The sequence below is a fragment of the Elaeis guineensis genome, chromosome 15, assembly GCF_000442705.2.
Source record: "Elaeis guineensis isolate ETL-2024a chromosome 15, EG11, whole genome shotgun sequence".
NCBI lineage: Eukaryota > Viridiplantae > Streptophyta > Magnoliopsida > Arecales > Arecaceae > Elaeis > Elaeis guineensis.
Window position 1 is genome coordinate 13,542,492 of NC_026007.2, and position 72,089 is coordinate 13,614,580.

The following is a 72,089-nucleotide window of genomic DNA, read 5'->3' on the forward strand; positions in this document are numbered from 1 at the left end:
TTATAGGGGACAACCCATATGGCTTCTTATTAGTGATTTTTGGCTGAAACTAAGAGAAGGGATGTGGTAAATATAAAAAAAATTCTAAAAAAAAATTGAGAAGAAAAGAGAGAATTTTGAGTGGCAAAAGTTGCTATAAGGGTGGTGAGATTTTTAGCAAGTATTGCTTGAGTGTCCTAGGATTTGATTTTTTTCATGTATTAAAGCTAAAAATTAAATTTTAGATTGTGTGAGATCTGAAGAGTGCCTTCTTGATGTCATTCTAGTGGTGAGATTAAAAACAACTGGACTTTGGTGCGATCGTGACGTAAGTTCGAAGCCGACAGTATTCTTGAGAAGATAAGGCTACAGCAGCGCACCAGTTGAGAAGGACTTTGGTCAACTTTCGTGTGGATCACCGTTGGAAGATTTCTACCTTGGGGTCTTATGGAGAACACCAATACGTCATTTTTTTATATTAGGTAAAGTATAATTTTCTATCTCTTTGCATGCTTGTATTTGCTTTGATCGTGATCGGCAAAGTGATTCTAGGGTTTTGGGTTCGGCTTGAAGTTTTATTTGATAAAGCTATTGATTTGCTTGTTTTAAAATTTTTGAAAATCTTTTTCTATAATGTGGCTAGAACCCAACAGTGGTATTAGAGCCATCTTTGTCTGATTCAATCAAACAAGTGCAATAGTAGTGCATAGAATCATTCTTGTGCATATCTTGCTAAAATTTTTTGTATTGATTTATAGCATCAATCCTTTAAACTCAAAAATTATTTTTGACTTAACATATGCCATGATATTTAATTTTAGTTATTAAATTATTAATTTATGATAATTTTGAAATTAGTATTATCATGGTTGTATGATGCTCAAAATGATGCATTGTTAAGGGTGTAAAGCATGCCTAATGTGATTAAGGTTTTCTATTTTTCTTTGATATGTTTGTCATATGTTTCGATAACCATGCACCCTTATATGATTTTGGCATGATTATATGATTGCTATTTAGAATAGTAGAAGCATGTCAAGTTGCATAATTTGGAGTGTATATTTTATGTGGTTGTAGTTAGGATGTGTCGAGACTAGTTTAAAGTCCCTCATCAAATTATATTAAGTTGTAATATCGGGATTCACTATTTAATCAAAAGTCAAATTCTTAAAATCAATTGGTGTTGAGAAAAGTGTGAAAGTTGTTTTGCTAATTAAGTCAGTATGCTGGCTTGGCCAATTCTGTTGGTGTCTAGAAAAGCTATGGGGAGCCTCCCACCTACTTACCTGGCCAATTTGGTCTTGTTAATTTTTGGACTTAGATTGATTAGTGGTGTAGACATTATAAGGGCCTTCCTTCAAATCTGGTCGATAGAGTATGTCAAGATCTTAGTGAGCTTGTTGTGCTATCCACAAGACTTACTATAGAAATTGACATGATGTTGATCAAGTGCATATTGATGCTTATGGCATATTTGAATGGTGTTGCTTTGTTGTGCTATCCATAAGGGCAACATTGTTTAAATATGATTATATGAGATTGAAAGGTCAACTTAACTAGAACACTATAGTTTATTGTCCTATCTACAAGACTATATGTGATCTAGAGATCAGAGTGAATGATATTGAGAATTGTAAAGGTACAATTGGTAAAGAGTTACCTACACTTAAACTCATGAATGCTTGTTGTATTATCCACAAGATGTTTGTGAGGAATAGAGATCACAACCCCACTAAGAAATATTAGAATATTTTTTGATTTTCATACTTGAGGGCTATGAAGTTCGATAAAATAGTGAGAGACATAATTAGATAAAAGTTCTAGTCTAGTTGTGCATATCATCATGAGTTGTCCACTTATATTATGTTCTTATTGTTGTAGATTAACTACACTCTTGGCATTCTCACTTTCACTTAGAAGTATTGTAGATGCAAACAAGTTGATTGGACCCAACTATGTCGATGGATTATGGAACTTGAGAATTATTCTTTCTCAAGAGAAAGTCTTCTACAGTCTGGATACATCTGCTCCAGATTCTGTTGGGGAAGATGCTTTCGAGGAGGATAGGGCCGCATACAAGATGTGAAAAAATGACAGTGTGACTATCAAATGTATCATACTTTCCTCCATGAGCAACAAGCTCTAGAGGCAGCATGAGGACATAGACGTTCCCTCTATTCTCCTTAATCTTAAGGAGTTATATGAAGAATAAAGTAGAACTACTCGATATGAGATATTGAAGCAGTTGTTCTATGCCCGTATGGCTAAAGGTTCTTTCATACAAATGTATGTCCTAAAGATGATTGATTTGATCACTCATTTGGGACAATTAGATTTTACTATGGATGGTAAATTGAATCAAAATTTAATCCTACAGTCTCTTCCTGACTCCTTTTTTTAGTTTGTCATTAATTATCACATGAGATAACTAAACTCTAGCCTACCTGAATTGCTGAATATGTTGAAAATAGTAGAGAGCTATTTCAAGGGTGAAAAGGCTCAGGTCCTTCATATTGATAAGATCAGCAAGAAGAAGGCAAAGAAGAATTTTAAGAAAAAGATGAACCCTAAGGCTAGCATCTCCAAGAAGAAGATGAAGAAGGTCTCCACTAAAGATATTTGTTATCAATGTGGAAAGGAGGACCACTGGAAGAGAAATTGCAAGGAGTACTTTGTAACCGTAAAATTGATAAATGTTGCTAAAGATTTATATATGATACAAACTAATTTATCATTAAGTACTTCATTTTCAGATTCTTGGGTATTGGATACCACATGTGGTTTACAATTTTGCAAATCATTGCAAGGTCTACAGAAAATAAAGAATCTGAATAAAAGTGACTTCGAGCTGTTCGACACTAGTGGAGAGTCCATTCAGGTTGAAGCCGTAGGAACCAAGATTTTGAAGTTGCCTTCGGGCAAAATTTTGAAACTAAAGACCTGTTATTATATTTCAGATATTGTTAGAAATATTATTTCTGTACTATTGTTATTGGAACAAGATTTTGAAATAATTGCAAAGAATAATGATTATTTTATTTATTTTTTTAATGAATATTATGGAAGTACTTTTATTGATAATGGTCTTATATTTCTTTTACTTAATGATAATGTGTTTCATATTTATAATATGAAGAAAAGAAAGAGAGAGGATGTGAATGTCATATACCTCTGGCACTGCCGACTTGGCCATATAAATGAGTCAAGGATTAACAAATTATACAAAGATAATTTCTTTGATCCTTATGATTATGAATCATATGGAACTTGTGAATCTTGCCTCATAAAAAAAATGATCAAGATTCCATTTACTAGACATGGAGATCGGGCGAGTGACATTTTGGACCTTGTACATACTGATGTATGTGGTCCAATGTCGACTCAAGCTAGAGGTGGATACTCTTACTTCAACATGTTTATTAATGATAGGTCTAGGTTTGGATATGTGTATTTAATAAAATACAAATCTAAAACCATTGACAAATTTAAAGAGCATCAAAGAATGATTGAGAAACAAACTGGTAAAAGTATTAAAACTCTTCGATCGAATCGAGGAGGAGAATACTTATCCAGTGAGTTCCTCGATTATTTGAAACAAAATAAAATACTCTCTCAATGGACACCTTCTTATACTCCACAATTAAATGAAATTATGGAAAGGAGGAATCGCACCTTATTGATATAGTGCAGTCCATGATGTGTTTCACAGATCTTCCATTATCCTTTTAGGGATACGTCCTCGAGGCTACAGCATATATTTTAAATAAGTGCCTTCAAAATCTATTTCTAGCACTCCATATGAAATATGAAAGGGGAAAAGATCCAATCTTAAGCATCTTAAGATTTGGAGTTATCCGGCTTGTGTGAAAAATATTGATGGATATAAGCTGGATACTAGATCAGAAAAATATAAGTTTGTAGGTTATCCCAAGGAGAGTATCGGATACTACTTCTATAATCCTACTCAACAAAAGGTATTTGTTGGTAGGCATGTCATTTTCTTAGAGAAAGAGTTTATCTAAGAAGAAGGCAGTGGGAGGTCTGTTGAACTTAAGAAAGTTCAAAACCAACAACCCATCCAGGATTTACCAAATAGTTCTCAACCAATTATGCCCATTGTTGAAGTACAGCCACTACACACACCTCCTCTCTGAAAGTCGAGTAGAGTACGTAATATACCACTTAGGTATGGATTTATCATTGAGAATGACAACATAACCCACATCATTGAGAATGATGATCCCATGATCTATTCGGAAGCTGTCATGAGTAATGACTCTGACAAGTGGCTCAATGACATGAAATTCGAAATGGACTCCATGTATGTCAATCAAATATGGACTTTGGTTGATGTGCCTGAGGGTGTGACCCCAATAGGCAGCAAATGGATCTTCAAAAAGAAGATTGGAGCAGATGGCCAGGTAGAGACCTATAAGATCAGGCTTATGGCAAAAGATTTCAAGTAAAAATAAGGTATTGATTATGAAGAAATCTTTTTGTCGGTGGCCATGCTTAAGTTTATTCAGATAATGCTTGCTATTGCAGCATACCATGACTATGAGATTTGGCAGATGGATGTTAAGACTGTCTTTCTCAATAGAAATCTTGAGGAAGAAGTCTATATGACTCAGCCAGAGGAATTTATCTCAAGAGAGAGAGTAATTCAGGTATGCAAGCTGAATAGATCCATATATGGATTGAAACAAGTATTGAAGAGCTGGAACATCCATTTTGATGATACAGTCAAATCGTTTGGCTTTATCAAAAATATGGATGAATCTTGTGTGTACAAGAAGACTAGTGGAAATATTATTATCTTCTTGATTTTGTATGTGGATGACATACTGCTCATTGGGAATGATATCTTGATATTGCAATCGATTAAAACTTGGCTATCACAAAAGTTTTTCATGAAAGATTTAGGTGAGACGTCCTATATACTTGATATTAAGATCTATAGGGATAGATCAAATAAGATGCTAGACTTGTCCCAGTCTAGTACATTGACCTTATATTGAAGAGGTTCAACATGGAGGGAAGTAAAAGAGGTTATTTGCCCATAGGTCATGACATACAACTCTTTAAGAAGATGTCTCCTAAGACACCTGAAGAGAGAAATAGAATGAATTTTATTCTTTATGCTTTAGCTTTAAGATCAATCATGTATGCTATGTTATGTACCAGACCTAATATTGCTTATGCCTTGGGCATTGTAAGCAGATTTCAGGCTGATCCTGGGAAGGATCATTGAAAAGCTGTGAAAAATATACTCAAGTACTTGAGAAGGACTAGAGATATTTTTCTAATATATAGTATATCTGATTTAAAACTAAAAAGTTATATCAATTTTAGTTTCAATCTGATTCGGATGATAGTAAATCGACATCTGAATATATGTTCACTATGTATGATAGTGCAATAAGTTAGTAAAATTTTAAACAACAAATGGTTGCTGACTCAATCACTGAGATTGAGTATATTACTGCAAGTGAGGCTGCTAAGGAGGCCATCTGGATGAAAAAATTTATCACAGAGTTGGATGTGGTTTCAAAAATTGAATAATCAGTACCTCTTTATTGTGACAATACTGGAACAGTTGCTCAAGCCAAAGAACCAAGGTCTTATCATAAATCCAATAACATCCTAAGATGGTTCCACCTCATTTGAGAGATTATCGAAAGACATGATGTGATCGTGGAGTAAGTTGATACCAAGAATAATATAGCAGATCCATTCACTAAGGCCTTATCAATGCAGTAGTTTGACTGCCATTTTAATAGCATAGGCATCAAATATAGGGGCGATTAGCTTTAGTGCAAGTGGGAGATTGAAAGAATAATGCCCTACAAGTCAATCGCATATGAAATGCGATAGGATATATTTTATAATTTATCTTTCAAACTCATATAATTGATATTTATTATTAATAAAATAGATATTTTTGATTCATTATATGCTGCATCTTATTAATTTTAAGATTATAATGAACCCCATGGGTCTGGACAATGGTTTTAGGATCATGATGAGATCACGTCAGTGAGACATAAATCCTCTATAGCTTTGATATAAAATATTTTTAGTCATTGATATATTGAGTTGGGGATCAATGATATTGGTAAGACTGGCATATCCTATGTATACTGAGAAATGAGGGTGGTTGATCTCACAACCACTTGTGTGGTGACACTAATGCAAGGATATGGGTGCCTATTAGAGAATGAGTTCACTGAGTTGACCTACGAGAGAATATCAGATGGAGTCTTATTTACATGTCAATTAATGATTCTCTAGTGGGAGTTGTGTAAATGATCCTTAGATCTGAGATCACCATGGTACCTTATGTATATAGATCTATATTTTAGTTTACTATCTAGCTTGATTCTTTGATCCTTGTGTGGGGTATTCTAGATATGATGAAGTATGCATGGAGGTTGTGAGTGATCAATAAGTAATCAGTCACTCCTAATAAGGAGAGCAAACATCTTATATGATCTTATAGGATGATGATTCTGGAAGTCTTTGACTAAAGCAGGATGATAATTAGAAAAGGATTTTTAATGTATTATCAACTGAATCATCACCTTCAGATAGAAATACATAAAGATAAATGATTGAATTTGACATATTTTCATACCTACAGCTCATCTAAGATGTTGTTTGACTGAAGGATTGAATTACATGAAAACTTACCACTGAAGGGTATTTTGATAATTTTTTATCAAAATTTTAAATCTTTTAGATAGTCATGATATGTTACTAGATATTAATCTTGAAATATAAATTTATTAAAATTAAAATAATTTTATTTTGGAGTCAATTTGGAAGAGTCCAAGTTGATTGAAACTCTTCGGATGATCTAATCTCATCGGATTAGGGTTACGTCAAAAGTCTTGGTCCACTGCTGGCTAGATTTGGAATCCCATGAGTCACATACTTTAAGATTTGATCTTGATCTGATCTAATTAGAGTTTAATATAAATTTTATGGATTAATTTGATATGCTAGCACATTGTATTAACCCAAGTTTCCAAATTAGTTTAGATCAAAGTGTTTGAGCTAACCTAGACCAGTTGGCTTTAACCTAATGGGATTGGATATATTTGGATTAGATATTTATCCAACTTGAAAAAGTTTCAAGTGGAGAAGGAGTCTTCTATGCCCACTAGAACCCACACACAAAAATAAATGCCACCCCCTTTTTTTGGCGTGTGAAGTAAAGAGTCCTTCTTAAAAAAGGTTCTTAACTAACACATGTTGCCTTAAATTCTCGATCAGAAATCTTATGTTTTGTCACCAAAATTTATTAAATTTTTTATGACATGTAGAAGACTAAGATTCTTTTTACTCTAAGTAATTAGATAACTAAAAATTTACTCGATAAATTTATTTGGCATGTGGGAAGTTGGAGCACCAGAGGTTGGCACCCCTTCATCCCATGTGATGTCCCCTGGTTTCCTATTTATAGGAGATGCCCCATATGGCTTATTATGGTAATTTTTGACTAAAACTAAGAGAAAAGATGTGGTAAACAAAAAAAAAATTGAAAAAAATTTGAGAAGAAAAAGAGGGAATTTTGAGTGGCAAAAGTTGCTACAAGGGTGGTGAAATTTTCAGCAAGTGTTGCTTGAGTGCCCTAGAATTTGGTTTTTCCATATATTGGAGCTAAAAATTAAATCTTAAGTTGTATGAAATCTAAAGAGTATCTTCTTGATGTCATTCTAGTGGTAAGATCAAAAATAACTGGGCTTTGGTGCGATTGTGACGTAAGTTTGAAGTCAATAGTATTCTTAAGAAAACAAGGCTGCGGCAGCACACCGGTTGGGAAGGACTTTGGCCAACTTCTGTGTGAATCATCATTGGAGGACTTTTACCTTGGGGTCTTGTAGAGAACATCAATGTGACATTTTTTTATATTGGTTAAAATTTAATTTTCTATCTTTTTGCATGCATGTATTTACTTTGATCGTGATCGGCAAAGTGATTTTAGGATTTTAGGTTTGGCTTGATAGTTTTATTTGATAAAACTATTGATTTATTTATTTTAAAATTTTTAAAAATCTCTTTTCATTGCATGGTTGGAACCCAATATTATATGGTAATCATATGTCAGTAGGTTCTTGAATATTGCTTCGCCATCATTCGACCTATCCGGACGTCGGATCCCATTACTAGATGGTTACATCGATTGGCTTAAAAATTTATTTCTATGCTACTAATTTAGGTTCAAACCTATGGGGTAATAATCAAAAGAAGTTTTTGATTGATCATATGGTTGATCAATGATTGAGAATTATTTAAGGACTTAATCATTAATTCGATTGATAGTTAACCTTATGCAAAAGTTACAATAAATTTATTTATCAAGTGTTAGTAAATTAATAAAGAATTCATTAGCAATTAGATTATTGATTAACTTAATTTAATTAAGTAAAGAGTATTAGATAAAATCTAATTAAATTCAATTCAATTAGGTTTAACCCGATTAGGTTATGAGATGATCTAATCGTTAAGGGAGAATTATTTCTGATTTGATTAGGACTTTAGTTTAATCAATTTTTAATTTGATTAAAAAATTATAAATTTAATTAGATTAGATTTTATTTATTTTATTTGAGCTAAACCAGATATAATTTGGTTTGGATTCAAATAAGAAAATTAAGAGTCCATATTGCATTGGACTCTTCTCCCTTGCGCACCATATTTCTCCACACTGAAATATTTTTTGCATGAGATTTTTTCATGCCAAAGAGTCCCTCACCCTCTCTTTCTCACATCCAAATTTGGGTAGGATCTGGTTTTAAATGACATGTTCAAATTAGATTTGAATAGGATACCATATAGATAATGTTTTACATTATCTATAAGACCTTGCACCCACTTATTTTATTTCTTTCATTTGTGTGATACTTTGTGGAGGATTTTCACTATGGAAAATCAGTTGGAGAATTGATTTACCATGAAAAAATATGGGATGGGGCATCCCATATTTCTTTTGGGTGTGAATTTGTGAGAGGTGGCGATAAAAGGCAAGTAAGAGTCCAACATCCCTAGGACTCTTCACCTAACTCATTACACATCTAAATAAAAGGGGTTTTATTTTGGTTTTGTGCATGTAAGAGAGCAGAAGAAGAGGCCTTCATGTGAGGAAGCTTTGGGGTATGAGTTCTTTGTGTTAAAAATAGAGGAAGGTCCTCTTCTCTTGGGGTGTGCGCAAAACCTAGTCTTCTAGGATTTCTACCTCAGGGTTTGGGAAGAGAGAAAAGTAAGAGAAAAATTATTTTCTTCTTCATCTTTTTTTCACCTCTTCATCTCCTCTAGAAGTCTATATTTAATCTTTAAAAAGATTCTAGGGATTTGAAGAAAGAATGCAGATCAGTCAAGAAAAAAATTTTCATGCGAGCTAGCACTCTCGAGAAGATCGATCAGATCGAAGCTTTGAGTGGACTTTCCATAGAGGTCGGATGCATGTACAGCTGTGAGCAACCAGTAGAGATCATCTTTACCATATCTCTTAATAGCGGTGATTGTCGACCCATGCTCAGGTATCGAGTTCTAAACTTAGATAGATGTAGATTTGATTTACTACTTACATCCATGCATGCAAATTTTATCATATAATTATTTCAAATTTTATATGCATCATATCATGTCATAGATCCTACAGTAGATTGATTTATTGATCTAATCATATACATATTAGATTAATATAATTAATCAAGTTACCTTCCACTATATTTTATTTTAAAATTTTTTGAAATACATACATGAAATCATCTACGTTTTCCAATAGTGGTATCAGAGTCTAGATTTTTTATGACATGCTATATGTGCATATTAAATCTATATTTTAATTTTATTTAGATCTGATATATGATATCTTAGATCTAAATTTGATTAATGATTGATCGCACAAACTGATATAAGGTTATCCTACTATAGGGGTTACTCCTTACAGTCAATAGATTATCTTAGTTTGTGTCGATCATTGATAAAATCTAATTTTATATATTACATATGATATTTTTGATCTAATTTAGATATAATCTAAGATTATGATCAGATCTAATATAATTTAGATTAGATCTGAATTCATGCATATATGATATATGATTAGATTAGATGGTCCGATTTGTAAGTACTTGGATTGAGTTGATCACTTGGCCGTCCGATCATAGGAGCAAGAAGGGATTAAAGGCCCTCTCTTCTTATTCGATAGGGTATTTTTATGGCATGTAGGGATGTCATATGATTAAATCTTATGAAAAAAGATGTAAAAAGAAAAACTTATTTTTCTATAAAATCCTAGATCTTTAAATCGTAGGTTTATTGTATGTGATACAAAGTGGTATGAAAAATAAAAGATCTAATCTATATGATTAAAATTATTTTAATTATGTGAAAATAAAATCTTGAATCATAAAAAATTTAGGTATGATCTAAAAGGTATTTATGATTGATTTTATTTTAGAATTATGTAAGATTTTTCAGATCTGAAACTCCTTGAATCGTGCTTACATAATTACTTAGCTGACTTAATTTTGAATTGAGTTGACCCAGTCTCCTTGTGCAGGTAGCTCAATGTTGATTGAGTCGATCTAATTTTAGAATAAAAATTTTTTGCAGAAAATTTATTGTAAATTATTTACAAAATAAAAAGTTGAAATTATTTCAAACCTAAACCTAAATCTATGTTGATGCTGAACTTAATTAAGAATTAAGTATAGAATTGATTAGATCTAGAATTGTGATTTACGATCTAATGACATTATATAAAATATGGGGGCATAGGTTAGCTCAAATCAAATTTTTTTAATTGGGTTAGACTTAAGGTTAGAATCAAAAAATTAATTGACCATATAGAAAAATTGATTAAGTCTAACCAAATATTGAATTAGATTAATCAATTTTTTTTTAATACAATAGTTGTAGATAGTCAAGTGTATATCTTTGATTAGATCAAATCGATCTTGATTGTAGCTCAGTGGTTGAACCTGAATCATTAGATTGATCAAATCGAAACTATTTAACCTATTGGTATCTAAGATAAGTTTGGCATTTCGATCGATGATTTTTAATTGAGAGCGACTTACCTGACTATTTTGATGGTGTCTAAGGTAAGTTTAGCAGATCCTCCCATTGATTTCACTTATCTGGCTAATTTTTAAGTGATTTGATTTGACCCATGTCATTAAGATTGATCAGTGTGACTAATCTAGGTGCCATTTCAACTAGCATGATCCTGATCTAATTCAATGACTTGATGAAGTTAGTGGAAAGATTGTGGTTTACTGGTTGATCTCTTCTTTTCTTAATTTATAAATTAAATTTTTTAAATTATTAAGTCTCAAAAATGAGATAGTTATGGTGATAACTAAATCATCGCCTTCCATTAAGTTGGGTGATAATGGGTCCATTAGTATGATGATTATTGGAGGCCCAAAGACCTGATGTTCATTTGCTATTGGAATTATTATTCATAATATAATAACTTAGTCGAGTCTCTCTGTCTAGTGGTCAGGTTAGTCGGCCAAAGTTAGGTCTAATTATTTGATAGTTAGATTCGTAAGTATGATCATGTTAATGGTTGGATCAAACCAGGGCTTACAGAGAAGACCAAAGTTAACTAAAAAGTTATCTGAGGCTAAATCAATTACTAAAAATTATTTACTAAAAAATTGGTTACCTACTCAGAGATGTACATGCGTGAGTTGGCCAAAGTCGGGCTCATATGCAACTGTTTAGATTTTAGTACTCACCAAGGAATTAGGATAATTCCTCGAATTGGAGGTAGAGGCTACCCATTCGTATAAAATAGTGGAAGAACCTTTAGACTAAAGTTCAAGTCTTTAGGCTTAATCAATTTATAAGCATAGAGATCTTATATTTTTCTTTCAGGTATAGCTAGATGTCTGTTGCTCTGTTTACTATTTGACAGTGACTTATTTATAAGATCTAATTTCGATAGATGGTATCAAAAATTATAAATAGTTCTAGAGTACGAATAGATCCTATATATGATTACAGATCTAGCACCTAATATTTTCATGTCCAACACACATGATGTGATCAAAGGTACTTATTAGAAGTGATCAAATGATCGTATCATCATGTGGTATTTTTGAGAGCATCGAAGAATATGAATTTAGTTGTAAATTCGATGATGCTCAATGGAAGAAAATTTTTGAAATGTTGAAGGAGTTCTTTTGCACCTCTGAAGATGTATCTTCAGTGGGACAACAATCTTTTGAGAAAGAAAAGAAAAAGAAGGTGCAAGAGAGTTGTGCTTGGGTTGATGAGTCTGAACTGATAAAAGAGTCTAAGATTAAGCTAGTCTAGCAGAGTCTCTTGACCTGAACTGGTTTAGGAAGAGAAATCAGCAAAGGATTACTGAACAAGGTACTTATATGATAACACCTTAGGATTTCTCTATTTATGACACTACTACTTAAGTATTGAATATCGAAAGTCTATACAAATTATTGCAACGACTTCAAGTTAGTAAAAAGATTGAAAATCACAAGAGATTTTTGAATATTAGAGATGGAAGTTATGTTCCAATCCTAATTTTAAAAATCATCGAGCCTATTTTCAATTCTAATAATATAGTTTTGGTGATTATCACTACTGTCTAATGAATTTTGTGATATCATTATGAATGATATCAAAATCATAGTGGACAATCAAAAAATAATATTTATACAGCCTGTTAGTGTATTATATACACCAAACAAACTTCTTAGAGTAGATAATGTCACAAAAGCCTATCTTTAGCAATTTAGGCTCGATCATATAAATAAGAATAGAATCAACAGGAGATAATTCTCGAAGTCAATAATTGTGAATCATTGTCAATCTGTCAATCCTACCTCTTTAGTAAGATGACCAAATCACCTTTTGTTGGAAAAAGTGAACGAGCCAATGATGTTCTGAATCTGATACATACTGATGTATTGGATCTATGAACATATTTATCATGAATTTGGATTATTTGAAATATTCAAATAATTCTATAATAGGACAGAGAAATAAATTGGGAAGAGCATTGAAACTCTTCGGTCAGATCAAAGAGGAGAATATTTTTTTGATGAATTTTTGATATATCTAGAAGAGAATGGGATTCTCTCTTATTAGAATCAACTTTGTTAGACATAGTTTGATCCATGATGAGATTTACAAATTTGCTAGTCTTATTTTAGGGTTATGCTCTTAAGACTACTTGTTTTGTTCTAAACTGGATTCTGAATTAATCAGTCACAAAGACTCCATATGAGATATGGACTAGGCATAAGCTGATACTTTCTTATCTTAGGATTTGAGAGTATTTATTTTATATCAAGTATTTATAGACTGATTAGATTGGATCTCGATCTTATAAATATTATTTTATAGGATAACCCCAAAGAATCTAAGGGATATAACTTGTACCTTGGTAAAGAATAAAAATTTTTTGGCATTCTTTTTAGAAAAAGAATACCTTGGTGAAGGAAATGATGTTTTTAATGTAGAATTTATGAAGTTCAACAAATAGAAGAACTGACACAATCTACTAAACCCATAGAACTAGATTTGATTAGATCAAATCTAAAATCCATTATAGAGACACCATTAAGGAGATCCGATAGAGTACCGCATCCATCGGATGGATACTTCGATTTTTAGTTCTGGGACATGATCTTGTTGAACTCGATGAGAACAACAAGGATCTAATCACCTATATGGATGTTATATAGAGGTCTGACTCTGATTAATAGCTTGAAACCATAAAGTTGGAAATGAAGTCAATGAAGGTCAATGGGTATACAAACACTCGTTGATTCACTTGAAGGATAATGCCCATAGTGAAGGAACCAGATCTAGGGTTTCAGAGTTAGATCTTGAAACTTTTTCAAGAATAGGTAGCGGAAGACTAAAATAAATCAAAATTTATCTTATAAAACCAGAAAATCTCTAGATTTAAGATCTTATTACATGATTATTACATGGCATTAAATCAAAAAATAAAATATAAAGAGCAAGAACTACATATTGATCATATCAACATGTTTCTATACTACATCTAATGTATATAAAATATAATAGATCAGATCTATTACCTTGTAAGTTAGACATTCTAACTTTGCTGATCTAGGCTTGAGGATGATGTTGCAAACCGCACATGTATTTGACCTCTAGGAGTCATCCACATGAGCCCACGAATCACGATCAGAAGTCCTAGTCCAGGAAATCAGCACAGTATGCTAGTACTGTGCTGATCCTTCTTCGATGGTCGATCAGATACCTCCTTCTTCTTGATTTGGACTCTTCCAAAGATGAAAAATAGGAGAAAGAGTTTTAGATATAAGACACTCTCAGAAAACTCACAGATGGAGGAAGAGAAAACGTAAACTCAGCAACCCTAAAAGAAGACCCTCTTCTTCTTCTCTTTGCTCTAACCCAGACACTTAGTTTTGTATCTATTATATCTCCATGCCCCAATACTCTTTCTTCCTAATTTTTACACACCCCAAAGGTCTCTCAATGCTCTATAATCCATGAAACTTTTAAGAAAAAATTCATCTTAAATAATGAGATATGAAGAATTCTTGTCTAGGTCAAATACCTAGTCAAGAAAAATCCAAACAGGGCAAGACAAGGGATGCCCAACTCTTGGGCGCCCCCTCCTTCTTTTTCTACCATGAACTATCAACAAAGGGCACACAATATATGCCATAAAATCTATGAAAATCTTAAAAAAAAATTGGATAAAATCAGTGCCATAAGGAAAGAGTTTTATTTTCCTAAAATTCTATCTCATAGAATTTTAAACCCAAACTAATTCCTACTTTGACTTGGTCCACAACCACATTCCATGTAAGAGAGAAAGAGTGGAAAGCTTTGAGCATGTGTGAAGGCCTGGGAGAGAAGATTTTGTCATACAAAATAAGAGAGTGGGCATGGGGGGCTAAGGTGGCACAAGGTGGAATCCTAGTCTTACTAGGATTCAATCTATGACTTGTTCAAATTTGATTTCTCAAATCAAATCAAACTAAAATCAAATCAATCCAATTAAAATAGATCTTAACCTAATTAAAAATTTAATTTAATCAAATTAAATTAGATTTAAATCTAATTTAATTTTTTAATCGAATTAGAAATTAAGTTGACCCAAGTCCTAATTGAACTAGGACTAGTTTTTCCTTATACTTGGCTTATCCAATAAACTAATTAGACTTGATCCAATCAAGTCCAAACCAAATTTAATTAAATTATATTTAATTAGACTTAATCTCAACTTATTGGCTTAATCAAATTAAGTCAATTAGCAATCAAATTGCTAATCGATCCTCTTGCAACACTTACACTAGGTTAAATATCAATCGTATTGATCATTTAACCCTAGAACAATTCTTAATCATTGATCAACCATCCTGTTGGTGCAAAAATCCGCCTGCGCCGGAGAAGCTGGAGTTGAGGAAGCCGCGGTCGCCGTCGGGACCTGCAAGGGAAGTCTAAACCGGAGGTGGGGTTGCTCCGGCAAGACCCTCCGACGCTCAAGTCAGTTCTCTGCCTCAACAAGAATGGAGTGCTCGAATGGAGAATTTAGCAAAGTTTTGAGATAAGGCAAAAGAGCTTAAAGAATAACGTATCTGAGTCCCCCTTTTATAGGCGGGGGAGGCACCGGACTGATGGCGACGTTTGTAACCGCCTGGTAGTGAGCCGCCCATGATCAGGGGAATTGATTGCGAAAGATCAAGGAGCAGACACGTGGCCATCATCATGGCCCACCACATAAGGCCTGTTGTAGGTAGTGGAGCGGCGTCCGTTACTGCTGGTTGTCAGCGAGTAGTGGGATCGTGCAGCACCTGTCGCAGGAGGAGGTGGAGCCGCATGGAATCCGCTATAGGAAGTGGAACAGGATCATGGCAGTTATTGTTATCTGCCAAGGGACACGGATCTGTTGATCAAGGCTCGGTAGTAGTCGGAGTTCGGCCTTTGTAGGAGTCCGGGAGGAGTCCCCCTTTTGGACGAGGTCGCGGGTGGAGTAGGGATCCGGACGGAGCCACCCTGCTGTCGATGGCAGAGCCCGGCTCCCGTAGGAGTCCGAGCGGAGCTGTTCTGTTGTTGATGGAGGAGCCCGGCTCCCGTAGGAGTCCAGGCGGAGCCATTCTGCTGTTGATGGAGGAGCTCGGCTCCCGTAGGAGTCCGGGCGGAGCCATTCTACTGTTGATGGAGGAGCCCGACTCCCGTAGGAGTCCGGGCGGAGCCGTTCTGCTGTTGATGGAGGAGCCCGGCTCCCGTAGGAGTCCGGGCAGAGCCGTTCTGCTGTTGATGGAGGAGCCCGGCTCCCGTAAGAGTCCGTGCGGAGCCGTTCTGCTATTGATGGAGGAGCCCGGCTCCCATAGGAGTCCGGGCGGAGCCGTTCTGCTGTTGATGGAGGAGCCCGGCTCCCGTAGGAGTCCGGGCAGAGCCGTTCTGCTGTTGATGGAGGAGCCCGGCTCCCGTAGGAGTCCGGGCGGAGCTGTTCTGCTGTTGATGGAGGAGCCCAGCTCTCGTAGGAGTCCGGGCGGAGCCGTTCTGCTGTTGATGGAGGAGCCCGACTCCCGTAGGAGTCCGGGCGGAGTCGTTCTGCTGTTGATGGAGGAGCCCGGCTCCCGTAGGAGTCCGGGCGGAGCCGTTCTACTATCGATTTCGGCTGCGAGTAATTTATACCCAACACCAATCCCCCTACTTCCGAGTTTGAATTTCAAGCGAAGGAAGTATGCAGAGAGAGATGTGCGCAGCCAGAATCATCCCTTCGAATCCTGCGCACTGCCGCCCCTATTAAATGCGCGCACGTCAGAGTCTGCTTTTCGGTGAAGGTGACTTGAAAAGTCTTTTCGGAACCCCCACTGAAACGCGATCTTAAGTGTCGCTTTGTGGGAATTCATGAGCGGTCAACCCTCGATGGCGGTGAAGGGGATAAGCACGCCACGCGGCACACCTTAGTTGGCCCAGGAATACCCGCCGCCATAACTGCGCCAGGATCCATCGGCTATTTAAACCCCTCGGCCCCTTCGTAGCTTCATTCTGGCGTTGTTCTTTCATCTGAGAGCCCTGCTTCCCTCGCCCCAGTCCCTGTCTCCTTCCCTTAGACCATGTTATCTACTTAGGAGGCTATCCTCGAGGGAATTCTTAGGGTTTGGAGGAAAGAGAGAAGGAGAATGGCGGCCGGTGAGAATCTCCGTCGCTCTAAAGGGAGCCCAAGGAAGAATTCCTTCAACAACAGGGGTTTAATAACGGGGGCTGTCGGGGAAGCTATTCTGCCCGCGAGTCTCAGGGCAGCAAGGCGGGGTGATACCGGTCAAGAGGGCAGAATAGACGTCACAAGCCATGACGGGATCCTTGACGCCGTCGGGGCCGAGAGACCAGAGGCGGTCGACGTTGACGGTGGGGCAGTAGAACTTGTTGCGGGGGCGGTGGAAGTAACGCATGCTGACCTTGCCGGAGTGTCTCGGGTGGCGGCCGTCGTTGCCCCCTCCGCCTCCGGGGATTTACCCCACCCCTTTTCTGCCAAGGTTGGGACCTCGGGAACAGAATGAGGCGAGATGGGCGAGAGCTGTTACACGCACTGGAGAATGCGATTGAGAAGGATAGAGATGGAGTTCGTAGCTCGGAGCGGTCTCCGGTTCGTCCTGCCCGAACCGTGCCCGTGATACGTGCGATGACGTGTATCTTCTTTTTTCCTAACCCACCGGGTCCTGTAATGTGTATTTCTGTTAAATGAAAAAGTAATTTCAGTACCTTGTTTGCATCTTGTGTTAAATAGTTGTCTGCCGGACTTCTTCATTTTCCTTTCATTCTCTTTGTCTGTGTTACGTTGTTCCAAGGTCGTCGGCGACTTTTTCAGTTCACGTGGGGTCGTCATTTGCCGAGCTCCTTTTCTGCTTTTGTGCCGTTCGGGGATACCCACTTGTCGGGTTTGCCCGGATTCTTCTCCGCTGAAGTCGGGGCTAAGTTCGGCTCCCTTGATAGTCCGAACGAAGAAGCCCTCCGGGAGTTGGAGTAACTCGATTCTCGTAAGAGCCAGGGCAAAGTTTTTCTGCAATTAAAGTTATAAGTAAAGTCCGGCTTCCGTAGAAGTCCGGGCGGAGTTGTCCTGTAGCTGTCGTTGGCGGTGGAGCCCGGCTCCCGTAGGAGTCCGGGCGAAGCCGTCTTAGCGGCGGAACCCGGCTCCCGTAGGAGTCCGGGTGAAGGTTTCTTGGCGGCTGAACCCGGCTCCCGTAGGAGTCCGGGTGAAGTCTTCTTTGCATAGGGACCCGGCTCCCGTAGGAGTCCGGGCGAAGTCTTTTTTTTTTTTTTTTTTTTTTTTGCGGCGGAACCCGGCTCTCGTTGGAGTCCGGGTGAAGTCTTCTTGGCGTAGGGACCCGGCTCCCGTAGGAGTCTGGGTCTTTCACTTTGCTCATGTCAGGACGAGGTTCTCCTCCTGTTCCTGACAGGGCTGCGGGGGCACATATGGGCATTGCAAGGCCTCTCCCCCCATCCGGTCTAAAAGAACCGGGCCTTCGACTTTGCTCAAGTTAGGGCGAGGTTCTCCTCCTGTCCCTAACAGGGCTGTGGGGGCACATATGGGCGTTGCAAGGCCTCTCCCCCCATCCGGTCTAAAAGAACCGTGCCTTCGACTTTGCTCAAGTTAGGGCGAGGTTCTCCTCCTGTCCCTAACAGGGCTGTGGGGGCACATATGGGCGTTGCAAGGCCTCTCCCCCCATCCGGTCTAAAAGAACCGGGCCTTCGACTTTGCTCAAGTTAGGGCGAGGTTCTCCTCCTGTCCCTAACAGGGCTGTGGGGGCACATATGGGCGTTGCAAGGCCTCTCCCCCCATCCGGTCTAAAAGAACCGGGCCTTCGACTTTTATAAGGTTGCCCTCCCATTTTTGATACCGTCTGCTTGAATTATCCTAAGACAAATGGGCATGCATTTTTTTTTTTTTTTTTTTTTTAGGTCAGGACGAAATCACTGGTAGTACATCCGTAAGTTTTCTGAGCTCCACGATCGCGGGAGGTCAGCTCCCCCGAGTTCCCTGAGATAATAAGTTCCAGGTCAGACTACTTCCTTGACCTCATAAGGTCCTTCCCAGTTTGGGGCGAGCTTCCCCTGGCCCTGAGGTTGTGAGACAGCAGCTCGTCGGAGCACTAGATCCCCTGCTTTGAATGCTTTGTTCTTCACTCGGGCGTTGTAATATCGGGCAATTTTCTGTCTGTAGGCTGCCATTCGAACCTGAGCAATCTCCCGCCTTTCTTCCAGTAGGTCGAGGTTGGCTCTGAGACTTTGCGCATTTTGAGGTTCGTTGAATGTCACGACTCGTGCCGACGGGAGTTTAAGCTCGATCGGGATGACGGCTTCCGTACCAAAGGCTAGAGCAAAGGGAGTCTCTCCTGTAGGCAACCTCTGGGTGGTCCGGTAAGCCCATAGCACATGATAAAGTTCGTCCGCCCAAGTCCCTTTTGCTCTTTCGAGCCTGGTCTTAATCCCCTGCAAAAGGGTTCTGTTTGTTACCTCGGCTTCGCCGTTCGCCTGGGGATGGGCCACTGACGTGAATTTGTGGGAGATGTTTAGGTCTTCACAGAATTCAGCAAATCTGGCTCCCACGAATTGCCGCCCATTATCAGTGATGAGGGTTCTAGGCAAACCGAACCTGCACACGATCGATTTTCAGACGAAATCCTGCACTTTCGCTTCTGTGATTTTGGCTAGTGGCTCGGCCTCGACCCATTTGGTGAAGTAGTCGATCGCTACAAGGAGGAATTTCCTTTGACCAGACGCCATGGGAAAGAATCTCGAACCATCTTTTTTGTTCCTTCCAATTTAATCCATGTTTGTGATGAAACTTCATTCTGGATAACGAGTCACACGGAATGCTGTTCTTTCTGCTAATTTTCTTGGTGTGGGCATGAAAGCACCAATGAATACACACAGGGTCAAACTTTCTGGATTAAAATTGCCACCTGGTGGTTTAGAGGGTCATCTCTTCGGTCAGTTTGTAGGTCTGGTATCCATCCACACGCACAAAGGCACTCCGTAAGGCCAGGCTAGGTGGAAAAAAAAAAAAGGTGGTATATGATTGCAGGGATGTAGGAAAATCCTTGCCCCTGGAAAGTCTGCCACCATCGTTAACAACTTCATGATAATGCTGAAGTGAAAAGGCAGCATGTCTCTATGTTAAAATTGATTGAATTAGGCTGTGGATACAAGGAGAAAGATCGAGATTGATAACTGTTTTTTGAATTAGGAAATTACTGGTATTCTATAAGTTATCCCATGACATTAATTCGCATAGCACACATGATTTACCATCTGGTGAGTAAGATTTGACCTTCTAATCCTTTACACACAAGGAACTGGCTATGGAGCAGCACTTTGTTCTTGCTCTGCCAGTCCCCAATTGCCAGATACGACAGAGAACTAGTAATGGATCAGTGTTTGGTAACAGTGTTCTTGAGAGATTGTTCTTGGCCCCTTTCCCATGGCGTCTGGTCAAAGGAAATTCCTCCTTGTAGTGATCGACTACTTCACCAAATGGGTCGAGGCCGAGCCACTAGCCAAAATCACAGAAGCGAAAGTGCAGGATTTCGTCTGAAAATCTATCGTGTGCAGGTTCGGTTTGCCTAGAACCCTCATCACTGATAATGGGCGGCAATTCGCGGGAGCCAGATTTGCTGAATTCTGTGAAGACCTAAACATCTCCCACAAATTCACGTCAGTGGCCCATCCCCAGGCGAACGGCGAAGCCGAGGTAACAAACAGAACCCTTTTGCAGGGGATTAAGACCAGGCTCGAAAGAGCAAAAGGGACTTGGGCGGACGAACTTTATCATGTGCTATGGGCTTATCGGACCACCCAGAGGTTGCCTACAGGAGAGACTCCCTTTGCTCTAGCCTTTGGTATGGAAGCCGTCATCCCGATCGAGCTTAAACTCCCGTCGGCACGAGTCGTGACATTCAACGAACCTCAAAACGCGCAAAGTCTCAGAGCCAACCTCGACCTACTGGAAGAAAGGCGGGAGATTGCTCAGGTTCGAATGGCAGCCTACAGACAGAAAATTGCCCGATATTACAACGCCCGAGTGAAGAACAAAGCATTCAAAGCAGGGGATCTAGTGCTCCGACGAGCTGCTGTCTCACAACCTCAAGGCCAGGGGAAGCTCGCCCCAAACTGGGAAGGACCTTATGAGGTCAAGGAAGTAGTCTGACCTGGAACTTATTATCTCAGGGAACTCGGGGGAGCTGACCTCCCACGACCGTGGAGCTCAAAAAACTTACGGATGTACTACCAGTGATTTCGTCCTGACCTAAAAAAAAAAAAAAAAAAAAATGCATGCCCATTTGTCTTAGGATAATTCAAGCAGACGGTATCAAAAATGGGAGGGCAACCTTATAAAAGTCGAAGGCCCGGTTCTTTTAGACCGGATGGGGGGAGAGGCCTTGCAACACCCATATGTGCCCCCACAGCCCTGTTAGGGACAGGAGGAGAACCTCGCCCTAACTTGAGCAAAGTCGAAGGCCCGGTTCTTTTAGACTGGATGGGGGGAGAGGCCTTGCAACGCCCATATGTGCCCCCACAGCCCTGTTAGGGACAGGAGGAGAACCTCGCCCTAACTTGAGCAAAGTCGAAGGCACGGTTCTTTTAGATCGGATGGGGGGAGAGGCCTTGCAACGCCCATATGTGCCCCCACAGCCCTGTTAGGGACAGGAGGAGAACCTCGCCCTAACTTGAGCAAAGTCGAAGGCCCGGTTCTTTTAGACGGATTGGGGGAGAGGCCTTGCAACGCCCATATGTGCCCCCGCAGCCCTGTCAGGAACAGGAGGAGAACCTCGTCCTGACATGAGCAAAGTGAAAGACCCGGACTCCTACGGGAGCCGGGTCCCTACGCCAAGAAGACTTCACCCGGACTCCAACGAGAATCGGGTTCCGCCGCAAAAAAAAAAAAAAAAAAAAAAAAAAAAAAGACTTCGCCCGGACTCCTACGGGAGCCGGGTCCCTATGCAAAGAAGACTTCACCCGGACTCCTACGGGAGCCGGGTTCAGCCGCCAAGAAACCTTCACCCGGACTCCTACGGGAGCCGGGTTCCGCCGCTAAGACGGCTTCGCCCGGACTCCTACGGGAGCCAGGCTCCACCGCCAACGACAGCTACAGGACAACTCCGCCGGGACTTCTACGGAAGTCGGACTTTACTTATAACTTTAATTGCAGAAAAATTTTGCCCTGGCTCTTACGAGAATCGAGTTACTCCAACTCCCGGAGGGCTTCTTCGTTCGGACTATCAAGGGAGCCGAACTTAGCCCCGACTTCAGCGGAGAAGAATCCGGGCGAACCCGACAAGTGGGTATCCCCGAACGGCACAAAAGCAGAAAAGGAGCTCGGCAAATGACGACCCCACGTGAACTGAAAAAGTCGCCGACGACCTTGGAACAACGTAACACAGACAAAGAGAACGAAAGGAAAACGAAGAAGTCTGGCAGACAACTATTTAACACAAGATGCAAACAAGGTACTGAAATTACTTTTTCATTTAACAGAAATACACATTACAGGACCCGGTGGGTCAGGAAAAAAGAAGATACACGTCATCGCACGTATCACGGGCACGGTTCGGGCAGGACGAACCGGAGACCGCTCCGAGCTACGAACTCCGTCTCTATCCTTCTCAATCGCATTCTCCAGTGCGTGTAACAGCTCTCGCCCATCTCGCCTCATTCTGTTCCCGAGGTCCCAACCTTGGCAGAAAAGGGGTGGGGTAAATCCCCGGAGGCGGAGGGGGCAACGACGGCCGCCACCCGAGACACTCCGGCAAGGTCAGCATGCGTTACTTCCACCGCCCCCACAACAAGTTCTACTGCCCCACCGTCAACGTCGACCGCCTCTGGTCTCTCGGCCCCGACGGCGTCAAGGATCCCGTCATGGCTTGTGACGTCTATTCTGCCCTCTTGACCGGTATCACCCCGCCTTGCTGCCCCGAGACTCGCAGGCAGAATAGCTTCCCCGACAGCCCCCGTTATTAAACCCCTGTTGTTGAAGGAATTCTTCCTTGGGCTCCCTTTAGAGCGACGGAGATTCTCACCGGCCGCCATTCTCCTTCTCTCTTTCCTCCAAACCCTAAGAATTCCCTCGAGGACAGCCTCCCAAGTAGATAACATGGTCTAAGGGAAGGAGACAGGGACTGGGGCGAGGGAAGCAGGGCTCTCAGATGAAAGAACAACGCCAGAATGAAGCTACGAAGGGGCCGAGGGGTTTAAATAGCCGATGGATCCTGGCGCAGTTATGGCGGCGGGTATTCCTGGGCCAACTAAGGTGTGCCGCGTGGCGCGCTTATCCCCTTCACCGCCATCGAGGGTTGACCGCTCACGAATTCCCGCAAAGCGACGCTTAAGATCGCGTTTCAGCGGGGGTTCCGAAAAGACTTTTCAAGTCACCTTCACCGAAAAGCGGACTCTGACGTGCGCGCATTTAATAGGGGCGGCAGTGCGCAGGATTCGAAGGGATGATTCCGGCTGCGCACATCTCTCTCTGCATACTTCCTTCGCTTGAAATTCAAACTCGGAAGTAGGAGGATTGGTGTTGGGTATAAATTACCCGCAGCCGAAATCGACAGCAGAACGGCTCCGCCCGGACTCCTACGGGAGCCGGGCTCCTCCATCAACAGCAGAACGGCTCCGCCCGGACTCCTACGGGAGTCGGGCTCCTCCATCAACAGCAGAACGGCTCCGCCCGGACTCCTATGGGAGCCGGGCTCCTCCATCAACAGCAGAACGGCTCCGCCCGGACTCTTACGGGAGCCGGGCTTCTCCATCAATAGCAGAACAGCTCCGCCCGGACTCTTACGGGAGCCGGGCTCCTCCATCAACAGCAGAACGGCTCCGCCCGGACTCCTACGGGAGCCGGGCTCCTCCATCAACAGCAGAACGGCTCCGCCCGGACTCCTACGGGAGCCGGGCTCCTCCATCAACAGCAGAATGGCTCCGCCCGGACTCCTACGGGAGCCAGGCTCTGCCATCGACAGCAGGGTGGCTCCGTCTGGATCCCTACTCCACCCGCGACCTCGTCCGTAAGGGGGACTCCTCCCGGACTCCTACAAAGGCCGAACTCCGACTACTGTCGACCCTTGATCAACAGATCCGTGTCCCTTGGCAGATAACAATAACTGCCATGATCCTGTTCCACTTCCTGTAGCGGATTTCACGCGGCTCCACCTCCTCCTGCGACAGGTGCTGCACGATCCCACTACCCTCTGACAGGCTGTGTCAACAGCTATGATGTTGCACCTCCTCCTGCGACAGGTGTTGCACGATCCCACTACTCGCTGACAACCAGCAGTAACGGACGCCGCTCCACTACCTACAACAGGCCTTATGTGGCGGGCCATGATGATGGCCACGTGTCTGCTCCTTGATCTTTTGCAATCAATTTCCCTGATCATGGGCGGCCCACTACCAGGCGGTTACAAACATCGCCATCAGTCCGGTGCCTCCCCCGCCTATAAAAGGGGGACTCAGATACGTTATTCTTTAAGCTCTTTTGCCTTATCTCAAAACTCTGCTAAATTCTCCGTTCGAGCACTCCATTCTTATTGAGGCAGAGAACTGACTTGAGCGTCGGAGGGTCTTGCCGGAGCAACCCCACCTCCGGTTTAGACTTCCCTTGCAGGTCCCGGCGGCGACCGCGGCTTCCTCAACTCCAGCTTCTCCGACGCAGGCGGATTTTTGCACCAACAAGATTGGCGCTAGAAGAAGGGCTGTGTCTTCGCAGCACCCTTGTTCTTGAAGGAGCGCTCATCGGACCCGCTTCCGGCCATCTTTTCCGACACCCAATCCTCTTTTTCCCATCCGATGCCCTCCCGCGAGGTTTCCGCACAACTACCTCCGGCTATGATTGATGATAAAGGGTGGCCGGATGACCAGCCTTCGCCGGATTCCGTCAACGTCATCTCGGGAGAATCCCGGCCGGAGGCAACCAGCACATCAGCTGCACCCCTCAAGCGGCAAAAAGTTGAAGAGCCCATAGCCTTCACTGAAGAGGATGCCCAGGGAGTCCAATTCCCTCATAACGACGCGGTCGTAGTTTCCTTGAATATAGCAGATTATGACGTCCGCCGCATTCTCGTCGACAACGGAAGTTCGGCCGACATCTTATTCTACAGTGCCTTTTCGAGAATGGCCGCTCTTGGCGGTCATCTAAGGCCGATGTGCTCCCCCTTGATAGGGTTTACTGGTGATGCCGTTCCAACGGAAGGAACGATAGCTCTAACTGTGACCGCGGGTCAGCATCCAAAGCAGTCCAGAGCCCTGGTGAATTTCCTGGTGGTAAAGGCGCCTTCTGCCTATAATGCAATTCTTGGCCGACCCGGCCTCAATGCCCTCAGAGCCGTTGTTTCAACCTATCATTTGAAGTTGAAGTTCCCCACTGACAAAGGGATTGGAGAAGTTTGGGGAGACCAGGCGCTGGCCAGGCACTGCTACAATATTGCCCTGCAAAGAAGCGATCAAGCGGACCTTTGTCCAGTCGACGGGTTGGATGCGCGCGACGACCTCACTGAAGAGAGGGGCGGCCCAATTGAGGACCTAATACCAATTCCTTTGAATGATGGGAATGCGGAGCATGTGGTGTTGATTGGCTCCAACCTGGAGGAGGAGGTGCGGACGCATCTCGTGGACTTTCTCCGAAGGAATGCGGACGTTTTCGCATGGGTCCCGACGGATATGCCGGGGATTGAGACAGAAGTCATGGAACATCATCTGGCGGTCGACCCTAAACATCGGCCAACAAAAGAAAAAATCCGGAGTCATGCCCCAGAGAGGCAGAAGGCGATAGCCGAGGAAGTGGATAAACTTCTCAAGGCCGGATTCATCAAGGAGGTCAATTATCCAGAGTGGATCTCCAATGTTGTCTTGGTCAAGAAAGTAAACGGCAAGTGGAGGATGTGTATCGACTTCAAAAAGCTGAATAAAGCTTGCCCAAAGGACAGCTACCCCCTTCCCAGGATCGACCAACTGGTGGATGCTACCTCGGGCCACGAGCTTCTCACTTTCATGGACGCATTCTCCGGCTATAACCAGATTAGGATGGCATCGGAAGATGAAGAAAAGACTGCTTTTATCACTAATCGCGGCCTTTACTGCTACAGGGTTATGCCATTCGGCCTCAAGAACGTGGGTGCAACCTATCAACGACTGGTGAACAAAATCTTCAAGGAGCAGATCGGCCGAAATATGGAAGTTTATGTGGACGATATGCTCGTGAAAAGCAGATCTTTCGGGAATCATGTCACCGACCTCGAAGAAACCTTTGGCGCTCTTCGAAAGTATAGAATGAAGCTGAACCCAACCAAATGCGCCTTTGGGGTAACCTCGGGGAAGTTCCTGGGCTTCATGGTATCAGGGCGCGGGATCGAGGCCAATCCAGAGAAAATCCATGCCATCCAAGATATGATTGCCCCAAGGTCGATCAAAGAGGTTCAGTGCCTCACAGGAAGAATTGCGGCTCTCAATCGTTTTGTCGCAAGATCGGCCGAGCGATGTCTGCCCTTCTTTCAAACTCTCAAGCAGCCGAAAAACTTCTGTTGGACCCCTGAATGCCAACAGGCGTTCGAAGAATTGAAAAGCTATCTTGGCTCACCCCCACTGCTGGCAAAGCCCGAGCCCAAAGAGGAATTATTTTTGTACCTGGCAGTCTCTCCCATAGCCCTTGCAGCCGTCCTTGTTAAGGAGGAAATGAAAGTCCAGCGACCGGTCTACTACATCAGTCGCGTGTTGAGGGACGCCGAGACCAGGTATACTAAATTAGAAAACTGACCTACGCCTTGTTGATTGCAGCTCGGAGACTCCGACCTTACTTTCAAGGGCACACGGTGACGTTACTCACCGACCAACCGATCAAGGCAGTTTTACACCGAGCCGATACCTCCGGAAGAATCGTGACTCGTAATGGAGATCGACCACGAGCCCAGCTGGGTCGACCCACTAATAACCTATCTTAGAGATGGGATTCTCCCCCAGGATGCGAAAGAAGCCCGAAAACTCCGAAATCAAGCCTCCCGGTACATCCTTTATGAGGGCAAATTATACAAAAGATCGCACTCCCTGCCTCTCTTGAGATGCCTCCGATCCTTCGAAGCTGACTACGCTCTATGGGAAGTGCACGAGGGAGCTTGCGGAAGCCATTTAGGCGCCAGGTCTCTATCCCACAAGCTACTCCGCCAAGGGTATTACTGGCCAACCATGCACCAAGATTCAATTGAATATGTCAAAAAGTGTGATCGATGCCAGAGGTACGCCAACGTCCAGAGATAGCCTACTACTGAACTTACACCCTTGAGCACCCCATGGCCTTTTGCGCAATGGGGAATGGATATTCTTGGCCCCTTTCCCATGGCGTCTGGTCAAAGGAAATTCCTCCTTGTAGCGATCGACTACTTCACCAAATGGGTCGAGGCCGAGCCACTAGCCAAAATCACAGAAGCGAAAGTGCAGGATTTCGTTTGGAAATCGATCGTGTGCAGGTTCGGTTTGCCTAGAACCCTCATCACTGATAATGGGCGGCAATTCGCGGGAGCCAGATTTGCTGAATTCTGTGAAGACCTAAACATCTCCCACAAATTCACGTCAGTGGCCCATCCCCAGGCGAACGGCGAAGCCGAGGTAACAAACAGAACCCTTTTGCAGGGGATTAAGACCAGGCTCGAAAGAGCAAAAGGGACTTGGGCGGACGAACTTTATCATGTGCTATGGGCTTATCGGACCACCCAGAGGTTGCCTACAGGAGAGACTCCCTTTGCTCTAGCCTTTGGTACGGAAGCCGTCATCCCGATCGAGCTTAAACTCCCGTCGGCACGAGTCGTGACATTCAACGAACCTCAAAACGCGTAAAGTCTCAGAGCCAACCTCGACCTACTGGAAGAAAGGCAGGAGATTGCTCAGGTTCGAATGGCAGCCTACAGACAGAAAATTGCCCGATATTACAACGCCCGAGTGAAGAACAAAGCATTCAAAGCAGGGGATCTAGTGCTCCGACGAGCTGCTGTCTCACAACCTCAGGGCCAGGGGAAGCTCGCCCCAAACTGGGAAGGACCTTATGAGGTCAAGGAAGTAGTCCGACCGGGAACTTATTATCTCAGGGAACTCGGGGGAGCTGACCTCCCGCGACCGTGGAGCTCAAAAAACTTACGGATGTACTACCAGTGATTTCGTCCAGACCTAAAAAAAAAAAAAAATAAAAAAAAAATGCATGCCCATTTATCTTAGGATAATTCAAGCAGACGGTATCAAAAACGGGAGGGCAACCTTATAAAAGTCGAAGGCCCGGTTCTTTTAGACCGGATGGGGGGAGAGGCCTTGCAACGCCCATATGTGCCCCCACAGCCCTGTTAGGGACAGGAGGAGAACCTTTCCCTAACTTGAGCAAAGTCGAAGTTCCAGTTCTTTTAGACCGGATGGGGGGAGAGGCCTTGCAACGCCCATATGTGCCCCCACAGCCCTGTTAGGGACAGGAGGAGAACCTCGCCCTAACTTGAGCAAAGTCGAAGGCCCGGTTCTTTTAGACCGGATGGGGGGAGAGGCCTTGCAATGTCCATATGTGCCCCCACAGCCCTGTTAGGGACAGGAGGAGAACCTCGCCCTAACTTGAGCAAAGTCGAAGGCCCGATTCTTTTAGACCGAATGGGGGGAGAGGCCTTGCAATGCCCATATATGCCCCGCAGCCCTGTCAGGAACAGGAGGAGAACCTCGTCCTGACATGAGCAAAGTGAAAGACCCAGACTCCTACGGGAGCCGGGTCCCTACGCTAAGAAGACTTCACCCGGACTCCAACGAGAGCCGGGTTCCGCCGCAAAAAAAAAAAAAAAAAAAAAAGACTTCGCCCGGACTCCTATGGGAGCCGGGTCCCTATGCAAAGAAGACTTCACCCAGACTCCTACAGGAGCCGGGTTCAGCCGCCAAGAAACCTTCACCCGGACTCCTACGGGAGCCGGGTTCCGCCGCTAAGACGGCTTCGCCCGGACTCCTACGGGAGCCAGGCTCCACCGCCAACGACAGCTACAGGACAACTCCGCCCGGACTTCTACGGAAGCCGGACTTTACTTATAACTTTAATTGCAGAAAAACTTTGCCCTGGCTCTTACGAGAATCGAGTTACTCCAACTCCCAGAGGGCTTCTCCGTTCGGACTATCAAGGGAGCCAAACTTAGCCCCGACTTCAGCGGAGAAGAATCCGGGCGAACCCGACAAGTGGGTATCCCCGAATGGCACAAAAGCCGAAAAGGAGCTCGGCAAATGACGACCCCACGTGAACTGAAAAAGTCGCCGACAACCTTGGAACAACGTAACACAGACAAAGAGAACGAAAGGAAAACGAAGAAGTCCGGCAGACAACTATTTAACACAAGATGCAAACAAGGTACTGAAATTACTTTTTCATTTAACAGAAATACACATTACAGGACCCGGTGGGTCAGGAAAAAAGAAGATACACGTCATCGCACGTATCACGGGCACGGTTCGGGCAGGACGAACCGGAGACCGCTCCGAGCTACGAACTCCGTCTCTATCCTTCTCAATCGTATTCTCCAGTGCGTGTAACAGCTCTCGCCCATCTCGCCTCATTCTGTTCCCGAGGTCCCAACCTTGGCAGAAAATGGGTGGGGTAAATGCCCGGAGGCAGAGGGGGCAACGACGGCCGCCACCCGAGACACTCCGGCAAGGTCAGCATGCGTTACTTCCACCAACCCCGCAACAAGTTCTACTGCCCCACCGTCAACGTCGACCGCCTCTGGTCTCTCGGCCCCGACGGCGTCAAGGATCCCGTCATGGCTTGTGACGTCTATTCTGCCCTCTTGACCGGTATCACCCCGCCTTGCTGCCCCGAGACTCGCGGGCAGAATAGCTTCCCCGACAGCCCCCGTTATTAAACCCCTGTTGTTGAAGGAATTCTTCCTTGGGCTCCCTTTAGAGCGACGGAGATTCTCACCGGCCGCCATTCTCCTTCTCTCTTTCCTCCAAACCTTAAGAATTCCCTCGAGGACAGCCTCCCAAGTAGATAACATGGTCTAAGGGAAGGAGACAGGGACTGGGGCGAGGGAAGCAGGGCTCTCAGATGAAAGAACAACGCCAGAATGAAGCTACGAAGGGGCCGAGGGGTTTAAATAGCCGATGGATCCTGGCGCAGTTATGGCGGCGGGTATTCCTGGGCCAACTAAGGTGTGCCGCGTGGCACGCTTATCCCCTTCACCGCCATCGAGGGTTGACCGCTCACGAATTCCCGCAAAGCGACGCTTAAGATCGCGTTTCAGCGGGGGTTCCGAAAAGACTTTTCAAGTCACCTTCACCGAAAAGCGGACTCTGACGTGCGCGCATTTAATAGGGGCGGCAGTGCGCAGGATTTGAAGGGACGATTTCGGCTGCACACATCTCTCTCTGCATACTTCCTTCGTTTGAAATTCAAACTCGAAAGTAGGGGGATTGGTGTTGGGTATAAATTACCCGCAGCCGAAATCGACAGCAGAACGGCTCCGCCCGGAGTCCTACGGGAGCCGGGCTCCTCCATCAACAGCAGAACGGCTCCGCCCGGACTCCTACGGGAGCCGGGCTCCTCCATCAACAGCAGAACGGCTCCGCCCGGACTCCTACAGGAGCCGGGCTCCTCCATCAACAGCAGAACGGCTCCGCCCGGACTCCTACGGGAGCCGGGCTCCTCCATCAACAGCAGAACGGCTCCGCCCGGACTCCTACGGGAGCCGAGCTCTGCCATCGACAGCAGGGTGGCTCCGTCCGGATCCCTACTCCACCCGCGACCTCGTCCGAAAGGAGGACTCCTCCCGGACTTCTACAAAGGCCGAACTCCGACTACTGCCGAGCCTTGATCAACAGATCCGTGTCCCTTGGCAGATAACAATAACTGCCATGATCCTGTTCCACTTCCTGTAGCGGATTCCACGCGGCTCCACCTCCTCCTGCGACAGGTGCTGCACGATCCCACTACCCTCTGACAGGCTGTGTCAACAGCTATGATGTTGCACCTCCTCCTGCGACAGGTGCTGCACGATCCCACTACTCGCTGACAACCAGCAGTAATGGACGCCGCTCCACTACCTACAACAGGCCTTATGTGGCGGGCCATGATGATGGCCACGTGTCTGCTCCTTGATCTTTCGCAATCAATTCCTCTGATCATGGGTGGCCCACTACCAGGTGGTTACAAACATCGCCATCAGTCCGGTGCCTCCCCCGCCTATAAAAGGGGGACTCAGATACGTTATTCTTTAAGCTCTTTTGCCTTATCTCAAAACTCTGCTAAATTCTCCGTTCGAGCACTCCATTCTTGTTGAGGCAGAGAACTGACTTGAGCGTCGGAGGGTCTTGCCGGAGCAACCCCACCTCCGGTTTAGACTTCCCTTGCAGGTCCCGGTGGCGACCGCGGCTTCCTCAACTCCAGTTTCTCCGGTGCAGGCGGATTTTTGCACCAACACATCCGATCGGATCATGAACTCTAATGTGTGTGACCTCATAGGTTTGAATCAAGCCAGTAGTATAAAAATAAATTTTTATACCAATCAAAGTGACGATCTAGCAATGGTACCCGATGGCCGGATAAATCGAATGTGTAGAACAACATCCTTAGAACCCATGCAGATATAGTTTCCATATAATTCATCCTCTTGACCAAAATGCTCATAGGATACTTCAGAGTTCAACTGTCAACTCTGATCAGGTTGTCCACATTATTTTGTAAAGTATCAAATCCATCTGATGGATTACCCTGGCCAAGGTTTTGCTAAATTGATATACAACGACTCATTCTTCTCCAACTCTTGGAGTTGTCAATCCTATCTTAATCACACTTCGACTTCGCAAGTACTTGACTGTGCCCAGAAGTCTTCCGTCACTAAATTAAAAATTCAGTTAGTCTAGTACCAAAGCACAGTGAGTTGTTTGTAAGTCACTGAGGCGATCTCAGGTCTAAAGGACACTTATACCTATACCCATCAGAGACATTCTCGACAGCAGAATGCTCTTGAGTTGGTCACGTTCAATGATGATGTACCCTTATATCTCACCTGTATGTCATACCAGTGTCTCCACACTCTTTGGTTAAGAGGACAACCAACCCATATGGCCTACAGCGACCTATGCTCGATAGAAGCTGTTGTCCTTATTAACAGCATATCATTTGGTTGTGAATAGTTTTAAGGATTAATCGATAAATTCTTTCTTTATCACAATAATGGAGTTCATTAGAAGATGAAAACTTATGATGAAAATATCAAAAATATATTTTATTTATTAACAAATTAATTACAATACAAGGTTGCTCAACCGTCAACAGGTTGATGATTGACTTTTGGGATATATTTTCTAACACATAGGGTGTAAGTGGATCTTCAATAGGATCAGAAGGAGCAGACGAGAAGGTGGAGACCTACAATGTCCATCTGGTTGTCTAAGGATATTGTGAACATTATGGTATTGACCATAATGAGATATTTTTTTATGGCAATGTTAAATATTTTAGAGTTAGAATATGCAATTTGTTAAGTGATCAAAATGCATGGCTTCATTAAGAATGAAGAAAAACCCTGCGAATATAAAAGATTAATAGTTCTGTGAGTGTATTTGTTATTTGTATATGAATAAAATTTTCTTAATTGAGAATGATATTCCTTACATTACAGAGAATAAAGATTTTACTGTTATCATTGTTCTCCATAAAGATTTAGGAAAAACATCCCTCATCCTAGGGATGAAGATCTATAGAGATAGATCTAAAAAGCTACTTAGCTTATCCTAGTCTATGTACATAGAGTGTTTATGAGTAGAATTTATTCTATCATATACATCATATACGAGATCGGATATGGTATACTCACTAGGATAGTGGTGGATACCTGCAAGATCCAAGTAAGAATCACTGATAGGCCATCCTTAAGTATTTTAGAAATACTAAAGATCGGTGACTCGATTATGGAGAATCTAACTTAAAACTTGTAAAGTATGACTCTAACTTTTAGTTGGATATAATAATAGCAAGAACATATCGGAATACATCTTTATCCTATATAATGAAGCAATCTGCTAGAAAAGTTTCAAGCAAAAAATTATAGTCAATTTAATTTGTGAAGCAGAATGCATTGCAGCATCTGATACTTGCAAAGAAGCTATGAGATTATAAAGGTTCATTAGCAAGCTAAGAGTGGCACCCTCCAATGATGGTCCTACTGTATTATACAACATCAAAACCATAGTTTATGCCAAAGAATCGAAGTCCTGTTAGCTTATCAAGCATTTTACATTGCTACCATCTTATTCGAAAAATCTGTTAAGGTGACGTCGAACTTTAGAAGATTGATGAAAAGAAAAATCTGACCAATTTATTTACTAAAGTCTTGGTATTTAGGAGTTCTGAGATGATAAATCGAAAATAGATATATGATACTATACTGATTGGCTTTAGTCCAAGTGAGAGTTGCAGAGAATTGTGTCCTAAAGCCAATCGTTTGACGATTATGCTAATTATAAATATATATGAATTGATCAATAATAAAAAGTTATTTAGTTTTTTTCATCATAAAGTTATATCTTCTAACAAACTCTTATATTACGATGAAATCTTTAAGACTACTTAAATCGATAAAAAAATATTTATCGTGTAGTCCTTAAACTAGTTCGCAATCAAACGATATGCTATTGCTAAGATGATAGCGATATCAAGTATAAGTCATTGCATACTATATACGTTGGTTGTCCTTGTAACTAAATGATATGGAGACACTGGTATGACATGCAAATGAGATGTAGGAATACATCTCATTGAATATGACCAACTGTGGAGCACTCTGCTATCAAGAGTAGCTCGCGAAAGGTATGGGTATAAGTATCCTTCCGACTTGAGATCACCATAGTGACTTGCAAGCAACTCACTATACTTTGATGCCAGACTAATTGAGTTTTAAATTTAGTGATAAAAATTTTTTGGGTGCATTCAGGTACTTATTAAGTCGGTGCGTGAGTCAAGATGGGATTGATCCCTCTGAATTAGTAGGAGTTAATGTATCAATGTATTTCAATTTAGCAAAACCTAAGCTCGGGCAATCTATGTGATGGATTTGAAAAATTAAAATATAATATGGATGACTTATCTAGGATTGTCGGTTAAATCTTAGGTTGTCTTTGAGTATTAGGGTCAAAGGGATGAATTATATGGTAACCATACGCTAGTAGATTTTTGAATGTTGCTTCGTCATCATTCGATCTATCCGGACGTCGGATCCCATTGCTAGATGGTTACATTGATTGGTTCAAAAATTTATTTCTGTACTATCAGCTTAGATTCAAATCTATGGAGTCACACTCAAAAGAAGTTTCTAACTGATCATGTGGTTGATCAATGATTGGGAATCATTCAAGGGCTTAATCGTCAATTCAGTTGATGATTAATCTTATGCAAAAATTATAATAAATTTATTCACCAAGTGTTAATAAATTAATAAAAAATTAATTAATAATTAAATTATTGATTAATTTAATTTGATTAAGCAAAGAGGATTAGATAAAATCTAATTGAATTAGATTCAATTAGGTTTGACCCGATTAGGTTATGAGATGACCTAATCACTAAGGGAGAATTATCCCTGATTTGATCAAGACGTTGATTCAATCAATTTCTAATTTAATTGAGAATTGATTAAAAAATTATGAACCTAATTAGATTAGATTTTATTTATTTTATTTGGGCTAAACCAGATGTGATTTGGTTTAGATTCAAATAAAGAAATTAAGAGTCCATATTGCATTGGCCTCTTCTCCCTTGTGCACTAAATTTTGCATGCCATATTTCTTCATGCTGAAATATTTTTTGCATGAGATCTTTTCATGCCAAAGAGTCCCTCACCCTCTCTTTCTCACATCCAAATTTGGATAGGATTTGGTTTTAAATGGTATGTTCAAATTAGATTTGAATAGGATACCATATAGATAATGTTTGACATTATCTATAAGACCTTGCGCCCACTTATTTTATTCCTTTCATTTATGCGACACTTTGAGGAAGATTTTTATCATGAAAAATTAGTTAAAGAATTGATTTACCATGAAAAAATATAAGATGGGGCATCCCATATTTCTTTTAGGCATGAATTAGTGAGAGGAGGCGACAAAAGGCAAGTAAGAGTCCAATATCCCTAGGACTCTTCACCTAACTCATTACATGCCTAAATAAAAGGGATTTTATTTTGGTTTTATGCATGTAAGAGAGCAGAAGAAGAGGCCTTCATGTGAGGAAGCTTTGGGGTGTAAGTTCTTGGTGTGAAAAATAGAGGAAGGTCCTCTTCTCTTGGTGTGTGTGCAAAACCTAGTCTTCTAGGATTTCTATCTCAGGGTTTGGGAAGAAAGAAAAGTAAGAGAGAAATTATTTTCTTTTCCATCTTTCTTTCACCTCTTTATCTCCTCTAGAAGTCCATATTCAACCTCTAAAAAGATTTTAAAGATTTGAAGAAAGGATCCAGATCAGCCAAGAAGAAGGTCTTCGCGCGAGCTAGCACTCCTGAGAAGATCGATCAGATCGGGGCTTCGAGTGGACTTCCCATAGAAATCGAACGTATGTGCGGCTGCGAGCAACCAGTAGGGATCATCTTTACTATATCTCTCAGTAGCGATGATCATCAACCCATACTCAGATATCGAGTTCTAAACTCAGATAGATATAGATTTGATCTACTGCTTACATCTATGCATGCAGATTTTATCATATGATTATTTCAAATTTTATATACATCATATCATATCATAGATCCTAGAGTAGGTTGATATATTGATCTGATCATATGTATGTTAGATTAATATGATTAATATAATTATCTTTCATTATATTTTATTTTAAAAATTTTTGAAATACATGCATGAAATCGTCTACATTGTTCAATAAGATATTCCCCTCCTCAATCTGATCGAAGAACCTTTATGGGTTTTCTATTTTTCTACTTCATGTCTAAACTCTATGAACTTTTCAAAAGCTTTAAACTTTGGGTGCATCAAATACACAAACCCATATCATGAATAATCATCAGTAAAACTTATGAAGTAGATATAGCCACCCTTGACTTGTACATCAAATGGACCACACACGTCAGGGTGTATCCGGACTAATATCTCAATTTCCCTTTCTCCTTATCCCACAAAAGATAGTTTGGCTATTTTTTTTTGAAGACATGATTTACAAACCGAATAAGACTCGAAAGTCAATGGTCCAAAAAGACCATCTTTCTCCAGTTTGTTGAGTCTGTCCTCTCTAATATGGCCTAGCCAAGGTGCTACAGATATGTTTGGCTAATCCTATCTGTAGGTCTCTTAGACCCTATGGTATTCATAATTTACTCATTAATATTTATACTCACATCCATATACAAATGATAAAGACCATCAATCAAAAAAGCACGTGCAATAATTTTATTTCTAAAATAAATTGAATATGTATATTTATTGAAATAAAAATTATAACTATACTGTACCAGCACAGAGATGGAAATCAAATTTCTACTGGCTACAGGTACATAATAGCAGTCTTTTAAAATTAAACTAAGTCCTAATAGTAGTCACAGAGGGTAGGTTTTGATGGCCACAGCAGCAACCCTTGCTCTATTATCGATCCAGAGAGTGATCTCACCTTCCCTCAGCTTCCTCACTTCTTCAAGACCTTGCATAGAAGTGCACAAATGAGCACTTGATCCAAAATCTAGAATCCAATTAGAAGAAGAGAAAATCGTTAGATTAATTTCAATAATGAGTAATTCAGATGTACCTTTAGAAGGTCCATCCTTCTTCCTGCTCTTGACAATCGCCAGGTAGTCCTCCTCCAGTGGCCTTCGATGTTGCCATGAAAATATTTTTTCTTATCATCGACCTTCTTCGAAACCTGCTTCTTGGGCTTGGTCTCATTCTTCTATTTCTTCACGGGCTTTTTCTTCTTCTTAAAAGAAGACTTTCTTTTGGAGGAAGCCCACTCCACAATCAGAATTGTACCCCTTGAACTCTTCAAGGTGCCCTCTACTGTTACCAGCATATTCAATAACTCAAGCAAAGTGCTATCAATTTTATTCATATGGTAGTTCATGATGAGTTACTGCCTATACGAATCAGGAAGAGACTGGAGGATCAGATCCACTTATAATTTTTTGTCCATATTCATACCGAGCATCCGAAGCTCCTCGATGTCCTTAATCATTGTCAAATAATGATCATTAATCGACTACCCATCACGCATCTTCACTCTGAAAAATCTCTAGGAGATCTCAAAACAAGCTGTGTGATTCTACTCACTATATAACTCTTAAAGGTGAGTCAGCATCTCTTTGACAGTCCTCACATCTTCATGCTATCGCTGAAGATCATTGGACATGGATGCTAATATGTAACACTTTGTCTTGTTATCTTCGTCCATCCATTTCTCAAGTGCGGTTCGCTGATTAGGAGATGGATGAGCAAGTAACACAAGTGTATCCTGATCAAAGACATGGGTAAGTTTTTCGAAATTGAGAATGATTTTTAAATTTTAGAGTCAGTCTTTATAGTTCATATCGGTCAACCTATTGCTATCGAGGATACGTGACAAGGAGTTGGTACTCGATATGGTTATCTACAAAGAGAATAATTTTTAGTTAGATGTTTATACTTATAAAAATTATTTGTTCTAGGGATTTTAAAACAAACAAAAGCTCCTCCTATTTCCTCGAATCTCTCATACTCCTTGGGTGGAAAAATGAAAACCTATATGTGATCGATTTCAAATGGATACTGCGGTCTCATTAATCTATACATACCTCACCTAATAGTTATTAGTGAGTGCAAACCAATGAGTAGACAACACTTTATCCATTGCTTCACTAAGCAAGATGCAGTGGACTTGGTCTCTAAATCCTGTGGCCTCACCTAACAGTTATTGGTATATTTCTTAGTTAAGTCAGACCCATCATTCACCAATGGGCATAAAACCATCATTGGGATCCTAACCTAATAGTTATTAGGCCCAACCCCATCTCTACCTAGGGACATCAAACATCAATAGAGTAATTATACCTTTCTGATGCAACCGAACCACTGTAAGCCAGTCGAGAATGATCAATGCCAGAAAGGCACCCGCATCTCCACAATGATGGAAGACCTCTAGACTTAATATTTAGTGAGGAGATTTAAGTTTAGATCTCTTCTAAATCAATAGATTTAACATCCAACTGATCAAATTTAGGTCGGCATATCAACATGTCTAACCAGCCTAGTCGGTATGGGTGAACTCGAGTCAACAAGTAACCTAGCACGAAATTGAATCTCCCAAGATGGCCAGATAAGTTAAGATGAGTGTGTAGGAACCAGATCTAGGGTTTCAGGGTTAGATCTTGAAACTTTTTCAAGATCATACAGCGGAAGACTAAAATAAATAAAAATTTATTTTCTAAAACCAAAGAATCCCTAGATCTAAGATCCTATTACATGATTATTACATAGAATTAAATCAAAAATTAAAATATATAAATATAGCATGAACTACATGTTGATCATATCAACATATTTCTATACCACATCTAATGTATGTATTAAACAATAGATCAGATCTATTACCTTGCAAGTTAGATGCTCTAACCTCGCTGATCTGGGCTTAAGGATGATGTTGCAAGCCGTACATGCATCCGGCCTCTAGGAGTCGTCCACACGAGCCCACGAATCTCGATCAGAAATCCTACTTCAGGAAATCAGCACAGTATGCTAGTACTGCGCTGATCCTTCTTTGATGGTTGATCAGGTGCCTCCTTCTTCTTGATTTGGACTCTTCCAAAGATGGAAAATAAAAGGAGGAGTTTCAGATCTGAGATGCTCTTAGGAAACTCAAGATGGAGAGAGGAAAGATATGAAAACTAAAAATCCCTAGAAGAAGATCCTCTTCTTCTTCACATTTTTCTCTCTAGACACCCTAACTTACATCTTTAATATCTCCATGACCCAAAGGTCTTTCTCTTTAATTTTTGGATGAGACAAAGTACTCTCAAATCTCTGACTTCTTCTAAAATTTTACGAAGAAACTCATCTTATATAAAGAGATATGATAGAGTCCTTGTCTAAGTCAAACACCTAGTCAAGGCTTATCCAAACATGGCAAGTTAAGGGGCGCCCAACTCTTGAGCACATCCTCCATATTTTTGTGTATGGATCACCAAAAAAGGGTGCACAATGTAAACCCTAAAAGTCATAAAAATTTCAAAAAAAATTTGGATAAATTCGGTGCAAAATTGAAAGAGTTTTGGATTTCTAAAACTCTATCTCATAGAATTCGAAATCCAAACTTCTTCCTTTTTTATTTGATCCAAACCACCTTCCTTGTAAGAAAGAAGAGAGGAAACCTTTTTTGAATGTGGGAGAGACCTGGGAGAGGGCTTTTGTCACACAAAATAAGTGAAGATTGGCGTTGAATAAGAGAGAGGGCGTGGGGAAGGCTTATGTGGCGCAAGGTGGAATCCTAGTCTTACTAGGATTCTATCTCATGACTTGTTTTAATTTGGTTTCTCAAACCAAATCAAATCAAAATTAGATCAACCTAATTAAAATGGGTCTTAACCCAATTAAAAATCTAATTTAATCAGATTAAATTAGATTTAAATCTGATTTAATTTTCTAATCAAATTAGAAATTAGATTGACCCAAGTCCTAGTTGAACTAGGACTAGTTTTTCCTTGCACTTGGTTTATCCAATAAACCAATTAGACTTGATCCAATCAAGCCCAAACCAAATTTAATTAAATTATATTTAATTAGACTTAATCTCAGCCCATTGGCTTAATCAAATTAAGCCAATTAGCAATCGAATTGCTAATCGATCCTCCTGCAACACTTGCACCGGATTGAAAGTCAATCGTATTGATCATTTAACCCTAGAACGATTCTTAATCATTGATCAACCATCCGATCGGATCATGAACTCTAATGTGTGTGATCTCATAGGTCCGAACCTAAGCTGGTAGCACAGGAACAAATTTCTATACCAATCGAAGTGACCATCTAGCAATGGTACCCGACGACCGGATAGGTCGAATGTGTAGAACAACATCCTTAGAACCCATGCGGATATAGTTTTCATATAATTCATCCCCTTGACCAAAATGATCATAAGACACCACAGAGTTCAACTGTCAACTCTGATCAGGTTGTCCACATTGTATTTCAAAATATCAAATCCATCTGATGGATTACCCTGGCCAAGGTTTTGCTAAATTGAAATACAGTGACTCATTCTTCTCCAACTCTTGGAGTGGTCAATCCCATCTCGATCACACTCTGACTTCGCAAGTACTTGACTATGCCCAGAAGCCTTCCGTTCCTGAATTAGAAATTCAGTTAGTCCAGTACCAAAGCATAGTGAGTTGCTTGCAAGTTGCTGAGGCGATCTCAGGTCTAAGGGACACTTATACCTATATCCCATCAGAGACATTCTCGACAGCAGAATGCTCTGGAGTTGGTCACGTTCCATGACGATGTACCCTTACATCTCATTTGTATGCCATACTCGTGTCTCCACACTCTTTGGTTAAGAGGACAACCAACCCATATGGCCTATAGCGATCTATGCTTGATAGAAGCTGTCATCCTTATTAACAGCCTATCATTTGGTCGTGAACAGTTTTAAGGACTAATCGATAAATCCTCTCTTTATCGAACTTAAATAGTCCTAAGGACTTCATCATAACAACGGAGTTCATTAGAAGATGAAAGCTTATGAAGAAGATGCCAAATATATTTTATTTATTAACAAATCAATTACAATACTTGGTTGCTCAACCGTCAACAGCTTGACGATTGACTTTTTGGGACACATTTTTCAGCAACTCCCACTTGTCCTAAAGCCACTCGACACAGTATCTAATACCCATCTTCGACTTATGGTTGTCGAACTCCTTTATTGCCAGGGCTTTAGTGAAGGGGTCGGCTAGGTTCTCCTTTCCGTCGATCTTCTGAAGGTCGACGTCACCTCGATCCATGATCTCTCGGATCAAGTGGAAGCGGTGCAAGATGTGCTTCGTCCGCTGATGTGCTTTGGGTTCCTTCGCCTGAGCTATGGCACCAGTGCTGTCGCAGTAGAGCAGGACTGGACCATCGAGGGAGGGTGCTACTCCGAGCTCAGTGATGGATTTTCTCAGCCACACAGCTTCCTTTGCAGCATCCGATGCTGCGATGTACTCTGCTTCACAAACAGACTCCGCCACAATATGCTGCTTGAAACTCTTCCAGCAGATGGCTCCACCATTCAGAGTAAAGATATAACACGACACGCTCCTGCTGTCATCATGGTCCGATTGGAAGCTAGAGTCTGTGAACCCCATAAGTTTCAGATCTGACTCACCATAAACCAACCATTGGTCCTTAGTATTTCTCAAATACTTAAGGATGGCTTTAACCATTTTTCAGTGATTTTCTCCAGGATCAGATTGGTATCTACTCACTACTCCTAGTGAGTATGCCACACTGGTCTTGTACATCTCATGGCATACATGATAGATCCCATGGCTGAAGCATATGGGACTCTACTCATACACTCTCTCTCTTCAGGAGTTGTCGGACAATCCTTCTTAGAGAGAGAAATTCCATGGCCTATCGGTAGATAGCCCTTCTTGGAATTCTCCTTGCTGAACCTCTTCAGCACAGTGTCTATGTACATGGACTGGGATAACCCAAGCATCCTTTTAGATCTATCCCTATAGATCTTCATCCCTAGGATGTAGGATGCTTCACCCAAGTCCTTCATGGAGAACTATGATGACAGCCAAACTTTTATTCCCTGTAGTGTGGGGATGTCATTCCCGATTAAGAGAATGTCATCCACGTACAAGATAAGGAATACCACAACTGGACCATTTGCCCATTTATAGATGCAGGGCTCTTCTCCATTCTTAATGAAGCCATACGTTTTGATCATCTTATCAAAATGCATGTTCTAACTCTGAGAAGCTTGCTTCAGTCCATAAATGGATCTCTGAAGCTTGCACACCTTGGACTCATCTGTGGATGTAAATCCCTCAGGTTGTATCATATACACCTCTTCGGTCAGCTCTCCATTCAGGAAAGCTGTCTTTACATCCATCTGCCAGATCTCATAATCCAGATGGGCAGCTATTGCAAGCATTATCCGAATAGATTTGAGCATTGCCACAGGGGAAAACGTCTCGTTATAGTCAATACTATAACGTTGACGATACCCCTTGGCGACCAGATGGGCTTTATAAGTCTCCACTTTTTCGTCTGCGCCCCTCTTCCTTTTGAAGACCCATTTACACCCAATGGGTTTAACCCCTTCAGGTGGGTCAACCAATGTCCATACATCGTTGACCTTCATGGACTCCATTTCGAATTTCATGGCTTCAAGCCATTTCTCGGAATCAGGTCTCTGCATTGCATCCATATAGGTGATCGGATCCTCATTATTCTCATCAAGTTCGATGGGATCACCGTCCCGGATCAAGAAACCGTAGTATCTGTCCGGCTGACACGGTACTCTACCGGATCGCCTTAATGGTGCAGGTACATTGGGCTCCGAATATGATCTAATCATATCCGACTCAGGTTTAGCTATTGATGTCGGTCCTTCTACCTGTTGAACTTTATCAAGTTCAACCTTAGAGGCAACGGTTCCTTCACCAAGGAACTCCTTTTCTAAAAAGATTGCCTTAAGACTGACGAACACCTTTTGTTCATCAGTATGGTAGAAAAAATATCTTTTTGTCTCTTTGGGATACCCTATGAATGAGCATTTGTCAGACCTAGGTCCAAGTTTGTCTGTGACTAATCGTTTGACATAGGCCGGGCACCCCCAGACCATAAGGTGTGAAAGTGCTAGCTTACGTCCCGTCCATATCTCATATGGAGTCTTAATTACAGACTTACTTGAAACTCTATTTAACAGATAACTGGCTGATTTGAGTGCATATCCCCAGAAGGATATCGGCAAGCTAGCAAAACCCATCATGGATCGGATCATGTCTAACAAAGTCTGATTCCTCCTTTCAGACACACCATTATGCTGTGGTGTTCCTGGAGGAGTTCATTGGGAGAGAATCCCATTCTCTCCTAGATATGTGAGAAATTTACTAGAAAGGTATTCTCCTCTTCGATCAGATCGAAGAGTTTTAATACTCTTCTCAATTTATTTTTCTACTTCACTTCAGAATCGTTTGAACATTTCAAATGAATCTGACTTATATTTCATCAGATAGACATATCCATATCGGGATAGGTCATCCGTGAAAGTTATGAAGTAGAAATATCCACCTCTAGCACTGGTGCTCATGGGCCAGCATACATCAGTATGTACTAGGCCGAAGAGCTCAGTAGCTCTCTCACCTTTTCCAGTAAAAGGTGACTTGGTCATTTTATCAAGAAGACAAGACTCACAGGTTGGAAGTGATTCACAATCACTGACTTCGAGGATTCCCTCTTGAGTCAACCTGTTTATTCTGTTCTTGTTTATATGACCTAGCCTACAGTGCCATAAGTAGATATCTAACACACTATCTAATCTAGGGTGCTTGCCAGTAGAATAGACTCTTATCAGGCTTGATCTTTTTGGTCTGGCTCTGCACTGATGTCCCAGCCTGAACTTGCACCTTCTTCACTTTCTTCTTCTTGTTCTTCTTCCCTTTCTTAAAGGATCGAGAACCAGAAGATGAACCTCCCACTGAGTTCACCGACTCCTTATGAAGTTGGTGATCCTTCTCAAAGTTCTGAAGCAACCCCAGTAATTTGTGGTAGTTCTCTTCAGGCTTTGTCATTCTATAATAAGTGAGGAATGGGAGATAAGACTTGGGCAGCGAGTTCAGCATTGCATCTTTCCCAAGCTACTCATGTAAGGGAAAGCCGAGCTTGCTCAATCGTTCCATCAGCTCAATCATGTACAATACATGATCAGTGATAGAGGCATCATCTCGCATTTTGGTGTTGAAGATGGCACAACTAGTCTTGTGCATCTCTACGTCATCGGGTGTGCCAAAGGCATCCTCCAACACTTGAAGCATGTCCTTTGGCTGAGCCATCTCGAATTTGCGATTGAACTCGTCGCTCATGGCAGCCAGCATGATACAGCGCACCGTGGTCCGGTCACTTAGCCACTTCTGATAAGTGTCTCTGACTATTCCACGTGCATTGACAGCTGGCTCCTCAAGTGCAGGATCCATTATCACATATAGGATCCATTCATGCTCCAGGACTATCTTCAACTTTCGATACCAGCTATCGAAGTTGGGTCCCACCAACTTATCATTATCCAACAATGATCGGAGCGATAGGGAAGTGGCCATATTTGCACAAAGGAGAACCATAACCTAATTAGTAATTGATTCATTAAACCTAAAGATTTGGACTTTAATCAAAAGGTTTCTCCCACTATTTTATTCGAATTGGTAGCCTCTACCTCCAACTCGAGGAATTACCCTAATTCCTTAGCGGGTACTAGAATCCACTTAGACTGCACACAAGCCCAACTTTGGTTGGTCAACCCATGTACATCTAAGGGTAGGTTCATAACCAATTGTTTCTCTAAACAATTTCTAGTAATTTTAATTTTGCCCCAGAAACCTAATCAATAGGCTTTGGCCTCCACTGTAAGGATCCGGTTAGGTCCAACCATTAACATGATCATACTTGGTGTATCTAACCAACGAATGATTAAGCCCAACTTTGGTTGGCTCACCTAACCACCATTAGAGAGATACTTTCAAGTCATCATATGATGAGTGATAATTTCATTAGTCAATAAGCACCAGGCCTTTGGGTCTGCAATGATTATTGAGTTAATGGACTCATTATCAAACACCTTAATGGGAGGCTATGACTCAGTTATCTCCATAACTTTGTCATTTTAAGGACCTAATAATTTTAGAGGATTTAAATAGTTTAGAGGATGAGGTCAGATGAACCAGCTTATCATGATCCTCCCACTGGCTTCACCAAGTCAGCTTAAGGGAGACCATTAAAAGGGCTGGTCTAGGAGCACCTAAATCAGTCACACTGATTTACCTAGCTGACATGGGTCAGCTCGAATAGTCAAGTGATTCGATCAAAACATAATTTCACCAAGAGGCCAGGTAAGTTCGATCAGTGGGAGGGTCTGCCAAAGCTTGCCTTAGACACCATCAGAAATGGCCAGGTAAGCGGGCTCCCAATTAAAAACCACCGATCTGGTTTACCTTAGACACCAACTGGTTTAATTAGTTTCGATTAGATCAACCTAACAGTTCGTGCTAGATCGTTTAGCCAAGAATCAAGTCCATTTGGTTCTCGTTAAAGACATGGACTTGACCAACTACAACTATTGTAATTGATCTAGAGAATCCTTGACCTAATCTAAGATAACAATTGATTAGATTTAGTCAATTCTCTAATTAAGTCCATCTTTAATCTAACCATAGATCTAACCCAATTAATGGACCTAATTCCCACTAACCCATTAACCCAATGTGTTATGATTTGTGTCTTAGGTTCTTCAATTCACAATCCTAGAACCTAATCAAACAACTTCTTAATTCTTAATTAAGTTTTGGACTGAGGGTTGGGTTTGGCTTTTCAAAAAATAATTTTTATATTTGTAAATTAATTTTATAATATGATCCTACCAACCATATTGCATGTTTAATTCATAATCAAGATTCAAGTGAAATAAACATGAAACTACTTTAGATCTAATCTAAACAGGTTCATGTAATTGAAATAATTTCAACTTTAAACAATTTCTTTGCACAAAAATTATTAACAAAGATATTTTATTTCAGATTTAAATATCTTTTAAATCTAGTAAATCATAAATTTAATCTAGATTATATCTAACAAATTTATGATTAAAGATAGATCTACACAAACTAGGACAACCTTTGTACTGTAAGGGGTAAACCTTACAGCAGGACAACCTTGCAGTTTGTGATTAATCTTAAATTTTAATTTTAGATTTAATAATCAGATTATAAATTAGATCTAATCTAAGAAATAATCTAAGCATGTATAAATAATCATGTAATAAAGAACCTAGGCTCTGATACCAATTGTAGGAACCAGATCTAGGGTTTCAGGGTTAGATCTTGAAACTTTTTCAAGATCATACAGCGAAAGATTAAAATAAATCAAAATTTATTTTTTAAAACTAGAGAATCCCTAGATCTAAGATCCTATTATATAATTATTACATAGCATTAAATCAAAAATTAAAATATATAAATATAGCATGAACTACATGTTGATCATATCAACATGTTTCTATACCACATCTAATGTATGTATTAAATAATAGATCAGATCTATTATCTTGCAAGTTAGATGCTCTAACCTTGCTGATCCGGGCTTAAGGATGATGTTGCAAGCCGCACACGCATCCGGCCTCTAGGAGTCATCCACACGAGCCCACGAATCTCGATCAGAAGTCCTACTTCAGGAAATCAGCACAGTATGCTAGTACTGCGCTGATCCTTCTTTGATGGTTGATCAGGTGCCTCCTTCTTCTTGATTTGGACTCTTCCAAAGATGGAAAGTAAAAGGAGAAGTTTCAAATCTGAGACACTCTCAGGAAACTCAAGATGGAGGGAGGAAAGATATGAAAACTAAAAAACCCTAGAAGAAGACCCTCTTCTTCTTCACGTTTTTCTCTCTAGACACCCTAACTTGTGTCTTTCATATCTCCACGACCCAAAGGTTTTACTCTCTGATTTTTGGACAGCACAAAGGTCTCTCAAATCTCTAACTTATCTTAAAAGTTCACAAAGAAACTCATCTTATATAGAGAGATATGATAGAGTCCTTATCTAGGTCAAACACCTAGTCAAGGCTTATCCAAACATGGCAAGTTAAGGGGAGCCCAACTCTTGAGCACCTCCTCCATATTTTTATGCATGAATCACCAGAAAAAGTTGCACAATGTAAACCCTAAAAGCTATAAAAATTCCAAAAAAAAATTGGATAAATTCGGTGCAAAATTGAAAGAGTTTTGGATTTCTAAAACTCTATCTCATAGAATTCGAAATCCAAACTTATTCCTTTTTTATTTGATCCAAACCACCTTCCATGTAAGAAAGAAGAGAGGAAACCTTTTGTGAACATGGGAGAGACCTGGGAGAGGGCTTTTGTTGCACAAAATAAGTGGATATTGGCATTGAATAAGAGAGAGGGCGTGGGGAAGGCTTATGTGGCGCAAGGTGGAATCCTAGTCTTACTAGGATTCTATCTCATGACTTGTTTTAATTTGATTTCTCAAACCAAATCAAACCAAAATTAAATCAATCTAATTAAAATAGGTCTTAACCCAATTAAGAACCTAATTTAATCAGATTAAATTAGATTTAAATCTGATTTAATTTTCTAATCAAATTAGAAATTAGATTGACCCAAGTCCTAGTTGAACTAGGACTAGTTTTTCCTTGCACTTGGCTTATCCAATAAACCAATTGGACTTGATCCAATTAAGCCCAAACTAAATCTAATTAAATCATATTTAATTATACTTAATCTCAGCCCATTGGCTTAATCAAGTTAAGATAATTAGCAATCGAATTGCTAATCGATCCTCCTGCAACACTTGCACTGGGTTGAAAGTCAATCGTATTGATCATTTAACCCTAGAACGATTCTTAATCATTGATCAACCATCCGATCGGATCATGAACTCTAATGTGTGTGACCTCATAGGTCTGAACCTAAGCCGGTAGCACAAGAATAAATTTTTATACCAATCGAAGTGACCATCTAGCAATGATACCCGACGATCGGATAGGTCGAATGTGTAGAACAACATCCTTAGAACCCATGCGGATATAGTTTTCATATAATTCATCCCCTTGACCAAAATGATCATAAGACACCCCAGAGTTCAACTGTCAACTTTGATCAGGTTGTCCATATTGTATTTCAAAATATCAAATCCATCTGATGGATTATCCTGGCCAAGGTTTTGCTAAATTGAAATACAGCGACTCATTCTTCTCCAACTCTTGGAGTGGTCAATCCCATCTCGATCACACTCTGACTTCGCAAGTACTTGACTGTGCCCAGAAGCCTTCCGTCCCTGAATTAGAAATTCAGTTAGTCCAGTATCAAAGTACAGTGAGTTGCTTGCAAGTCACTGAGGCGATCTCAGGTCTAAGGGACACTTATACCTATATCCCATCAGAGACATTCTCGACAGCAGAATGCTCTGGAGTTGGTCACGTTCAATGATGATGTACCCTTACATCTCACCTGTATGCCATACCAGTGTCTCCACACTCTTTGGTTAAGAGGACAACCAACCCATATGGCCTACAGTGACCTATGCTTGAGAGAAGCTGTCGTCCTTATTAACAGCCTATCATTTGGTCGTGAACAGTTTTAAGGACTAATCGATAAATCCTCTCTTTATCGAACTTAAATAGTCCTAAGAACTTCATCATAACAACGGAGTTCATTAGAAGATGAAAGCTTATGAAGAAGATGCCAAATATATTTTATTTATTAACAAATCAATTACAATACTTGGTTGCTCAACCGTCAACAGCTTGACGATTGGCTTTTTGGGACATATTTCCCAACAGAGTGGGGGTCCCTCCATTATTTTTCATAGACACCAATCAAAATTGACTAGATCAGGCAATAGAACTAATTAAATAACCACCATCTAAATATTTGCCTTAGACATCAAATTGGTCGATTAGAATCGATTAGGTTAATCTATTGAAATGGGTCCGAACCATTGAGCCAAATTTGGTCTTGTGTCAATCAACTCACATTAAAATATGAATCGATGCGATCAACTACAACTAAACTCGACTTTGAGCCCCTTTAATCTAATCCTAATCAGCCATTGATTAGGTTCAATCAACTGCTTAAAATTGATATTGGGTTCTAGTTTGATCTAATCAATTTGATCCTAATTGTAGTTTGATCACTAGACCTAATTTGTTCAACCCATACCCACATGCAATAACATAATTTTAGATCTAAAAATAATTTTAAGATTATGTTTCATTACATGCATTAGTGGCTTATGATCTTGAAACTGTTTCAGATCTAAACCTAATGTCATGTATCATATATATGTAGTTTCAGATCTAAATTAAAACATGCATCATATATATATTAAATTTTAAATCTAAAACTAAAATTATATATATCAAATATATATAAAATTAGATCTAAAATAATAATTAAAATATTTTAAAAATATCTTTTCAAAAATTGATTTACATCAAACTAGGACAATCTTTTCAATATAGGAGGTAAACCCTATACTAGGACAACCTTATACTAGTTTAATGTGAACTTTTAATCATTCTAATTTTAGATCTAAATTTAAAATATATCATATATACTAATTTTTAGATCTAAAAGATTGATTTTATTACTTTAAAAATAGTTTTCAAAACTAATCAATTTTGTTTTAGGACAACCTTTACAATATAGAGGGTAAACCCTATACCAAGATAACCTTATATCAGCATAAGAATGATTTTAAATCACTAAAACTTTTAGATCTAATCTAAAAATTAGATCACATATATCTTTAAAAATTAGTGGCTCTGATACCACTGTTAGAAAATCGAGTAGGCAGCATATGTAGTTTCAAAAATCTTTACAATTGTAGTGGAAAAACGATCGGATTAAACCCTTTAACCCCATATGCATAAGATTATATCTAATCCTACCTAAGTTTAGGAGAAAAGACATACATATAATCTAAGAATAAAAGTGAGTATGAGATTAAATCTCAATACCTTAGTGCAGGTAGAAATTCATCGTAACTGATAATCACGGATTCGTAGGTTTTTGAGCTGCACATGTGTTCGACCTCTATAGGTATCTATCAGGATCAATCTCGAATCGATCTTCTTGTAGTAGATTCTTTTTCTTCAAGTAGGATCTCAGCCTTTAAAATCTTGATCAACACTTTGATCTAGACTGTAGGATCAACTTCTTGATCTACAGCCTTCTTCTTCTCCTCATTCTTCACTCTTGAAGAAGATCACCTCCACCTTGGCATATAGAATAAGGGGATGCCCAACCTTTGGGTGTGAAAAGGGAAGAAAGAGAGAGAGAGTGGCGTGGAGAGGGAGAGAAAGTTTTTGTTTCATAAAATTCTATTATTTTCAAACCTTAAGATTCCTTCTCTTTAAATAGACTCTACCTTGATCCAAAAGAGAAACCAATTAAGTTAAAAAGGCATATCCTTATCTTATAAGGATTTCTACCATTTTAATCTGATTTTTTTCAATAAAACCAAACTTAATTGTAAATAATTAGCCTCTTTTGGTAAGTACATGAGGCACCCCAATCAGATAAGACAATCTAAGTGGGCACCCTTTGCATTTTAAGGAAAGTATGTGGGGTGCCAAGCCTTATCTGATTGGGTGCCCTATGCATTTTAAAGCAAGTATGTGGGGTGCCAACACTTGGCACCCCATTAGGGTTTCTTGGTTCAAGAGAGGGGATGTGGCCCCTCCATCTCTCCCCTCCATGCCAATCCATAAGAGGGGGTGGGCCCCTCTTACATTATCCAAGGGTTGGCGCCCATGGTCCTGCCAAAAAGGGAGGTAGGTGCCATCCATTCATTCCTACTATTCCACACACCACTTAGAGATAATTAGGAGATAATGTAGAGATAATGAGGAGATAATTTAGTCAACTAATTGACTTAATCAAATCCTCTTAGGCTCATAATTAAGAGTCCAATTAAATTCAAATGAATTTAGGTTAGGTTCAAGACTATGGACTTGATCCAATCGAAGTCCTAAGAAGAATTAGGTTTAACTATGTGCTAGTATGGTTCTCTCAAACCTAATAAGATTTTAATAAATCCTAATCCAATTAGAACTTTATAAGCTCAATTGACAAATTCAAGATTAAATCCCTTAATGTGTGACCCCATAGGTTTCGTTCTATCTAGTAATGAGATATATTGTGATCTCTATCATAATATCATCGAAACTCTTTTTGATGGATTAAAATATTTTTAATTGTACCTTTTGAGGATCATCGATTATCAAAATGATATCTGATGAGTCTCACAATCCACCAGTGACACCAGCAGTATGTAGTTGCAATCCAATAGAATGAAAGTATGAACCTCTAGGTACAGTTATCGTATGATTCAGTCCTTCTATCGTGAGTCCCGACTTAACAGAAGTCATGGAGAACTCGTCAGATCTCATTATCAATCATATGCTAGATTGGCTCGACTCGAATTTATTTGTAAATTCTGTGGAAACTCTTTTTCAGTATTCACACTTGCTTTGGCCAAAGACTTTCTGAACTCAGTCTCGCAAATCACATAGGACTTCTTCTTTCTATCAAGGTCGATAGATTCCTTCTAGGTGTATCCTATTCCAAACGGTGAATCAAAACCTACTGTAGCTAATATACACAGCAAGGATCTGAATGGTTAGGGACTAAAGGAATGTACAGTCAAACTCAGTAGCCTCACTGTGAATAGCCAATGACACCGCAGGTCAAAGGATAACTCACACCACTGTAGCATCGAGAAGACCACTGATGAGTGAGTAGCCATCCATGTAGTTTCTCATATTGGTCATGCTCAGTATAAGTTATTCTCTAACAATCACTCGCACCCTCACCCTGGTATCTCTATATTATAGATCCAAGACTCATCTGCCCATAAAGGAGGTGAACTGTGCATCAATCTTGAATAGATTGATCACTGTCCTCCATGACGATCATTTGATCGAGAGTATTTAAAAATTTATCACTAATTAATATATGTCTCAAATTCTTAACACTTTAAAAATATATAAATATTATATTTATTAATTTTTAGGATAAATCATGGATACATAAACATGATTGAAATGTAAAAGCCCTTTATTGATAATAAAAAAATTATAAGTACAAATATAAGCCCTAGAATTACATAATGTGTCAGTCAAAATTTACTTTTAGGACATAAATCTAACACTAAGTTTACCATCTTTAGCCAAACCATGCCGATTCTCTCACCTACACCGTGTCGAATATTGGATTGATAAATTCTAATGATTTTGGATTTTCAATCTCAAGAATATGGCTTACAATCTTTTTATTGATAAATTTTAGTATTTCATCGCCAATCTTCGAAAGTAGTTCATGATCCTATTCTTAATTTTAAGAAGATAATTTATAAAACCATTCATAGACCCTTGTTTATTGAGAATTTTTTCTATTTGTTCTTTTAAAATACTCATGAATTGAATTTTCAGGTTAGAAGTTAAGTTCGATGCAATGTGTACTGAAAGGGTGTTACTTTATTTGAAACATGCTCCTTACTTTTTACAAAAAGAACTGGCTTTTAGGACTGAAAGGAATGGGACTCTTGGTTTATATATCTCAGATAACTCATCTGCTCTCTTCTTTTATTTATCTTTCTCACTCAAATTGAAATCAACATCAGTACCAATTTCAGGCTTAGGTTTTTCTATGCGATAAGTCTCAGTACTAATTTTCTCTTCTAAATTTATATTTTAGCCAGCATCAGTACTAGCCTCACCCACCTGGTTTTGGTATGGGTTTTTAAGAATACTATCACTTTTAAGCTTAGAAATTGCTTTGGCATTCTTAAATTGAGGATTCTTAGGTGGGACATTAAATTGATGACTAGGTCTAGGTGGTTGGTGGGTGAGTGGGTTATTCCTGGGATTAGCAACAGGTTGTCTCGGCAACTGACTTTGTTCTCTCCTCATGATGGACTCAGCTATCCATCCTATTTGTGCTTCTAGTCTAGCAATAGATTTGTTGGAAAATACATTTCAAAGTCAATCGTCAGCCTATTGACGATTGTGCTCATCTTGTAAATTAAATATAAATTTTTATTAATAAAAATTATTTGATATTTTTATTACAAATTATCCATCTTTCAACTTTTGTGTTGTAATGAAGTTCTTAAGACTAAAATTAATCAACAAAGGAAGATTTATCGTTTAGTCCTTAAAAGTATTCACGACCAAATGATATGCTATTAATAGGATGATAGTAATATCGAGTATAGATCGTTGTATATCAGGAGTTGGTTGTTCTCTTAACCAAAGAGTGTGAAAACACTATTATGACATACAGATGGAATATAGGAGTACATTCGTATGGAACATGATCATGTGTCGAGTACTCTACTGTCAAGAGTAGCTCATGAAGGATATGGGTATAAGTGTCCCTTAGACCTGAGACTACTACGATAACTTGTAAGCAACTCATTATACTTTAGTACTAGACCATTTGAGTTTCTAACTTAGTGATGGAAGGATACTTGGTGCAGTCAAGTACTTATCAAGTCAGTGTGAGTCAAGATGGAATTGATCCCTTCGAATTAGTAGGAGATATACATCAATGTAATTCAATTTAGTAAAATCTTGACCAGAGTAATCCATGAGATAGATTTGAAAGGTTGAAATACAATGTGGTTGACTAAATTAGGTTTGACAATAAAATTCTAGGTCACCTTGAGCATTAGGGTCAAAGGGATGAATTATACGGTAACCATATGCCAGTAGGTTCTAGAATATTGCTTTGCAATACTTGGACCTATCCGATCGTGGGGTCACCATTGCTAGATGGTTACATCGATTGATATAGAAAATTATTCTAATACTACCGACTTAGGTTGGAACCTATGGGGTCATATGCATTAGAAGATTTGATCAGATTTGATGGCTGAATAGTCCAATTGGATTGTGACTCTGGTGAGGAGTCCTACTAGGATTGGGATTCTAAAGGAGAGTCCCACTGAGACTAGGACTCTACTATTTATAAAGAATTAATTAATAATTTAATTATTAATTGACTCAATTTGATTGAGCAAGGAGCTTTGGATCAAATCTAATTGAATTAGATTTAGTTCGACTCAGATTGGATTTGATATGATCAATCCCGATTATAAGAAAATTTTGATCTTGATTCGATCAAGATTTTGACTCGGATAATTCTTAATTAGGTTAGAAATTTGATGAGATATCTGAGTTTCTAATTGGATTAAGTTCATTTCTATAAGTAGGTTCAATCCAAATTTTGGATTAGAATTAGAATTGAAAATGAAGAGTCCTTGTTAACTAGGACTCTATCCTTATCTCTTGCGCCACTCCTAACCCCATGCCAATTTCTCCATGCCTAATTGGATTTGAGTTATGATTTTTGGCATCATGATAAAGGATCCAATAACAATGGGCAAAAATAGTTGATGAATCATAATCTTATCTCTTGCCTAATTCGAATGCGATCTGAATTAGAGATAAGATGAAAATAAGAAAAAGAATTTTTCATACAAGAAAAGTTATTGGTGCCATATTGATTGTTTTTTCTTTTTTTTTTGGAGAGTTTTTGGACATGTGAGATACTAGATCTCCTTCCCCATGCCAACTCTCAAATCAAGAAATTTTTGGATGCCCAAAAAGGTTTGTGGCATGGAGAATATGGCACCCTCCCTTGGTTGAAAACCCAAATTCCTAGCCTATAAAAAGGGAGCTCCTCTCTTGGATGTCCCATCATTGGTTTCCTTGCTATTTTTTTGATTTTTCAGAGCTCTTCTCCTCCTCCACTCTTCCTCCTCTAGATCTCCTCTTGCTTTGGAGTATCCAAGGTACTTGAAGAAGAAGGAAGAGATCAACTATCGAAGTTGCTTGCAAGCTAGCACCTCCAAGCCCCTGATCTACGTCAGTCTTTGTGTAGATTTTCTATAGAGACCAGATGACTTCGTGTGACTGCGAGTGATCTAAGGAACACCTTCTTCAACCGTTGGACTAGAGGCGATCAAAATCAAATGAGTTTGGTAATGATTTCTATCTTATCTTGATCACAATGTTAGATCTAATAGTTAGATCTAGGATTTCAGCATTGATAAGATCGATGTGTGTCTTTGTTTTCATATCTAAAGTGCATGTTTTTCATATCATAGATCATGATATGGTAGTCTAAGATTAAATCTTGTGCATGTGATTATGATTAAATTATTTAATTTTTATTTCTACTATATAAAAAAATTTTAAAATTGCATGCACAGCACTACCGCATATTTTCTTCAATTGATATCAGAGCGTGGTTGTTTTGATATGAATTATTATGACTTTAGATTTGATTTCTGATGTTAGATCTGATTATTTATGATTTAGATTAGATCTAAATAAGTTTATTTTCAGATCTGATTATCATCTATTTAGATTAGATATTCTGAGTAGCAAAGTACTCGAATTGGGTAATCACTAGACTGTCCGATCATAGGAGTAAGTAGGGTTACTGTTAGAAAATCGGATAGGCAGCATGTGTAAATTTCAAAACTTTAAAAATAGATAGTGAAAAACAAAACAGATTAAACTCATTAACCCTACATACAAGATATCAAATATAAACCTACCCAAGTCCAAGAGAAAATACATATCAATAATCTAGAATTTAAAAATACTTATGAGATCAGATCTCATTATCTTGGCACGGATAGATATTCATCGCTTTTGATGATCTTGGATTCGTAGAAGATTGAGCCGCATATGTGTTCGGCCTCTATGGATATCTACCGGGATCGATCTCGAACTTCTTTATTCTTGTAGAAGATTTTTCTTCTCAAGAAGAATTTCAACCTTGAACACTTTGATCAACTTCTTTGATCTGCACTGGGAGATCAACTCCTTGATCAGCAGCCTTCTTCTTCTTCTTCTTGATCTACAATCTCTAAGTCTCCAACACTACTTTTGGGAATGTGGAAGAGAGGCATCCAACCTTTCGATGTGGAAAGGAAGAGAGGAAGGAGAGGAGGCATGGAGAGTGAGAGAGAGAATTTTTTTTTGATGAAAATCTATTATCAAGAAACCCTTAGAGACCTTCCTTTATACAGATGCTATCCTGACACATATTAGGAACTTAATTATCTTAAAAAGGTAGATCTTTATCTCATAAGAATCCTCTATATTTTTAATTTGATTTATGTCAATTAAAATCAGATATAAATGGTATATAATCAACCCCCTAAAGCATGTACAAGAGGCATCCATGGAATACTTGTCAAGCAGTTGGGCCACCAACTCTTGGCACCCCACAAAGGGGTCTCTAGCCAAAAGAGATGGGGCATGGTCTCCACTCTCTCTCCTCCACATCATGACACATAAGAGGGGTGGGCCCCTCTAAGATATGGCACCCAATATTTATCAAAAGAAAAGGGATGCGCCATCCAATCTTCCAACTATTCCACATGCACACTTAGAGATAATTAGGAGATAAAGAAAAGATAATGTTAGGATAATTATGCCAACTAATTGACTTAATCAAATCCTCTTGGGTTCACAATTAAGAGTTCAATTAAATCCAAATAGATTTTGTTGGTGCAAAAATCCGCTTGCACCGAAAAAGCTGGAGTCGGGGAAGTCGCGGTCGCCGTCGGGACCTGCAAGGGAAGTCTAAACCAGAGGTGGGGTTGCTCCGGCAAGACCCTCCGACGCTCAAATCAGTTCTCTGCCTCAACAAGAATGGAGCGCTCGAATGGAGAATTTAGCAGAGTTTTGAGATAAGAAATGAGCTTATAGAATAACGTATCTGGGTCCTCCTTTTTATAGGCGGAGGAGGTAACGGATTGATGGCGACGTTTGTAACCACCTGGTAGTGGGCTGCCCAGGGTCAGGCAGAATTTGCTGCGAAGAGTAGTGGAGTAGACCCATGGCCATCACTGGGGCGTGCCACGTGGAATCTACCGCGGGAAGTGGGGCGGCGTGTGCTGTCGCGTCTTGGCAGCGGATGGGAGAATCGTGCAGTATCCATTGCAGGAGGTGGAGCAGGATCGTGGCCGTTTATCATGGCCTGCCAGGTAGTAATGGAGCAGTGTGGGATCCGTCGTAGGGAGCGGAGCAGTGTTGCGATTGTTACTGCAGCCTGTCAGGGAGTGATGGAGCTGCACGGAATCCACCGCAGGAAGTGGAGCAGGATCGTGGCCGTGATTGTGGCCTGGGAGCGTAGATCTGCTGGTTGAAGTTCGGCAGCGGTCGGAGTCTGGCCCCCGTAGGGGTCCGAGCAAAGTCCTCCTTGCGGTTGGGGTCGTGGGTGGAGCCTAGCTCCCGTGGGAGTCCGGGCGGAATCTTCTTGCAATCAAAGTTAAAGGCGAAGGTCGGCTCCCGTAGGAGTCTGGACAGCTTACCAGCAGTTGACGTTGAGGACGGAGCCCGGCTCCCATAGGAGTCCGGGCAGAGCCCAGCTCCCGTAGGAGTCCGGGCGGAGTCTACTTGCTGTCGAAGTCGCCGGCGGAGTCCGGCTCTCGTAGGAGTCCGGGCGGAGCTTACCAGCAGTCATTGTTGAGGATGGAGCCCGGCTCCCGTAGGAGTCCGGGCGGAGCCCGACTCCCGTAGGAGTCCGGTCGGAGTCTACTTGCTGTTGAAGTCACCGGCGGAGTCCGGCTCCCGTAGGAGTCCGGGCGGAGCTTACCAGCAGTCGTTATTGAGGATGGAGCCCGACTCCCGTAGGAGTCCAAGCGGAGTCTACATGCTGTTGAAGTCGCCGGTGGAGTTCGGCTCCCGTAGGAGTCCGGTCAGAGCTTACCAGCAGTCGTTGTTGAGGATGGAGCCCGACTCCCGTAGGAGTCTGGGCGGAGTCTACTTGCTGTTGAAGTCGCCGGCGGAGTCCGGCTCCCGTAGGAGTCCGGACGCAGTCTGTCTTGCAGCCGTTGGAGTCGAGGATGAAGCCCGGCTCCCGTAGGAGTCCGGGCGGAGTCTCCCTGCAATTAAAGTCAAAGGAGAGGTCCGGCTCCCGTAGGAGTCCGGACAGGGGCTTACCAGTGGTTGGAGTTGAGGACGGAGCCTAGCTCCCGTAGGAGTCCGGGCAGAGGTCGCTTATGGTTGTAGTTGTTGGCGGAGTCCGGCTCCCGTAGGAGTCTGGGTGGAGTTGTCATGTAGTCGATTCCGCTGAGGACTTCGGCTGTGGGTATTTTATACCCAACACCAGTCCCCCTACTTTCGAGTTTGAATTTCAAATGAAGGAAGTACAGAGAGAGAGATGGGCATAGCCGAAGCCGTCCCTTCGAATCCTGCGCCCTGCCGCCCCCAGATATTTCGGCATTAAATGTGCGCGTGCCGGAGTCTTTTCGAATTGGAGTGGTACGAGGGGACGCTTCGAAATTCCCACAGGTACACTGGCCTAGGTACGGTGCAATTATAATCCTGCCAACCGTCAGCTGCTTTTAGCCGCCTGCCAGGGGGAGTGGGACACATGTCGGATGCGGACCGGCCTGGGGGGATTCGCGATCATTATGGCGCCGGATCCCAGGGTCTATTTAAACTCGTCCTCCCACCTTTAGGCATCCCACTCCGTTCCTGAGTTCTCACCAGCGTCTGCCTTCTCTTCGAGAGCCCTGTTTCAGTGAGCATCTTCTCGAGCCGTAGGCGTCTCCTGCTTTCGTCCCTCAGGTCCCTCAGAGTGAAATAGGTTAGTTCCAGCACCGCCAACCTTCTTCTCATCACCTAGGGACTTCTTTTCTGTCATTGTTTTTCTTGCATTCCTCTGAGTTAGTCTGTGATCTCTCGTTCCCCCTTCTGTCCGTCTTCTTAGGGTCCTTTAGAGCCTCCCTTCGAAACCACTCGAAATGTCCTCTGGCTCTTCTGCTCCTGGCAGTTCTGAGAGCTCTTCTGCCTCAAACCCCCAGGTCCCCGTCTCTGTAGACGAACCTGCATCTGGGGCTGGGCCCCGCCCAATTTTCACGCCGGGTGCCATTTCGTGTTCCTTGACCTCGGAGGAACTCCTTCTGATAAGGGTTCAGTATGGAGTTCCCCCGGAGTACGACTTGGAACTGCCAGGCCCTTCTGACCGGGCTAGCACTCCCCCACCCGGTCGCTTCTATTTGTACCAGGAAGCGTTCCGTGCCGGACTCCGCTTTCGCTTCCTTCCTTTGTCGTTGCCCTCTTCTGCTTCCTAGATATCTCCTTGGCTTCCGTGGCCCCGAATTCTTTTAGGTTCTTGATAGGATTTCTCTCCCTCTGCCACGTAGTCGAGGTCCAGCCATCTCTCTCCTTGTTTAGGCACTTCTATACCTTCAAACGCCATCCTTCGGCGAAGGACTGGTGGTACTTCTCCCCCCAGTTCGGCAAGAAGGGGTTGCTGAAAGGCACCCCTTCTTCGATCCACAATTGGAAGGAAAAATTCTTCTTCGTCCACTGCCCGACCCTGAGACTGGGTCTGCCCCCTTGGGGCTCTCTGAGGGATTCTGTCCGCCGGGCTCCCAGCCTAGGGGAGGACGACCTCCAGGCCGCCCAGAAGCTTCTAGCCTATTCCGCTCCTTCCCTTCCCAATCTTCTGAGGGAGCAGTTTCTTTTCAACATCGGCTTGAGTCCTCAGGATCTAGCGAGTATTCATCTTTTACCTTATCTTCTCTTTTCGTGCTTCTCTTCTCTTCTTCTTTTTACCTCCTCTTCCCTCTCTCTCTCTTTCCCCTCTGTTTCTTTCTTTCTCTCTTCTTCTTTTTTTTTTTTTTTTTTTTTGACTGATTGGCTTGCTTCTTTTTCTTCTTTCCTTTTCTCTCTCTCTTTTTCTTCTCTTCTTTTGTTCTCTTTCTCTTTTTTTTTTTTTTTTTTTTTTTTAGGAATGGATGCCGAAGCAGTACGGAGGCTCGCCAGGGGCATGAGGGTCCACAAGAGAAAGGGTGCTACGACCTCCGGATCGGCGAAGAGGGCCAGGGCGGAGGAGACGAGCTCAGCGGCACCCATCCAGGCGGCCCCGGCCATCGACATTCCCTCGGATGTCGAGCCAACAGCTCCCCGGGCCTCCTCGAGGAGTCCGTCGATTGGGGGCCCCGCCCCGGGGGTCCGCCCCACGGAGGCGCCCGCCGTGGGGAAAAGGAGGAAATCGATGGCCCGCAGGGCGAGTAGCCACCGAAATGCTGCGGACGAGTCCCTCTGCTCCGAGGAGGGGTCGGAGAATCCCTTCAATGATAGGGACTTGATCAGGCGGCTGATCGACGGCTGCATTCTGCCTGACGTCATGGAGAGGATCGACCGTGCCGATCCTGAGCAGCGGGCTTGGGATTCTTTGGGGTCCTTCCTTGAGGTGAGCGACTCTTCACTTACATGGCTATTCGGCTTTTGTACTGATTCCCTAGCTGTCTTTGCAGATTGGGCACCAGCTCCTCGCCTATATCGAGGCGATGAGCCACACGAGGAGGGACATCCTCCAGGTGGAGGAACGCTGTCGGGCGGAGGTTGCTCACCTCCAAGCAAAGACGGCCGAAGTAGCCGCCCTCCAGGAGGCCCTGGAAAGGGAGAAGAAAGCCCGGGAGGAGGAGAGGCAGATCTTGGAGGAATCGGCGAGGAAGGCGGAGGCCGAGGTCGCCCACTTGGTTGAGCAAACTCCGATCCTGGTCTCGGAGGCCAGAGCTCTTGCGGTGGAGGAATTCAAAGCCTCCGCGGAGATGAGGGACCTGAATATCCAGTTCGGCCAGGAAGCGTTCATTAAGGGGTTCGAGCTCTGCCAAGAGAAGGTGGCCAGAAAATTCCCAGAGCTCGACCTCAGCTTCCTAGGCGAGGAGTCTGAGGATGAGGCTGGCCCCTCGTCAGCCGCCACTACCGTCGCAGCCCCCGCGCCGAGTTCTCCACCCCCCGCCCCTGAGGTCTGAGACCTCCGGTCTTGTACCTTTATTTCGTCGCAATTTTTCCTTTCCATTTGTCTTTAAAAATCATTCAATCAATAAAGTTGAATTTCTCATTGCAGACGGCTTCTCTTTCCTCCTCCCTCCTTCTCTCTGTTTTTCTTCCTGCAATGAATCGTTCCTTGACGCCTTTACCTTCCGATGGCAGTGTCCTGCAGAAGCACTCCCCCTACCCTTGGGGGTCCCGCTGAAATCGACGATCCAGCGATTGAAAAAGGAGGCCCTTCACCTGACGAAGAAGTTAAAGAAGACGGAAGCCAAGCTCCACAAATCGAGAGAAGGTCACTCTGAAGCCGCCGCTGAGGCCGCCCACTTTCGGAGTCTCCATGTGAAGGGGATCATGGAGTATAGCCAGAGGAAGGCGAACTTCGCAAAGGAGCTCGAGGAATGCAAGAAGAGCTCCAGCGACCAGATTTGGGCCCAGGCCGCCAGGATCAGCGCCCTCAAGGTGGAATTGTCAGCTGCGAAGGGGAAGATCGGCCAGCTGGAAGGAAATTCATCCCGACTCTTGGCCCGGGTTGATGATGACCAGAGATGGTCGCAGAAGGTTTTCGACCTTCAGCAGCAGCTTCAGGATGCCGAGGTGAGCCACGACGTGCGACGGGATAGCTGGCGCAGGCAAGTGGAAGAATACAATGGGAGATTCAGGACGGTAGCCGACGAAGTCGTCCGTCTCTAGAGACAGCTGGCTAGCAAGGCACAGCTTACTTCTGCTCAAGATTCTGAAGAGCTCCAAGCCCTAAGAGGCACCGTGGAGGGGATTTCTGTCTCTCTCGGGGAAAAGACAGCCGAGCTGCAGCAAGTGAAGATCCAACTGACACTCGAGCGGCGGGCCGTCGCGGACGCGAAGGCGGAGTCCGAAGTTTTGAGGAAGAGGCATCGAGAGGCGGAGGCTGAGAGCCAGCAACTTCGTCGGGCGCTCCAGGATGCGTTGCGGAAGAGGGAAGAGCTAGAAGAGGAGATTGAGAATCTGAGGCAGTCCTAGTTGAGGAACGGAATAGATAACTCTAGGTCGGAGGGAGCATGGCCTTCTTAGAGCTCTTTTTGTCTTTCTGTCTTGTCATGTAGTTACTTCCTTTTTGTCGTTTTGCCCTTCTTTCCTTGGCCTTCCTGGCTTTGTAGTGTGTATATCGAAAATGGAATAAAAAGAGTATTTTGTGTTATCTCGTCTGCGCGTTGCATTAATATTACCGTCTGTCGAACCTTTCTTATCGTTTGACTTGTCTGATGTAGACATCGTCAGGGGGCGCCCGATCGTCGATGTGTTAGCTCGCCTTTCTCATCGTGCGTGGCCGCAAGCCCGAGCTTGGCCGTTTGGGCCCCACATTATTTCGGGGATGTCGTTGTCCTCCTAATCGGTGCCGAAAGTCTTCCTTGGCATCGTGGATGGAACCCGGCTCCCGTAGGAGTCCGGATGAAGTCTTCCCTGGCGTCGTGGCCGGAACCCAGCTCCCGTAGGAGTCTGGGTGAAGTCTTCCTTGTGGGCGGAACCCAGCTCCCGTAGGAGTCCGAGTGAAGTCTTCCTTGTGGGCGGAACCCAGCTCCCGTAGGAGTCCGGGTGAAGTCTTCTTTGTGGATGGAACCCGGCTCCCGTAGGAGTCCGGGTGAAGTCTTCCTTGTGGACGGAACCCGGCTCTCGTAGGAGCCTGGGTGAAGTCTTCCTTGTGGGCAGAACCCGGCTCCCGTAGGAGTCCGGGTGAAGTCTTCCTTATGGGTGGAACGCAGCTCCAGTAGGAGTCTGGGTGAAGTCTTCCTTGTGGACGGAACCTGGCTCCCGTAGGAGTCCGGGTGAAGTCTTTCTTGTGGACGGAACCCGACTCCCGTAGGAGTCCGGGTGAAGTCTTCCTTGTAGACGGAACCCGACTCCCGTAGGAGTCCGGGTGAAGTCTTCCTTGTGGACGGAACCCGGCTCCCATAGGAGTCCGGGTGAAGTCTTCCTTGTGGACGAAACCCGGCTCCCGTAGGAGTCCGGGTGAAGTCTTCCTTGTGGACGGAACCCGACTCCCGTAGGAGTCCGGGTGAAGTCTTCCTTGTGGACGGAACCCGGCTTCCGTTGGAGTCTGGGTGAAGTCTTCCTTGTGGGCGGAACCCGGCTCCCGTAGGAGTCCGGGTGAAGTCTTCCTTGTGGGCAGAACCCGGCTCCCGTAGGAGTCCGGGTGAAGTCTTCCTTGTGGACGGAACCCGGCTCCCGTAGAAGTCCAGGTGAAGTCTTTCGTTTGGACGGAACCCGGCTTCCGTAGGAGTCCGGGTGAAGTCTTCCTTGTGGACGGAGCCCGGCTCCCGTAGGAGTCCGGGTGAAGTCTTCCTTGTGGGCGGAACCCGGATCCCATAGGAGTCCGGGTGAAGTCTTCCTTCTGGGCGGAACCCGGCTCCCGTAGGAGTCCGGGTGAAGTCTTCCTTTTTGTTCGAGCCAGTGTGAGGTTCTCCTCTCATTTTCGGCTTGGCTGTGGGGGTGCGTTAGGGCGCTGTAAGGCCTCTCCCCCCATCCGGTCTAAAAGAACCGGGCCTTCGACTTTGCTTATGTCAGGACGAGGTTCTCCTCCTGTTCCTGACATGACTGTGGGGGCACATTAGGGCATTGTAAGGCCTCTCCCTTCATCCGGTCTAAAAGAACCGGGCCTTCGACTTTGCTCATGTCAGGACGAGGTTCTCCTCCTATTCCTGACATGGCTGTGGGGGCAAATTAGGGCGTTGTAAGGCCTCTCCCCCCATCTGGTCTAAAAGAACCGGGCCTTTGACTTTGCTCATGTCAGGACGAGGTTCTCCTCCTGTTCCTGACATGGCTGTGGGGGCACATTAGGGCATTGTAAGGCCTCTCCCCCCATCCGGTCTAAAATAACCGGGCCTTTGACTTTGCTCATGTCAGGATGAGGTTCTCCTCCTGTTCCTGACATGACTGTGGGGGCACATTAGGACGTTGTAAGGCCTCTCCCCCCATCCGGTCTAAAAGAATCGGGCCTTTGACTTTGCTCATGTCAGGACGAGGTTCTCCTCCTATTCTTGACATGGCTATGTTTTAAGCGTTCGGTGGGGTCGTATCCAGTCATAATAAATCCATGCCAGTACGTTAAGTAGAAAAAAAATTAGATTCAAGGCGAAATCATAAGTGATATATTTACAGGTTTTTCGAGCTCCTTGGTCGCGGGTGGCCCGCTCCTCCTTGAGGCCCTCCAGTGATGGAGTCGATGGTCCCGATGGGAGGCCGGTCCCCGGGTTGCTCCTCCCTTCTCGACGGTTCAGGCTGTGGAAGGGCTCTTGGCCGGTCTCCCCTACCCTCAGGCCTGCGGCGGATGAATCTGTCAAGTCAACCTCGCCGAATGAGCTCTTCGATCTCGTCCTGGAGCTGGATGCATTCCTCTGTGTCGTGGCCGTGGTCGCGGTGGTAGAGGCAGAACTTGTTGGGGTTGCACTTCTCGGGGTGTGTGCGCATCCTCTCTGGCCTAGGGAGCTGCTCCCTGACCTCCATTAATACCTGGGCCTTCGAGGCGTTGAGGGGGGCGTAGTTGCGAAATCTCCCTGGTGGGGAACCCTGCTGAACCCTGCGGTCCGGGCTTCTCTGCCTACGTGCCCGGGGTAGAGTATGGGCGCGCTTATGCCCAGGAGGGGATCGAGAACGCGGCCGAACTTCCTTTGGCCTTTTCTCAACTGCGGGCTTACTCGAATCTCCCGCTTGCCGCTCCCTTGCTGTCTCTTCATCCTTCATTTTGAAGGCTTCTTCCGCTCGGGCGTATCCCTCAGCCCGGGCCAGCAAATCGGCAAAATCCCTGGGATACTTCTTCTCCAGGGAGAACAAAAGATCATTCTTCTGAAGGCCGCCTTTCAGGGCGGCCATGGCAACTGATTGGTCCAAGTTCCGGACCTCCAGCACCGCGATGTTGAAGTGGTTGATGTAGGCCCGTATGGACTCCCCTTCCCTCTGCTTGATGTTGATGAGGGACTCCGAACCCTTCCGGGGGCACCGACTGCTGACAAAATGGGCCACAAATTGGTGGCTCATTTGATCGAAGGAGAAGATGGTACCCGATTTCAAAGCCGAATACCAGTTTCTCGCTGCTCCCTTCAAAGTAGATGGGAAAGCCCGACATAAGATGGCGTCAGAAGCACCGTGAAGCAGCATCATCATTTGGAAGGCCTCCAGATGATCAACCGGGTCTGAAGTCCCGTCGTAGCTTTCGAACTGGGGAAGCTTGAAGTTTGGCGGGATCGATTCCTGCATGATCGTTTGGGAGAAGAGAGGGTCAGTACAAATGTCCTCACCATAAGCGGGGGGCGCATGGCGGAGTTCTTCAATCCGTCGGTTCATCTCCTGGAGCCTCCGGTCCAGGAAATCCTCTCAACTTCGAGTCTCGAGGGTCCTCTGGCAGAACGGGGGCAGGGATCTTCCAGGGGTGGAGTCGTGGTCCGATTGAGGGCTCTCTACCCTCGGGTTTGTTTTCCCAGGAAGGATGGGGCGGCTGGCCCAGGTGGCCCGCCCCGCCGCCGGGTTCTGGCATTCTGGAGATGCTCTTTCTGGGTGCGCTGACGCCTGCGGCTTCTGCTGCTGCATTGCTTGCACAGCTTCGACGAGGCCTCTGACCTGCTGTGCCAGCAAGTCAAACTGCTCCGTGCCAACCATTGCCGCTGGAGGAGGAGGAGGAGGAGGTTGAGAAATAGGAGGGGAGGCTGGAGCCTGAGACTTGGCCGCGGAGGCCATGGACCGTCGCGTGGACGCCTTGCGTAGAGGCATCGAGTGTAGACCCAGCAGGGGAAAATAAGGAGGGGGTGTTAGGGGAGATGATCGGAGGTGGCTCCGTTGAACGCTCCTTTAAGAACAAGGGTACTGCGAAGGTTCGCGCCCTTCCTCTAGCGCCAATCTTGTTGGTGCAAAAATCCGCTTGCGCCGGAAAAGCTGGAGTCAGGGAAGTCGCGGTCGCCGCCGGGACCTGCAAGGGAAGTCTAAATCGGAGGTGGGATTGCTCCGGCAAGACCCTCCTCCGATACTCAAGTCAGTTCTCTGCCTCAACAAGAATGGAGCACTCGAACGGAGAATTTAGCAGAGTTTTGAGATAAAAAATGAGCTTATAGAATAACGTATCTGGGTCCCCCTTTTTATAGGCGGAGGAGGTAACGGATTGATGGTAACGTTTGTAACCGCCTGGTAGTGGGCTGCCCAGGGTCAGGCAAAATTTGTTTTGAAGAGTAGTGGAGTAGACCCATGGCCATCACTGGGGCGTGCCACGTGGAATCTGCCGTGGGAAGTGGGGCAGCATGTGCTGTCGCGTCTTGGCAGCGGATGGAAGAATCGTGCGGTATCCATTGCAGGAGGTGGAGCAGGATCATGGCCGTTTATCATGGCCTGCCAGGTAGTAATGGAGCCACGTGGGATCCATCGTAGGGAGCGGAGCAGTGTTGCGACCGTTACTGCGGCCTGTCAGGGAGTGATGGAGCTGCGCGGAATCCACCGCAGGAAGTGGAGCAGGATCGTGGCCGTGATTGTGGCCTGGGAGTGCAGATCTGCTGGCTAAAGTTCGGCAGCGGTCGGAGTCTGGCCCCCGTAGGGGTCCGAGCAAAGTCCTCCTTGCGGTTGGGGTCGTGGGTGGAGCCCGGTTCCCGTGGGAGTCCGGGCGGAGTCTTCCTGCAATCAAAGTTAAAGGCGAAGGTCGGCTCTCGTAGGAGTCCGGACAGCTTACCAGTAGTTGACGTTGAGGACGGAGCCTGGCTCCCGTAGGAGTCCGGGTGGAGCCCGGCTCCCGTAGGAGTCCGGGCGGAGTCTACTTGCTGTTGAAGTCACCGGCGGAGTCCGGCTCCCGTAGGAGTCCGGGCGGAGCTTACCAGCAGTCATTGTTGAGGATGGAGCCCGGCTCTCGTAGGAGTCCGGGCGGAGTCTACTTGCTGTTGAAGTCGCCGGCGGAGTTTGGCTCCCGTAGGAGTCCGGGCGGAGCTTACCAGCAGTCGTTATTGAGGATGGAGCCCGGCTCTCGTAGGAGTCCGGGCGGAGTCTACTTGCTGTTGAAGTCGCCGGTGGAGTCTGGCTCCCGTAGGAGTCCGAGCGGAGCTTACCAGCAGTCGTTGTTGAGGATGGAGCCCGGCTCCCGTAGGAGTCCGGGCGGAGCCCGACTCCCGTAGGAGTCCGGGCAGAGTCTACTTGCTGTTGAAGTCACCGGTGGAGTCCGGCTCCCGTAGGAGTCCGGATGCAGTCTGTCTTGCAGCCGTTGGAGTCGAGGATGAAGCCCGGCTCCCGTAGGAGTCCGGGTGGAGTCTCCCTGCAATTAAAGTCAAAGGAGAGGTCCGGCTCCCGTAGGAGTCCGGACAGGGGCTTACCAGTGGTTGGAGTTGAGGACGGAGCCCGGCTCCCGTAGGAGTCTGTGCAGAGGTCGCTTGCGGTTGTAGTTGTTGGCGGAGTCCGGCTCCCGTAGGAGTCCGGGCGGAGTTGTCATGTAGTCGATTCCGCTGAGGACTTCGGCTGTGGGTATTTTATACCCAACAGATTTAGTTAGGTTCAAGGCTATAAACTTGATCAAATCAAAGTCTTGAGAAGAATTAGGTTTAACCGTGTGCTAGCATGGTTCTCATAAACCTAATAGGATTTCAATAAATCCTAACCCAATTGAAACTTCATAAGCCTAATTGGTAAATTAGAGATTAAATCTCTTAATGTGTGACCCCATAGGTTCCATTCTATCTGGTAGTGAGATATATTATGATCTTCATCACAATATCATCGAAACTCTTTTTGATGGATTGAAATATTTTTAATTCTATCTTTCGAGGGCCATCGATCATCAAGATGATACCTGATGAGTCTCACAATCCACCAATGACACCTAGCAGTATGTAGTAAAAATTCAGTAGAATGAAAGTACGAATTTTTAGATGCAGTTATCATATGATTCAGTCCTTCTATCATGAGTCCTGACTTGATGGAGGTCATGGAGGACTCGTCAGACTCCATCGTCAGTCATATGCTAGATCGGCTTGACTGGAGTTCATTTGTGAATTCTGTGAAAACTCTTTATCAGTATTCACACTTGCTTTGGTTAAAGACTTTCTGAACTTAGTCTCGCAAATCGCATAGGACTTCTACTTTTCTACCAAAGATGATAGATTCTATTTAAATGCATCTTACTCCAAACAGCGAATCTAAACCTACTGAAGCCAACATACATAGCAAGGACCCGAATAGCTAGGGATCAAGAAAATGTGCAGTAAAACCAGTAGCCTCCTTGTGAATAGCTAATGATACTGTAGGTCAAAGGATCACTCATACTACTGCAGCATCGAAAAGACCACTGATGAGTGAGTAGACATCTATGTTGTTCTCGTGTTGGTCACGCTTAGTGTAAGTTATTCTCTAACAACCACCAGCACCTTCATCCTAGTGTCTCTACACTGCAGACCCGAGAGTCATCTGCCTACAAGGGAGGTGAACCATGCACCAATCTTAAATGGATTGATCACTGTTCTCTATGACGATCCTTTTGATCGGGAGCATTTAGAAATTAACCACTAATTAATGTATGTCTTAAATTCTTAACTCTTTAAGAATATACAAAAATCATCTTTGTTAATTTTTAGGACAAATCATGGATACATGTACATGATTAGAATGAAAAAATTCTTTATTGATAATAAAAAGATTACAATTATAAGTACAAGTTTAGGCTCTAAAAATACATAATGTGTCAGCCAACAATTGATTTCTAGGACACAAATCTAACAAACTCCCACTTGACCTAAAGTCAATTGGCCATATACCTAAGACCCATCTTTTGAAAGTGAGCTTCTGTCTTCTATTGGCTGAGAAGCTTGGTCAGTGGGTCCACCACATTCAGCATGGAGTCAACTCTCTATACCTCGATGAACTTCTTCTCAAGGTATTCGCGTATGATGTGAAACTGCCATTATATGTGCTTGGACTTCTGATGAGACTTGGACTCCTTAGCAAGGGCTATAGCACAGTTGTTGTCGTAGTGTAGTACAATGGCATCTAATGGCATCACACCCAACTCTGCAATGAACTTCTTGAACTAAAAGGCTTCTTTAGTAGCTTCAGAGGCGGTGATGTACTTGGCTTTCATAGTCGAATTTGTAATGATTGACTGCTTGAAATTTTTTCAGCTAACCGCACCATCATTACATAAGAAGATACATCTCGATGTAGACTTTCTATCATTGACATCAGCCATAAAGTCTAAATTAGTGTATCCCTCAACTTTTAGCTTCGATCCTCCTCCAAAGACTAACATCAAATCCTTAGTCCTTCTCAAGTACTTAAGAATATTTTTAACAGCAATCCAGTATTTTTCATCTAGATTCATTTGATATCTACTCGTGACACTCACGACAAATGCTATATCAAGACGTATACATAACATGGCATATATGAGACTATCTATTGCTGAAGCATAAGAAATCTAGCTCATGCACTGGATCTCCTTAGGTATGTCAGGACACATCTTCTTAGAGAGATGAATGCCATATCTAAGGAGCAAAAGACCCCTCTTGGAGTTTTCCATGCTGAACCTCTTTAGCACCTCCTCTACGTACTTATGCTGTGAGAGTCCTATCATTCTCTTAGATTTATCTCTATAGACCTTCATACTAAGAATGTAGGAAGCTTCTCCTAGGTCTTTTATGACGAACTCTTTTGGCAACCATACTTTGATCGATGTCAGCATAGAAATATCATTTTCAATCAGAAGAATGTCATCCATGTACAATATGAGGAATGTGACAGCACTCCCACTGACCTTTTTGTACACACAGGGCTCCTCCTCATTTTTTATGAAATCAAATATTTTGATCACATCATTGAAGCGAGTGTTCCAACTCTGAGATGCTTGCTTGAGTCCACATATGGACCTCTGCAGCTTATAGTCCTTGTGATCACTATCTCTGGACGTGAAATCCAAAGGCTACTCTATATAGATATCTTCCTCAAGATATCCATTTAGAAAGGTAGTTTTCACATCCATCTACCAGATTTTATAATCATGAAATGCTGCTATGGCAAGCTGAGTATGGATGGATTTCAGCATGGCTATGGGTGAAAAGATTTCATGATAGTCGATGCCTTCGCATGGGTTATAACTTTGCGTGACTAGCCTTGCCTTATAGGTCTCTACCTTACCATCCAACCCAATCTTCATTTTGTAAATCTATTTACACCCAATGGGTACAATACCTTCAGGTAGATCTACTAAGGACCAAATCTGGTTAGAATGTATGGAGTCAATTTTTGACTTCATCGCTTCCATCTATTTCTTGGAGTCTACATCTAACATTGCCTCATCATAGGTTTTGAGATCATTCCTAATATCCCTATCTCTCACAAGAAATGCTTCCTCTAAATTCTCTATAAGAATACCTAAGTACCTTTTAGGAGGATGGGAGACCATACTTGATTTATGAGGTGGAGGAGGTATCACATCTACTGGCTCATTACTGGGTTCAGGTTCTTGGACTCGATGCTCCTCAGAGATTTTTTTTTTCAAGCTCAATCTTCCTCCCACTGCCTCCATCTTGGATAAACTCTTTTTTCAAGAAGACAGCATGGTGGCTCACAATCACATTGTGATCCTCGAGAAGATAGAAGTAGTATCCCATGGTTTCTTTGAAATATCCTATAAAGCAAGCCCTAAAGGACCTAACCTCTAACTTGTCCGCCTGCTATCGCTTGACATGGATCGAACATTCTTAAATCTTGAGATACTCAAGAGATAGCTTCTTACTATGCCATAACTCATATGGTGTGGTAGAAATGGATTTAAAGAAAATCTGATTCAAAAGATGAATCGCAGTAAGCAAAGCATATCCTCAGAGAAAGTTAGAAAGATCTATGAAGCTCATCATGGATCAAACCATATCTAATAGGATCCGATTCCTCCTTTCGGATACCCCATTGAGTGAGGTATCTCTGGAGGTATCCACTGTGAGACTATGTCATTATCTTTGAGATAGACCTAGAATTTTCCACTAAGATATTCGCCTCCTTGATCTTATCGAAGAACTTTATGGATTTTTCGATCTGTTTTTCTACTTCATGTCTAAACTCTATAAACTTTTTAAAGGCTTTAGACTTTCAGTGCATCACATACATGAATCTATACCGTGAATAATCATCGATAAAGGTTATGAAGTAGATATAGCCACCCTTGGCTTCTACATCAAATAGACCACACACATCAGTGTGTACCAGGGCTAATATTTCAGTGATCCTTTTTTTTATCCCACAAAGGGCAGCTTGGTCATTTTTTCTTGAAGACATGATTCACAGACTGGATAAGACTTGAAAGTCAATGATCCAAGAAGACTATCTTTCTCTAGTTTGTTGAGTTTGTCCTCTCCAACATGGCCAGCCTAAGGTGCCACAGATACATTTGACTGATCCTATCTCTAGATCTCTTAGATTCTATGGCATTCACTATTTGCTTGTTAATGTTTACACTTGCATCTATATGCAAATGGTAAAGACCATCAATTAAGAAAGCACATGCCACAAGTTTATTTTCAAAATAAAGAGAACACATGTCTTTATTGAAATAAAAATTATAATTATCTTATGCCAGCACAGAGATAGAAATTAAATTTTTACTGGCTACAGGTACATAGTAACAGTCTTTCAAATGTAAACTAAATCCTAATGGTAGTTGCAGATGGTAGGTTCTGATTGCCATAGCAGCAACCCTTTCTCCATTATCGATCTAGAGAGTGATCTCATCTTTCCTCAGCCCCCTAACTTCTTCAAAATCCTGTATTGAAGTACACAAATAAGCACTTGAATCAGAATCAAGAACCCAACTAGAAGAAGAAAAAATTGTTAGATTAGTTTCAATAATGAGTAACTCAGATATACCTTCAGACGGCCCATCCTTCTTCCTGCTCTTGACAGTCGTCAGGTAGGCCGGACAGTTCCTTCTTCAGTGGCCTTCGATGTTGCAATGAAAATACTTTTCTTTGCCTTCAGCCTTCTTAGGAACTTGCCTCTTGGGCTTGGCCTCATTCTTCTGCTTCTTCATGGGTTTTTTTTTCTTCTTGTAAAAAGATTTTTTTTGGAGGAAGCCCGCTCCACAGCTAGAACTGTGCCCCTTAAACTCTTCAAGGTGCTCTTTGCAGTCACCAGCATATTCAATAATTTCGACAAAGTAGCATTGATCTTATTCATATAGTAGTTCATGATAAACTGCCCATATGACTCAAGAAGAGACTGGAGAATCAGGTCCACCTGCAGTTTTTTGTCTATTTTTATTCCGAGCTTCTGAAGCTCCTCTGTCTTTGATCATTGTCAAACAATGATCATTGACAGATTGTCCATCACATATCTTCGCTCTAAAAAGACTCTGAGAGATCTCAAAGTGAGCTGTGCGACTTTATTCACCATACAACTCTTGCAGGTGAATCAACATCTTCCTGACAGTCCTCATATCTTCATGCTGTTACTGAAGATCATTGGACATGGACGCTAAGATGTAGCACTTCATCTTGTTATCTTCGTCTATCCACTTTT